This window comes from Rana temporaria, chromosome 9, assembly GCF_905171775.1.
Source record: "Rana temporaria chromosome 9, aRanTem1.1, whole genome shotgun sequence".
Taxonomy (NCBI): domain Eukaryota; kingdom Metazoa; phylum Chordata; class Amphibia; order Anura; family Ranidae; genus Rana; species Rana temporaria.
Window position 1 is genome coordinate 4881049 of NC_053497.1, and position 72089 is coordinate 4953137.

Sequence of the window (72089 nt, forward strand, 5' to 3'; positions counted from 1 at the left end):
CCCGGTGATCCCGGTGTGTATATGATGTCCCCCCTGTGTATATCCCCCGGTGATCCCGGTGTGTATATGATGTCCCCCCTGTGTATATCCCCCGGTGATCCCGGTGTGTATATGATGTCCCCCCTGTGTATATCCCCCGGTGATCCCGGTGTGTATATGATGTCCCCCCCTGTGTATATCCCCCGGTGATCCCGGTGTGTATATGATGTCCCCCCTGTGTATATCCCCCGGTGATCCCGGTGTGTATATGATGTCCCCCCCTGTGTATATCCCCCGGTGATCCCGGTGCGTATATGATGTCCCCCCTGTGTATATCCCCCGGTGTGTATATATGATGTCCCTCCTGTGTATATCCCCCGGTGTGTATATGATGTCCCCCCCCCTGTGTATATCCCCCGGTGATCCCGGCGTGTGTATGATGTCCCCCCTGTGTATATCCCCCGGTGATCCCGGTGTGTATATGATGTCCCCCCTGTGTATATCCCCCGGTGATCCCGGTGTGTGTATGATGTCCCCCCTGTGTATATCCCCCGGTGATCCCGGTGTGTATATGATATCCCCCCTGTGTATATCCCCCGGTGATCCCGGTGTGTATATGATGTCCCCCCCCTGTGTATATCCCCCGGTGATCCCGGTGTGTGTATGATGTCCCCCCTGTGTATATCCCCCGGTGATCCCGGCGTGTATATGATGTCCCCCCTGTGTATATCCCCCGGTGATCCCGGCGTGTGTATGATGTCCCCCCTGTGTATATTCCCCGGTGATCCCGGCGTGTATATGATGTCCCCCCTGTGTATATTCCCCGGTGATCCCGGTGTGTATATGATGTCCCCCCTGTGTATTTCCCCCGGTGATCCCGGTGTGTATATGATGTCCCCCCTGTGTATATCCCCCGGTGATCCCAGCATGTATATGATGTCCCCCCCTGTGTATATCCCCCGGTGATCCCGGTGTATATATGATCTCCCCCCCCTGTGTATATCCCCCGGTGATCCCGGCGTGTATATGATGTCCCCCCCGTGTATATCCCCCGGTGATCCCGGTGTGTATATGATGTCCCCCCCCTTGTATATCCCCCGGTGATCCCGGTGTGTATATGATGTCCCCCCCTGTGTATTTCCCCCGGTGATCCCGGTGTGTATATGATGTCCCCCCCTGTGTATTTCCCCCGGTGATCCCGGTGTGTATATGATGTCCCCCCCCCCTGTGTATATCCCCCGGTGATCCCGGTGTATATATGATGTCCCCCCCGTGTATATCCCCCGGTGATCCCGGTGTGTATATGATGTCCCCCCCTGTGTATATCCCCCGGTGATCCCGGTGTGTATATGATGTCCCCCCCTGTGTATTTCCCCCGGTGATCCCGGTGTGTATATGATGTCCCCCCTGTGTATATCCCCCGGTGATCCCGGTGTGTATATGATGTCCCCCCTGTGTATATCCCCCGGTGATCCCGGTGTGTATATGATGTCCCCCCTGTGTATATTCCCCGGTGATCCCGGTGTGTATATGATGTCCCCCCCTGTGTATATCCCCCGGTGATCCCGGTGTGTATATGATGTCCCCCCCTGTGTATATCCCCCGGTGATCCCGGTGTGTATATGATGTCCCCCCCTGTGTATTTCCCCCGGTGATCCCGGTGTGTATATGATGTCCCCCCTGTGTATATCCCCCGGTGATCCCGGTGTGTATATGATGTCCCCCCTGTGTATATCCCCCGGTGATCCCGGTGTGTATATGATGTCCCCCCTGTGTATATTCCCCGGTGATCCCGGTGTGTATATGATGTCCCCCCCTGTGTATATCCCCCGGTGATCCCGGTGTGTATATGATGTCCCCCCCCTGTGTATATCCCCGGTGATCCCGGTGTGTATATGATGTCCCCCCCTGTGTATATCCCCCAGTGATCCCGGTGTGTATATGATGTCCCCCCCCCTGTGTATATTCCCCGGTGATCCCGGTGTGTATATGATGTCCCCCCTGTGTATATCCCCCGGTGATCCCGGTGTGTATATGATGTCCCCCCCTGTGTATATCCCCCAGTGATCCCGGTGTGTATATGATGTCCCCCCCCCTGTGTATATTCCCCGGTGATCCCGGTGTGTATATGATGTCCCCCCCTGTGTATATCCCCCAGTGATCCCGGTGTGTATATGATGTCCCCCCCCCTGTGTATATTCCCCGGTGATCCCGGTGTGTATATGATGTCCCCCCCTGTGTATATCCCCCGGTGATCCCGGTGTGTATATGATGTCCCCCCTGTGTATATCCCCCGGTGATCCCGGTGTGTATATAGAGAGGTGGGAGGCGTCTAGGAGTGTCTCTCCAGGTAGGGCGGCCCGCGCCCCGGGGAGGGATGGGGGGAGGGTTCAGGTTTCAGGTGAACGGATCTACATACCAGGAAAGACTTCCAGTCGGCAGAGACGCTCCGGAGGGTCGGGATGTTCCGCGGTTCCAGGAGGCGCCGCTCTCAGGTAAGGTCGCTCAGCCCGCGCTCCTCTTTTCTCTCGTGTTTCCGGGAAGCCGCGTCTTCTCTTCTTTGTCTGCAACAATCCGAGAAAGCGAGACGTGTGCAGCCGACCCGTCACACATCCCCCCTCCCCCGGGAACACGCAGCCTCCGGATTATTAGTATTATTCAGGATTTACATTATCCCCAGTTCACGCCGCTGCTGCGACTCGTCGTGCGACTTGAGAGTTCAAAGTCGCAACCCCTTTAAAAATCGGTGCAACTCAAGTCCCTCCGACTTATAAAAACGTTTTTTTTTGCAACCAACTTTGTTGCAACTTCATCACAACTTACATAGGTCTACTTTTAAAGAAGTCGCACGCAAGCCGCAACGAAGTCGCGCAGGGATGTCGGGTTCAAGGCCGCGGCAGTGTGAGCAAGGAGCTTATTCAGGATTTATATTATTATACAGGATTTTATTAAGGGTTTATATTTTCATTCAGGATTTACATTAGCCGCAGTTCACACTGCTGCGACTTGTCATGCAACTTGAGAGTTCAAAGTCGCATGACAAGTTGCGCCCCCTTTAACCGCAATGGAAACCTTTTTTTAATCAGTGCGACTCAAGTCCCTCCGACTTAGAAAAAAAGTCCCTGCGCTACTTTGGTGCGACTTCATCACAACTTACATTGACTTCTATTAAAGAAGTCGCACGCACGCACGCCGCAATGAAGTCGCGCAGGGATGTCGGATTTGAGGCCGCCGCAGTGTGAGCAAGAGCTTATTCAGGATTTATATTATTATTATTATACAGGATTTATATTATTAAGGGTTGACCTTATTATTCAGGATTAACATTCGCCCCAGTTCACACGACTTTATCATGTGACTTGACAGTTCAAAGTCGCATGACAAGTTGCGCCCCTTTCACCGCAATGGAAACCTTTTTTAATCAGTGCGACTCAAGTCCCTCCGACTTAGAAAAAAGTCCCTGCGCTACTTTGGTGCGACTTCTTCACGACTTACATTGACTTCTATTAAAGAAGTCGCACGCAAGCCGCAATTAAAATTGCGCAGGGATGTCGGATTTGAGGCCGCGGCAGTGTGAGCAAGGAGCTTATTCAGGATTTATATTATTATTATACAGGATTTATATTATTATTATTATACAGGATTTATATTATTATTATTATTATTATACAGGATTTATATTATAAAGGGTTGACCTTATTATTCAGGATTAACATTCGCCCCAGTTCACACGACTTTATCATATGACTTGAAAGATCAAAGTCGCATGACAAGTTGCGCCCCTTTCACCGCAATGGAAACCTTTTTTAATCAGTGCGACTCAAGTCCCTCTGACTTAGAAAAAGGCCCCTGCGATACTTTGTTGCGACTTCGACACGACTTACATTGACTTCTATTAAAGAAGTCGCACGCAAGCCGCAATGAAGTCGCGCAGGGATGTCGGGTTCGAGGCCGCGGCAGTGTGAGCAAGGAGCTTATTCAGGATTTATATTATTATTGTACAAGATTTATATTATTCAGGATTTACATTATTATTATTATTCTACAAGATTTATATTATTAGTCAGGATTTACATTAGCCCCAGTTCACATTGCCGCGACTTGTCATGCGACTTGAGAGTTCAAAGTCACATGACAAGTTGGGCCCCTTGAACCGCAATGGAACTTTTTTAATCAGTGTGAGGATATTATTATTATTCAGGATCATTATTATTATTATTATACAAGAATTGTATTATTTTGATAAAGGATTTATATTATTCAGGATTTTTATTATAATACAGGGTTTTATTATTGATAATAATGTTTACTATTATTCAGCATTAATATTATACAAGGTTTATATTATTATTCAGGATTTATATAATAATAATAAAAATAATAAATAATAATAATACAAATAATAACAATAAATAATATAAATCCTGAATAATAATCATATAAACCCTGTGGGCCAGATTCATAGAGAGAGTACGCCGGCGTCTCTACTGATATCTACTGATACGCCGGCGTACTTTCAAATTTCCCGCGTCGTATCTTTAGTTTGAATCCTCAAACCAAGATACGACGGCTTCTGGGTTCGATCCGACAGGCGTACGGCTTCGTACGCCTTCGGATCGTAGGTGCAATACTTCCGCGTCCGCTGGGTGGAGTTCGCGTCTTTTTCCGCGTCGGGTATGCAAATTCGCTTTTTCCAACGATCCACGAACATACGAGCGGCCGTCGCATTCTCTTACGTCGTCTCTAGTCGGCTTTTTCCGGCGTATAGTTAAAGCTGCTGTTTTGCGGCGTATAGATAGACTTGCCATGTTAAAGTATGGCCGTCGTTCCCGCGTCGAAATTTGAATTTTTTTTGGCGTAAGTCGTCCGTGAATAGGGATGGACGTAAGTCACGTCTAAGTTAAAAAAAATGACGTCGTTGCGACGTCATTTCGCACAAAGCACGGCAGGAAATTTCAGGACGACGCATGCGCAGATCATTCGGCGCAGGGGACGCGCTTCATTTAAATGAAACCAACCCCCAACCCGCCCAATTTGAAATCCGCCGCCAGAATTACACTACGCCGCCGTAACTTACGGCGCAAACTTGCTGAGGATTCGAAAATACGCCAGGTAAGGTACGGCGGCGTAGTGTATCTCTGATACGCTGCGCCAAACTAAATCTATGTGAATCTGCCCCAGTATTATTATCATCATCATCAAGGATTTATATTATCATCATAATACAGGATTTATATTATTGTTCAGGATTTATATTAGCCCCAGTTCACACTGCCGCGACTTTTTATGCGACTTGAGAGTTCAAAGTCACATGACAATTTGCTCCCCTTTAACCGCAATGGAACATTTTTAATCAGTGCGAGGATATTATTATACAAGAATTATATTATTATTTTTATACAGGATTTATATATTATTATACATGGGAATATTAATAATAATAACTATTATTCAGGATTAATATTATTCTTATTTCAGGGTTTATTATTAATTTTCAGGATTATTAGAATACAGTATTTATATAATACTACTACTACAGGGTTTATATGATTATTATTCAGGATTTATTTTATTATTATTATTATTATTATTATACAAGATTCATATTATTATTATTCAGGATTTATATTATTATTATACAAGATTTATATTATTATTATTATTATTATTATTATTATTATTATACAAGATTTATATTATTATTATTATACAAGATTTATATTATTATTATTATTATTATTATTATTATTATTATTATACAAGATTTATATTATTATTCAGGATTTATATTATTATTATTATACAAGATTTATATTATTATTATTATTATTATTATACAAGATTTATATTATTATTCAGGATTGACATTAGCCCCAGTTCACACTGTTGTGACATGACAAGTTGCGCCCCTTTAACCGCAATGGAACCTTTTTAATCAGTGTGAGGATATTATTATTTTTATACAGGATTTATATTATTCAGGATTATTATTATTATTGTTGTTATAATACATGGGTTTATTATTAATAATAATAATAATAATAATGTTTACTATTTTTCAGGATTATAATTATTCAGAATTATAAAAGGTTTATATTATTGGGTTTATTATTATCATTATACAGGATTTATAGAATAACAATAATAATAAAAATGTTTACTATTATTCAGGATTAAATATTATACAAGGTTATTATTATTATTATTATTATTATTATTGGGTTTATTATTATTATAATAATACAGGATTTATAGAATAACAATAATAATAATAATAATAATAATATTTACTATTATTCAGGATTATAATTATTCAGGATTAATTATACAAGGTTTATATTATTATTATTTTGTATTATTATTATTATTATTATTATTATTATTATTATTATTATTATTATTATAATAATAATAATAATAATAATAATACAGGATTTATAGAACAATAACAATAATAATAATAATAATTTACTATTATTCAGGATTAAATATTATACAAGTTTTATATTATTATTATTATTATTATTATTATTATTATTATAATAATAAAGGATTTATAGAATAATAATAATAATAATAATAATACTACAGGGTTTATATGATTATTATTCAGGATTTTTATTATTTAAGGTTTATATTATTATTATTATTATTATTCTTCAGGGTTTACATAGCGCCAGCAGTGTGCGTAGCGCTCTTAGAATATAAAGTGAGACAATTCCATACAGGAGGGACCAGAGGCTCCTATAGCCGGCCCACATTCACTGGTAGAATTTCATTGGAACATTTGTACAAGAATTCATTCACCCGAACGTTCGATCTCTCCACTCGTACCGCTCTTCATAACGGGCCGGAATTCCCAGGCGTATCCTTCGGGGTTTATATGGCGCCTCCAACATGAGCGTTACGATATGCGCTATTTTTCTGTGGCGGCAGGGAATAACAGGCTGTTGGACCGCCGTTTTACCCCCCCCCCAATCAGAACTTGCTGCAGCTCCAAAGCTTTGTGGCAAAACTTCTACCACCTCTTGGGTCAGAACCGTCCTCCAAACACAACCCTTCCGAAATGAAGGGGACCGCGCACTAAACGCATTCAGTTGCAGCGCCGTGGGAGGAGCTTTTCAGGGCTAAAACAGGTGGGGGGGTGACAAGGGGCAAATGTCAAATTAGACAGCTGTCTGCAAAGTGATCCACAGCAAGTCGCTTTTCAATGGGGAAATGGGGGGCGGGGCTATTGGAGTGCAACTGAGCGCCTGGAAACTTGCGTTTTCTATTTCCTTGCAGGAAAATTCAAAAAGGAGGAGGAGATTTTAATAAGCGATTGTTGCACCAGATTTTGGCGGGAGCGAGAGATAATCCCGCCCACTCCTCAGCCTGCTATAGGCCAGGCGGGACTTTCCTCCTTCCGGGTGAAGGTCAAATAACGTCCTCCCGGTCACGCCGCTCGTGCGCACCCCCCCCCCAATGGGTGATCGATTGAGAGCCGTGCGTCTCAGACACGGCGCATCATTGATCAGGGTAAAGAGCCAATGACATTGGCCCTTTACCATGTGATCAACTGTGTCCAATCATAGCTGATCCCATGTAAACAAATGACAGTTATCAGCATTTTCTTTTTCTCAGGGCGGCCACTGAGCGGAGGAAAGGAAAGCCAATAACCCGCGATCCTGTGACAGCACACATTAACACTGATAATCAGTGTGGCTTCATCAGAACCCATCAGTGCGGCTTCACCAGCGCCCATCAGTGCGGCCTCACCAGCACTGCCTTAGCTCCCTGATCAGCACCCATCAGTGGGGCTTCATCAGAACCTATCAGTGCGGCTTCATCAGTTCCCTCAGCACCCCATCAGTAGGGCTTCATCAGAACCCATCAGTGTGGCCTCATCAGCACAGCCCCATAAGTGGGGCTTCATCAGAACCCATCAATGCAGCCTCATCAGCACAGCCCCATAAGTGAGGCTTCATCAGAACCCATCAGTGGGGCCTCATCAGCTCCCATTAGTGTGACTTCATCAGAACCCACCAGTGCAGCCTCATCAGCTCCCTCATCATTGGGGCTTCATCAGAACCCATTAGTGTGGCCTCATCAGCTCCCAGATCAGCACCCATCAGTGTGGCTTCATCAGCACCCATCACTGCAGCCTCATCGCCACCCTCATCAGTGGGGCTTAATCAGAACCCATCAGTGCAGCCCCATCAGTTGGGCTTCATCAGAACCCAGTGCGGCCTCAACGCCCCTCAGTGAGGCTTCATCAGAACCCATCAGTCCGGCCTCAGCTCCCTCATCAGCGCAGCCCCAATCAGTGGGGCTTCATCAGAACCCATCAGTGCAGCCTCATTAGCACAGCCCCATCAGCTTCCTCATCAGAACCCATCAGTGCGGCTTCATCAGCACCCATTACTTAGTTGCAAAATTTAAAAACTGAAAATACTCCCCCCCCCCCCTTTTTCTAATTAGTTAAATGTAATTAATGTACAGCGTCGCACGACCGCGCAATTGTCAAAGTAACGCAGTGCCGTATCGCACAAAAAAAATGCTTGGTCATGAAGGGGGGGGGGGGTAAATCTTCTGGAGGTCAAGTACAGTGCAGCAGCTTTATTGCGCTTGCGACCTGCGTTTTGGGTGCAGGGTTAACTTTGTACCGACCTCCACTGGAATGTGGGGGGCCCCCGCGTGTGAAGGGGCCCTCACTGTGCGCGCCATTCACAGAAGAAGAAGTAAATAAAATAATTTATTTACTCCGTCTGAATCATCGCGTTTCCTCGCCAAGAATAGCGCGGGGGGGGGGGTGACCAGGCAACAATAATTCTCTATGAATGGAGGAAGTTCTCGGCACGCGGAGCCAAAAACCGCCAGAGAAAGCGCAGAATGTGCGATTTTTTTTTGAGGGGGGAGGTGGTTAGCCCCCTCCCTCAAAAAGACCCTATTAAAATGGTCAGGGCTGCAGTTAGAAACCACAGTCCCCACCCCCAAGATAACCTGACACGAGTGCCAATGCTTCAGTTATGAATGAACACAGCGGCTGATTGGTACCGATCACTCATTGTGTTCATTCAGGAAAGGAAGGAGCTGGTAAATGACATATTTCTCAATATATTCTCAATCTTGAAGGATCCTATTGTTTGCTTGCAGCTGCCGGTGGGAAGAAGAGGCGGGTGTAGGGGGGGAGGGGGTCACACCCTGAGGGGCCTGGGCAGCAGGGGGGAAATGTATGGTACGGGTGTAAGGGGGGGGTCACACCCTGAGGGGCCTGGGCAGCAGGGGGGAAATGTATGGTACGGGTGTAAGGGGGGGGTCACACCCTGAGGGGCCTGGGCAGCAGGGGGGAAATGTATGGTACGGGTGTAAGGGGGGGGGTCACACCCTGAGGGGCCTGGGCAGCAGGGGGGAAATGTATGGTACAGGTGTAAGGGGGGGGGGGTCACACCCTGAGGGGCCTGGGCAGCAGGGGGGAAATGTATGGTACAGGTGTAAGGGGGGGTCACACCCTGAGGGGCCTGGGCAGCAGGGGGGAAATGTATGGTACAGGTGTAAGGGGGGGGTCACACCCTGAGGGGCCTGGGCAGCAGGGGGGAAATGTATGGTACAGGTGTAAGGGGGGGTCACACCCTGAGGGGCCTGGGCAGCAGGGGGGAAATGTATGGTACAGGTGTAAGGGGGGGTCACACCCTGAGGGGCCTGGGCAGCAGGGGGGAAATGTATGGTACAGGTGTAAGGGGGGGTCACACCCTGAGGGGCCTGGGCAGCAGGGGGGAAATGTATGGTACAGGTGTAAGGGGGGGGTCACACCCTGAGGGGCCTGGGCAGCAGGGGGGAAATGTATGGTACGGGGGGTGGGGGGGGGTCACACCCTGAGGGGCCTGGGCAGCAGGGGGGAAATGTATGGTACGGGTGTAAGGGGGGGGTCACACCCTGAGGGGCCTGGGCAGCAGGGGGGAAATGTATGGTACAGGTGTAAGGGGGGGTCACACCCTGAGGGGCCTGGGCAGCAGGGGGGAAATGTATGGTACAGGTGTAAGGGGGGGGTCACACCCTGAGGGGCCTGGGCAGCAGGGGGGAAATGTATGGTACAGGTGTAAGGGGGGGTCACACCCTGAGGGGCCTGGGCAGCAGGGGGGAAATGTATGGTACAGGTGTAAGGGGGGGGTCACACCCTGAGGGGCCTGGGCAGCAGGGGGGAAATGTATGGTACAGGTGTAAGGGGGGGTCACACCCTGAGGGGCCTGGGCAGCAGGGGGGAAATGTATGGTACAGGTGTAAGGGGGGGGTCACACCCTGAGGGGCCTGGGCAGCAGGGGGGAAATGTATGGTACAGGTGTAAGGGGGGGTCACACCCTGAGGGGCCTGGGCAGCAGGGGGGAAATGTATGGTACAGGTGTAAGGGGGGGGTCACACCCTGAGGGGCCTGGGCAGCAGGGGGGAAATGTATGGTACGGGGGGGTGGGGGGGGGGGCAATTACTGAAAGAGATACTTTGTATGGCTCTCTCTGCAGCAGCTGAAAGCCAACAGGGGGGGAGCGGAAGCGGATCGCCCTTCCTGCCCACATCCATCTCACTTGGTGCCCCCTACAGGAGGGCCGGTGGTACCCCTTTATCTTACGGGTCTGGAAAGGGTTAAACCATCGCTGAATATTTAATGATGTCCTCACCTGAACCGCGCCGATCACGCCGGGATGGAGGAGAGAGAGAGACGTTGGGCGGGGCCTTCCGCGCGATCGACGATGGGCACGAGTCACCCATTCATCCGACGCGTTAGACTCCGCCCCCCCACAAATTTCATTCGAATCTATTCCTCGACAGTTACAAGAACCTTCTTGTGAGCGCCGAGCGTCTTTCAAACCCAGATATTACCTTGTAAAAGTCGCGGTGACGTCATCTGTGCCTGAAGACGGGTATAGCAGAGGTAAGTGGTGGTCACATCGAACATCTTCAGGTGGGTCCTCTCTGCTCTGAGTCTTCTAGTGACATCCTCCGTGTGTAGTCAGGGGGGGAGGGGGAACCGACCTCCACTTACCTGAAACCCAGAACTCCTCAACTGTGTTCAGGATGAACGTCCACCTACCTGTATACAAGGACCCAGGTGAACACCCACCTACCTGTATACAAGGACCCAGGTGAACACCCACCTACCTGTATACAAGGACCCAGGTGAACGTCCACCTACCTGTATACAAGGACCCAGGTGAACGTCCACCTACCTGTACACAAGGACCCAGGTGAACATCCACCTACCTGTACACAAGGACCCAGGTGAACGTCCACCTACCTGTATATAACAAGGACCCAGGTGAACATCCACCTACCTGTATACAAGGACCCAGGTGAACATCCACCTACCTGTACACAAGGACCCAGGTGAACGCCCACCTACCTGTACACAAGGACCCAGGTGAACGCCCACCTACCTGTACACAAGGACCCAGGTGAACGCCCACCTACCTGTACACAAGGGACCAGGTGAACATCCACCTACCTGTATACAAGGACCCAGGTGAACGTCCACCTACCTGTATACAAGGACCCAGGTGAACGTCCACCTACCTGTACACAAGGACCCAGGTGAACATACACCTACCTGTACACAAGGACCCAGGTGAACATCCACCTACCTGTACACAAGGACCCAGGTGAACATCCACCTACCTGTACACAAGGGACCAGGTGAACATCCACCTACCTGTATACAACAAGGACCCAGGTGAACATCCACCTACCTGTATACAAGGACCCAGGTGAACGTCCACCTACCTGTATACAACAAGGACCCAGGTGAACGTCCACCTACCTGTATACAACAAGGACCCAGGTGAACGTCCACCTACCTGTATACAAGGACCCAGGTGAACGTCCACCTACCTGTATACAAGGACCCAGGTGAACATCCACCTACCTGTACACAAGGACCCAGGTGAACATCCACCTACCTGTACACAAGGACCCAGGTGAACGTCCACCTACCTGTATACAAGGACCCAGGTGAACGTCCACCTACCTGTATACAAGGACCCAGGTGAACGTCCACCTACCTGTATACAAGGACCCAGGTGAACGCCCACCTACCTGTACACAAGGGACCAGGTGAACATCCACCTACCTGTACACAAGGGACCAGGTGAACATCCACCTACCTGTACACAAGGGACCAGGTGAACGTCCACCTACCTGTATACAAGGACCCAGGTGAACATCCACCTACCTGTATACAAGGACCCAGGTGAACGTCCACCTACCTGTATACAAGGACCCAGGTGAACATCCACCTACCTGTATACAAGGACCCAGGTGAACGTCCACCTACCTGTATACAAGGACCCAGGTGAACGTCCACCTACCTGTATACAACAAGGACCCAGGTGAACGTCCACCTACCTGTATACAAGGACCCAGGTGAACGTCCACCTACCTGTACACAAGGGACCAGGTGAACGTCCACCTACCTGTATACAAGGACCCAGGTGAACGTCCACCTACCTGTATACAAGGACCCAGGTGAACATCCACCTACCTGTATACAAGGACCCAGGTGAACGTCCACCTACCTGTATACAAGGACCCAGGTGAACGTCCACCTACCTGTATACAACAAGGACCCAGGTGAACGTCCACCTACCTGTATACAAGGACCCAGGTGAACGTCCACCTACCTGTACACAAGGGACCAGGTGAACGTCCACCTACCTGTATACAAGGACCCAGGTGAACGTCCACCTACCTGTATACAAAGGACCCAGGTGAGCGTCCACCTACCTGTATACAAAGGACCCAGGTGAACGCCCACCTACCTGTATACAACAAGGACCCAGGTGAACATCCACCTACCTGTATACAAGGGACCAGGTGAACGTCCACCTACCTGTATACAACAAGGGACCAGGTGAACGTCCACCTACCTGTATACAAGGGACCAGGTGAACATCCACCTACCTGTATACAAGGACCCAGGTGAACATCCACCTACCTGTATACGGGACCGCACCGGGTATGAGGAACGTCAGGTCCCAGCACGCCGGCGGTTCCTCAACAGACGGAACAAATCCCATCTTCTTCTGTTCTATAGCAGAGAACAAGGACAGCTCACCTGGATGTCATTACCTGGCTCCGCCCCCACAGGTAACACCTGGACGGCTCCGCCCCCCACCTCCACAAGTCTGATCCCAAATCCCACCATTACACTTTGTTTTCCTATTGCCCTCATGCTGCTGTTTATTGAAGGGGGGAGGGGAGGGGAGGGGCTGAACCTCAGGCAGGTAGAAAAGACACACATGAATACAGGTGAGGGGATTTTATTTGAAATACAAGCAGTGGAAGTTCCTGAATGGGACCTGGGGGCAGCAGTCTCTTGTACTGTATGGTCTGTACAGCAGAGCTCAGAGATGGGAAGGGAGAAGCAGCACCGAGAGCCAATCAGGTGAGTTGCCATGCAAAAAAAAACAAAAAAACATGCCGATAGAAGTAGAGATCAGAGTGACAGGAGATGAGTGTCTCCGTGCCGTGTCTCTACTTTTACTATCTGGTCACAGGGTGGGGGTGGGGAAAGGACCTGTAAGTGGAAGTGAAACTGTAGCAGAGAAAGATGGGGCCCCCTCTTATGCTGGGCAGGGGGCTGTACTGTGCGCCAGATCTCTATAACCTAACAGCTTTTTGTCTCCGCCCACCTTCTGGAGTTTTCTGCAGACAGGTTGGAGTGGGTGGAGCTCCTGGGCTCCTCCCACATCTCTGCTCTCTCTCTCTCCTTGTGCAGGGTGACTGGTCTTGTCTCCACCCACTTCTGTAGTTTTCTGTAGTAGGTGGAGCCTGCTGAGCTCCTCCCACTACTAGGAGGAGGAGTATATGAAGATCGAACTCCCCGGCTGACGCAGATAACAGAAATCCCCCATCCCTGCAATAAACCATTGCGCCAGGGGCAACCGCCCCCTCCTGCCCACCCCTTGTCCCGGCCCTGAGATCCAGGTATTGTGCTGCCCATATAGACGCTTCAATGAATAAATCAATTTATCTTCCAATCGATCCCTCCTGATCAAAGTGATTGATCTATAGTCCATGACCCATTCCTTGAAAATCCAGACTTACTAACCCAAGACTCCACCCCCCCCCAAGACTCCACCCCCCAAGACTCCACCCCGCCGCCGCCACCTATCCTGTATTAAAAAATATACCTTTTTTTGTTTAACCCCTTCAATACCGGCACCCCCCCCCCCCCTTCCAGCCCAGTTCAGCTTTCAGCGCTCCCGCACTTTGAATGACAATTACGCGGTCATGCAACGTTGTACCAATATGACAATTTTTATAAAAAAATTTCACACAAATAGAACTTTTTTTGGTATTTTATCACCTCTGGGGGGGGGGGTATTTTCTGCTAAATAAACAAAAAAAGGATATTAGTTTCGGCTATAAAATTTTGCAAATAAATAATTTTCCTTCTTCACTGAAGGGCTCTGATAGGCTGCATTGATGGGGGCTGATAGGCTGCCTTGATGGGGACTGATAGGCTGCCTTGATGGGGGCTGATAGGCTGCCTTGATTGGGGGCTGATAGGCTGCCTTGATGGGGACTGATAGGCTGCCTTGATTGGGGGCTGATAGGCTGCCTTGATTGGGGGCTGATAGGCTGCCTTGAAGTGAACTGATGAGGTGGCACCAATGGGGACTGATGAGGCTGCACTGATGGGCAGTGATGAGGCTGCACTGATGGGGACTGATGAGACTGCATTGATGGAGACTGATGAGGCTACATTGATGGGGACTGATGAGGCTGCACTGATGGGGACTGATGAGGCTGCACTGATGGGGACTGATGAGGCTGCACTGATGGGCACAGATATGTTGCACTGCTGTTGAAATGCATTTTTCTTTGTTTCCGTTCTGACATTTTGCGGATTATTCATCTTTCTTCATAAATTTCGGCCGCAATGTATTCTGGGAAAATCAGTGAATATTATTTATTCTGGAGGGAGGTTAGAGAGTCTTCCAGTAATGGGAAACACAGGATCTCACAAAAGTAAGTACACCCCTCAGTCACATTTCCTTCTATCTTTTCATGTGACAACACTGAAGAAATGACACTTTGTATCTACAATGTTGTGTAGTGAGTGTACAGGGGGGGGGGAGTGAACAGGGGGGCAACAAAAGTGAGGACACCTCTAAGTGAAAATGTCCAAATTGGGCCCCAAAGTGTCAATATTTTGTGTGGCCGCCGTTATTTTTCAACCCTCTGGGGCATGGAGGTCACCGGAGCTTCACAGGTTGTCACCGGACTCCTCTTCCCCTCCCCCATGATGACATCACGGAGCTGGTGGATGTTGGAGACCTTGCGCTCCTCCACCTTCCATTTGAGGATCCCCACAGATGATCAATAGGGTTTAGGTCTGGAGACATGCTCGGCCCGTCCATCACCTTTACCTTCAGCTTCTTTAGCAAGGCAGTGGTGGTCTTGGAGGTGTGTTTGGGGTGGTTATCATGTTGGAATACTACCCTGCAGCCCAGTCTCTGAAGGGAGGGGATCATGCACAAAACATGTCGTTGATTCCCTTCCCGCCGAGCGTACGCATGTACGCGGCCTCAGCTTTCGGGGGTTATACAGCTGCAGGTATCATCCCGGTACCGTTGTTTAGAGCGGGCGATTGGCTTTCCAGGCATAACAACCAATGGGGCTTAAAGCGGGACATCCCCCCCCCCTCCCGCCACTCTAACCGGACCTCCTGTCCCACCGGGAAACCCGATCCGCAATCCGGCACTACCGGCGCCTTCTGACAGACTGGAACGAAGGCGTAAACGGCTTCTTTCCAGTCTCATGAATGTAAACATGGAAGCGACGTCACAACGTCACAATGGCACGACATCACAACGTCACTTCCTGTTTACTCGGCTGCCAATGGCGCCCGATTTAAAAAAATATACAGTATTTAGAATCTCTGTTTTCGGCGATCTGAATACTTTAAAGTGCAAAGGAGGGATTTGGGGTCTTTTTGACCCCCCCGATTCCTCCATAAAGAGGACCTGTCACCACCCATTACTGTCACAGGGGATGTTTACATTTCTTGTGACAGCAATAAAAGAGATACAATTTTTATTTTTTAAACAATTTAATAAATGTAAAAAAAAATAAAAAAATGTAAAGCGCCCCGTCCCCACGAGCTCGCGCAGCAAAGAAAACGCATACGGAAGTCGCGCCCGCCTATGTAAACGGTGTTCAAACCACACAAGTGAGGAATCGCCGCGATCGTCGGAGCGAGAGTAATAATTCTAGCCCTAGACCTCCTCTGTAACTCCAACCTGGTAACCGTAAAAAAAAATTAAAGCGTCGCCTATGGAGATTTTTAGGTACCATCGTTTGTCGCCATTCCACGAGTTTGCGTGCGATTATAAAGCGTGACATGTTAGGTATCTATTTACTCGGCGTAACATCATCTTTCACATTATACAAAAAAATTGGGCTAACTTTACTTTTTTTTATTTATTTTTTAAATTCATGAAATGTATATTTTCCCCAAAAAGTTGCGTCTAAAACACCGCTGCACAATTACCGCGTGACATAAAATATTGCAACAATCGCCATTTTATTCTCTAGATTTTCTGCTAAAATATATATATAGGCCCAGATTCTCGTAGAATCGCCTATCTTTAGGCGGGCGTAGCGCATCTGAGATACACTACGCCGCCGGCATGTCCCGTATTCTCAAAGAACTTGCGCTTTAAGTTACGCCGGCGTAGTGTAACTGGGCCGGCGTAAGCCTGCCTAATTCAAATGTGGAAGTGGTGGGCGTGTTTTATGGAAATCAATCGTGACCCCACGTAATTGACGCTTTTTTCGAACGGCGCATGCGTGCGCATGCTCAGTATCACGTCAAATTTTCAAATTAAATTGCGCCCGCTCAATGCCTAGTTGACGTGAACATAACTTACGTCCAGCCCCATTCACGGACGACTTACACAAACGACGTAAAATTTGAAAAATTCTACGCTGTTCCGACGTCCATACCTGACATTGGTACGCCTCATCTACGCCTCAAAGAGCAGGGGTAACTTTACGCCCAAAAAAAGCCTAACGTAAACTACGTAAAAAAAAAAGCGCCGGCCGCACGTACATTTTGAGAATCGGCGTATCTAGCTCATTACCATATTCGACGCGTAAATCGACGGAAGCGCCACCTAGCGGCTAGCGTAAATATGCAACGTAGATACGCCGTCGGATCTAAGACAAATCTATGCGTAACTGATTCTAAGAATCAGGCGCATAGATACGACGGCTCACACTCAGAGTTACGACAGCGTATCTGGAGATACGCCGGCGTAACTCGTACGAGAATCTGGGCCTAAATGTTTGGGGGTTCTAAGTAATATTCTTGCAAAAAATACGGATTTTATCTTGTAAACACCAAATGTCAGAAATAGGCTTGGTCATGAAAGGGTTAAATATGCGCTGCAGTAGTGTGAATGGGAGCTAAATATTGTATACGGTACTTTTTATATAAATTTTATTTGTTAATAAGTTTATAACTACCGTATATACTCGAATATAAGCCGAGGCACCTAATTTTCCCACAAAAAAATGGGAAAACTTTTTGACTCGAGTATAAGCCTAGGGTGTCCATCTGCATGCCTCACTGTGCCCATGCCCCACTGTGCCCATGCCTCACTGTGCCCATGCCTCACTGTGCCCATGCCTCACTGTGCCCATGCCTCACTGTGCCCATGCCTCACTGTGCCCACGCCTCACTGTGTCCATGACTATACTGACGTTTAACATGGGACCCGGTACCGGGTCCCCAAAGTCACCGGAGAAATTACCGTTTAACATGGAAGTCTATGGAAGGGGTGCCCAGCTATGAAAAATCGGTGCTGCTCAGCCGTAGGTCCCCCAGACAAAAAACTTTATGCACTTGTAGAGGAGGAGTGGGGCTACATGTGTGCCAAGTTCTGGGTCCAGATGACCTACGACCGGCCGGTACCGGGTCCCCAAAGTCACCGGAGAAATTACCGTTTAACATGGAAGTCTATGGAAGGGGTGCCCAGCTATGAAAAATCGGTGCTGCTCAGCCGTAGGTCCCCCAGACAAAAAACTTTATGCACTTGTAGAGGAGGAGTGGGGCTACATGTGTGCCAAGTTCTGGGTCCAGATGACCTACGACCGGCCGGTACCGGGTCCCCAAAATCACCGGAGAAATTACCGTTTAACATGGGAGTCTATGGAAGGGGTGCCCGGCTTTGAAAAATTAGTGCTCCCCAGCCGTACGTTTCCTAGACAAAAATCTTTGCACACTTGTAAAGGAGAAATGGAGCTGAATGTGTGCCAAGTTCTGGGTCCAGAGGACCTACGACTGGCCGGTACCGAGTCCCCAAATTCACCGGAGAAATGACCATTTAACATGGGAGTCCATGGAAGGGGTGCCCAGCTATGAAAAATCGGTGTTCCCCCCAGTCGTAGGTCCCCCAGCAAACAAACGTTGCACACTTATAGTGGAGAAATGGGGCTACATCTGTGCCAAGTTCCGGGTCCAGGGGACCTATGACTGGCCAGTACCGGGTCCCCAAATTCACCGGAGAAATTACTGTTTAACATGGAAGTCTATGGAAGGGGTGCCCAGCTTTGAAAAATCGGTGCTCCCCAGCCATAGATTTCCTAGACAAAAACCTTTGCACACTTGTAGAGGAGAAATGGGGGTTCCATGTTCTGGGTCCAGAGGACCTATGACTGGCCGGTACCGGGTCCCCAAATTCGCCGGAGAAATGACCGTTTAACATGGGAGTCTATGGAAGGGGTGCCCGGCTTTGAAAAATCGGTGCTCCCCGGCCATAGGTCCCCCAGACAGCAAGATTTGCACCCTTGTAGAGGAAGAGTGGGGCTACATGTGTGCCAAGTTTAGCGTCCAGGAGACCTACAGCCGGCTGGTACCGGGTCCCCACATTCCGGGAGATCATGCGCAAAAAGGTGACTCGAGTATAAGCCGAGGGGGGCATTTTCAGCACACAAAAAAATGTGCTGAAAAACTCGGCTTATACTCGAGTATATACGGTAAATAAAATGAAATAAATGTATTTTTTTCTGGCCGTACGCAGACGCAAGGGTCACATTTGCGTGTTCTGTGCGTCGCGTCCCCATGCAGGCAGTCCCTATGCATGTCAATCAGTACAATCCTGATCGGACATGCGTGGGGGGGGGGGGGGGGGGGGGTGCACAGCCACGAATCTTTAAAAAAAAAAAAAAAAAGTGTGGGAAGTTTCCAAATGACAGTTCCAAGTTCCTTTCTAATGTCTCTGAAGGAAATGAGCGAATGAGCAGAGGGATCTGATTGGACGGCTGGCATTCTCTCTTTCGGGTTCCCACCATGCGCGTCGCTCTCACAGGTGACAATTAAAGCTGAACAGCCGGTGAATGATTACAAAGGTCGCAGTTAACTATTAATGTTCTCACTTTACTATTCAAGGGTTTTTTTTTTTTTTTCGGCCCGGCGCTTTTAACCCATTGTTGGCCGGCAGGTGCTGCACCTTCCAAAGACCCGTCTCCTGTATACTGGGTGAGGTGTATATAATGCATGGCCCCAGGTGCAGGAGGGCTTTGATCTCTGGGAGAAATCTGATAGCAGGGAAGCAGCCCCCGGGGGGGGGGGACAAGACCAGTAATACTGGTGTCAGGACTGGTGTGTGTATAGCCTCTGTGCGCACAGAGAAAACTACAAAATATATATATATATATTTCAAGGGGGGGGGGGGGGGGGTTCAAAATGTTTGCTCTTTTTCCATCTATATCGCAAAAAAAAAAAAAAAAAACCCCAGTGGCGATCAAACACCACCAAAAAAAAAGCTCTATTTGTGTGAAAAAAAATGATATACGGTAAATTTCATTTGGGTACAGTACATCGTTGCATGACCGCGCAGTTGCCAGTTAACCACTTAACCACTTAAGGACTGGACCAATATGCTGCTAAATGACCCAAGGGGTTTTTACAGTTCGGCACTGCGTCGCTTTAACTGACAATTGCGCGGTCGTGCGACGTGGCTCCCAAACAAAATTGGCGTCCTTTTTTCCCCACAAATAGAGCTTTCTTTTGGTGGTATTTGATCACCTCTGCGGTTTTTATTTTTTGCACTATAAACAGAAATAGAGCGACAATTTTGAAAAAAATGCAATATTTTTTACTTTTTGCTATATCCCCCAAAAATATATATAAAAAAACTTTTTTTTCCCTCAGTTTAGGCCGATACGTATTCTTCTACCTATTTTTGGTAAAATAGGGGATAGTTTTATTGCATTTTTATAATTTTTTTTTTTTTTTTTTTACTACTAATGGCGGCGATCAGCGATTTTTTTCGTGACTGCGACATTATGGCGGACACTTCGGACAATTTTGACAAATTTTTGGGACCATTGTCATTTTCACAGCAAAAAATGCATTTACATTGCATTGTTTATTGTGAAAATGACAGTTGCAGTTTGGGAGTTAACCACAAGGGGGCGCTGTAGGAGTTATGGTTCACCTAGTGTGTGTTTACAACTGTAGGGGGGTGTGGCTGTAGGTGTGACGTCATCGATCGTGTCTCCCTATAAAAGGGATCACACGATCGATGCAGCCGCCACAGTGAAGAACGGCTCTCCCCGTTCTTCAGCTCCGGGGACCGATCGCCGCACTCCAGCTTCGGGCGCGTGCCCGCGACCCACGACTGGGTACTAGTACAGGACGTACCTGTACGTGTTTGTGCCCAGCCGTGCCATTCTGCCGACGTATATGTGCAGGAGGCGGTCCTTAAGTGGTTAAGGACCCCCTACCGACTATATACGTCGGCAGAATGGCACGGCTGGGCACAGGCACGTACAGGTACGTCGCCTTTAAGAGCCCAGCCGTGGGTGGCGCGCGCGCACAGGACCCGGGGACCCGATCGCCACAGCCGGTGTTCCGCGATCGGTCACAGGAGCTGGAGAATGGGGAGAGGTGAGTGTAAACACAACTTCCCCCGTTCTTCACTGTGGCAGTGACACTGATCGTCTGTTCCCTGATATAGGAAATGACAATTAGTGACGTCACGCCTACAGCCACTCCCCCCTACAGTAAGAATCACTCCCTTAGGGCACACTTAACCCCCTACAACGACACCTAGTGGTTAACCCCTCCACTGCCAGTGTCATTTTCACAGTAATCAGTGCATTTTTATAGCACTTTTTCGCTGTGAAAATGCCAATGGTCCCAAAAATGTGTCCGATGTGTCCGCCATAATGTCACAGTCTCAAAAAAAAAAAAAAAAAACGCTGATCGCCGCCATTACTAGTAAAATAATTATTATTAATAAAAATGCCATAAAACTATCCCCTATTTTGTAAACACTATGGGGCAGATCCACAAAGGAAGTACGCCGACGTATCTACTGATACGCCGGCGTACTTTCAAATTTCCCGCGTCGTATCTTTAGTTTGAATCCTCAAAACAAGATACGACGGCTTCTGGCTTTGATCCGACAGGCTTACGACTTCGTACGCCTTCGGATCTTAGATGCAATACTTCGGCGTCCGCTGGGTGGAGTTTGCGTCGTTTTCCGTGTCGGGTATGCAAATTAGCGATTTACGACGATCCACGAACGTACGCGCGGCCGTCGCATTTTCTAACCTCATCTCTAGTCGGTTTTTTCCGGCGTATAGTTAAAGCTGGTATTTTGCGGCGTATAGATAGAATTGCCATGTTAAGTATGGCCGTCTTTCCCGCGTCGAAATTTGAATATTTTTTTTTTTTTTGCGTAAGTCGTCCGTGAATAGGGATGGACGTATGTCATGTCGAAGTTCAAAAAATGACGTCGTTGCGACGTCATTTCGCGCAAAGCATGGCGGGAAATTTCAAAACGGAGCATGCGCAGTTCAATCGGCGCGGGGACGCGCTTCATTTAAATGAATCACGCCCCCTACCCGCCGATTTGAATTACGCCCCGCGAGATACACTACGCCGCCGTAACTTACGGCGCAAAATCTTCCTGGATTCGACTTAGAGCCAGGTAAGATACGGCGGCGTAGTGTATCTATGATACGCTGCGCCGTTTTAATTCTTCGTGAATCTGCCCCTATAAATTTTGCGCAAACCGATCAATAAACGCTTATCGAGATTTTTTTTTTACCAAAAATAGGTAGAAGAATACGTATCGGCCTAAACTGAGGAAAACATTTTTTTATATATTTTTGGGGATATTTATTATAGCAAAAAGTAAAAAATATAGATTTTTTTTCAAAATTGTCGCTCTATTTTTGTTTATAGCGCAAAAAATAAAAACCGCAGAGGTGATCGAATACCACCAAAAGAAAGCTCTATTTGTGGGAAAAAAAGGACGCCAATTTTGTTTGGGAGCCACGTCGCCGCACAGCGCGATTGTCAGTTAAAAGCGACGCGGCGCCGAATCGCCCAAAAAAGTGTCCCGGTCACTTGCCAGCCAAATGGTCCGGAGCTGAAGTGGTAAAAAAAAAGAGATTTACTAAGCAATGTATTTCCCGAGCGCAGAGAATCGGAATTTCGCGGGACCCTTTGAAGCTGGTCCAGGACGCGCTCATGGTAGTGAGTCACCCAGAAGCCCTCATTCTGCCTCTTTTAGAAAAGATCTCGGGGCAAATATGACCTTCAAACACTTTAGCTTCTGCTCTGCAATTACGAAATATCCCCCCTCCCCCCCCCCGCACGATCAGAGATTCTCCGGCTGTGTCAGCGCCTTCCCATCTGTTCTTGCCATTCCTGAGCCCCCTAATTACACACAACACTCGTAGAATTCCGGTGCGTTTTATAGGCGTGCGCGGCGTCTTATCCATGATGTTTTGTCTCTGGAATTTTTTTTGACGCCTTATGTTTTGTAAGCAGGATTAATGACGTTGTGTTCTCCCCCAGTCCTGTTGTTAAAGGGGGGTTGTAAAGGTTCGTTTTTTATTTTCTAAATAGGTTCCTTTAACCACTTAAGACCCGGACCATTATGCAGTTAAAGGACCTTGCCTCCTTTTTGCGATTCGGCACTGCCTTCGCTTTAACTGACAATTGCGCAGTCGTGTGACGTGGCTCCCAAACAAAATTGGCGTCCTTTTTTCCCCACAAATAGAGATTTCTTTTGGTGGTATTTGATCACCTCTGCGGTTTTTATTTTTTGCGCTATAAACAAAAATAGAGCGACAATTTTGAAAAAAATGCAATATTTTTTACTTTTTGCTATAATAAATATCCCCCAAAAACATATATACATTTTTTTTTCCTCAGTTTAGGCCGATACGTATTCTTCTACATATTTTTGGTAAAAAAAAAAAATCGCAATAAGCGTTTATCGATTGGTTTGCGCAAAATTTATAGCGTTTACAAAATAGGGGATAGTTTTATTATTTATTTATTTTTTACTACTAATGGCGGTGATCAGCGATTTTTTTTCGTGACTGCGACATTATGGCGGACACTTCGGACAATTTTGACACATTTTTGGGACCATTGTCATTTTCACAGCAAAAAATGCATTTAAATTGCATTGTTTACTATGGAAATGACAGTTGCAGTTTGGGAGTTAACCACCGGGGGCGCTGTAGGAGTTAGGGTTCACCTAGTGCAGTGTTTCTCAATTCCAGTCCTCAGGCCCCCCAACAGGTCAGGTTTTCAGGATTTCCCTCAGATGAAAAGGCTGTGGTGATTACTAAGGCAGTGAAACTGATCAAATCACCTGTGCAAAATAATGGAAATCCTGAAAACCTGACCTGTTGGGGGGGCCTGAGGACTGGAATTGAGAAACACTGACCTAGTGTGTGTTTACAACTGTAGGGGGGTGTGGCTGTAGGTCTGACGTCATCGATCGAGTCTCCCTATAAAAGGGATCACTCAATCGATGCAGCCGCCACAGTGAAGAACGGGGAAGCCATGTTTACATACGGCTCTCCCTGTTCTTCAGCTCCGGGGAGCGATCGCGAGGGGGCGGCTAGAAACAAATAGCCGCGCCCTCGTCCCGGATCACTCCTGAAGCCACGGGAACCGCCGCATGTAGTGGGGGGGCGGTCCCGATCGGACCCCCGACCCACATCTAGGCAGGGACGTACATTTACGCCAATGTGCCTGTCCGTGACATTCTGCCGACGTATATGTACATGCGGCGGTCCGGAAGTGGTTAACCACTTAAGACCCGGACCATTATGCAGCTAAAGGACCTTGCAGGCTGTAGGCCTCTTCTTCAGCTCTGTCCCCCCAGGCTGTAGGCCTCTTCTTCAGCTACCTCTTCACCAGGCTGCAGGCCTCTACTTCAGCTACCTCCTCACCAGGCTGTAGGCCTCTTCTTCAGCTACCTCTTCACCAGGCTGTAGGCCTCTTCTTCAGCTACTTCCTTCCAGGCTGTAGGCCTCTTCTTCAGCTACGTCCCCCCAGGCTGTAGGCCTTTTTTCAGCTACGTCCCCCCAGGCTCTTTTCAGCTACGTCCTCCCGGGCTGTAGGCTTCTTCTTCAGCTACGTCCCCCCAGGCTGTAGGCTTCTTATTCAGCTACGTCCCCCTCAGGCTGTAGGCCTCTTTTCAGCTACGTCCCCCCCAGGCTGTAGGCCTCTTCTTCAGCTACTTCCTTCCAGGCTGTAGGCCTCTTCTTCAGCTACCTCCTCACCAGGCTGTAGGCCTCTTCTTCAGCTACCTCCTCACCAGGCTGTAGGCTTCTTCTTCAGCTACGTCCCCGCAGGCTGTAGACCTCTTCTACAGCTATGTCCCCCCAGGCTGTAGGCCTCTTCTTCAGCTACCTCCTCACCAGGCTGTAGGCTTCTTCTTCAGCTACGTACCCCCAGGCTGTAGGCCTCTTTTCAGCTACGTCCCCCCAGGCTGTAGGCCTCTTCTTCAGCTACGTCCCCCCAGGCTGTTGGCCTCTTCTTCAGCTACGTCCCCCCAGGCTGTAGGCCTCTTCTTCAGCTACGTCCCCCCAGGCTGTAGGCTTCTTCTTCAGCTACATACCCCCAGGCTGTAGGCCTCTTTTCAGCTACGTCCCCCCAGGCTGTAGGCCTCTTTTCAGCTACGTCCCCCCAGGCTGTAGGCCTCTTTTCAGCTACGTCCCCCCAGGCTGTAGGCCTCTTTTCAGCTTAGTCCCCCCAGGCTGTAGGCCTCTTTTCAGCTAAGTCCCCCCAGGCTGTAGGCCTCTTTTCAGCTAAGTCCCCCCAGGCTGTAGGCCTCTTTTCAGCTAAGTCCCCCCAGGCTGTAGGCCTCTTTTCAGCTAAGTCCCCCCAGGCTGTAGGCCTCTTTTCAGCTAAGTCCCCCCAGGCTGTAGGCCTCTTCTTCAGCTACTTCCTTCCAGGCTGTAGGCCTCTTCTTCAGCTACCTCCTCACCAGGCTGTAGGCTTCTTCTTCAGCTACCTCCTCACCAGGCTGTAGGCTTCTTCTTCAGCTACGTCCCCGCAGGCTGTAGACCTCTTCTACAGCTATGTCCCCCCAGGCTGTAGGCCTCTTCTTCAGCTACCTCCTCACCAGGCTGTAGGCTTCTTCTTCAGCTACGTCCCCCCAGGCTGTAGGCCTCTTTTCAGCTACGTCCCCCCAGGCTGTAGGCCTCTTCTTCAGCTACGTCCCCCCAGGCTGTAGGCCTCTTCTTCAGCTACGTCCCCCCAGGCTGTAGGCCTCTTCTTCAGCTACGTCCCCCCAGGCTGTAGGCCTCTTCTTCAGCTACGTCCCCCCAGGCTGTAGGCTTCTTCTTCAGCTACATACCCCCAGGCTGTAGGCCTCTTTTCAGCTACGTCCCCCCAGGCTGTAGGCCTCTTTTCAGCTACGTCCCCCCAGGCTGTAGGCCTCTTTTCAGCTACGTCCCCCCAGGCTGTAGGCCTCTTTTCAGCTACGTCCCCCCAGGCTGTAGGCCTCTTTTCAGCTAAGTCCCCCCAGGCTGTAGGCCTCTTTTCAGCTAAGTCCCCCCAGGCTGTAGGCCTCTTTTCAGCTAAGTCCCCCCAGGCTGTAGGCCTCTTTTCAGCTAAGTCCCCCCAGGCTGTAGGCCTCTTTTCAGCTAAGTCCCCCCAGGCTGTAGGCCTCTTTTCAGCTAAGTCCCCCCAGGCTGTAGGCCTCTTTTCAGCTAAGTCCCCCCAGGCTGTAGGCCTCTTTTCAGCTAAGTCTCCCAGGCTGTAGGCCTCTTCTTCAGCTACGTCCCCCCAGGCTGTAGGCTTCTTTTCAGCTACGTCCCCCCCAGGCTGTAGGCCTCTTCTTCAGCTACGTCCCCCCAGGCTGTAGGCCTCTTCTTCAGCTACGTCCCCCCAGGCTGTAGGCCTCTTTTCAGCTACGTCCCCCCAGGCTGTAGGCCTCTTTTCAGCTACGTCCCCCCAGGCTGTAGGCCTCTTTTCAGCTACGTCCCCCCAAGCTGTAGGCCTCTTTTCAGCTACGTCCCCCCCAGGCTGTAGGCCTCTTTTCAGCTACGTCCCCCCAGGCTGTAGGCCTCTTTTCAGCTACGTCCCCCCAGGCTGTAGGCCTCTTCTTCAGCTACATCCCCCCAGGCTGTAGGCCTCTTTTCAGCTACGTCCCCCCCAGGCTGTAGGCCTCTTTTCAGCTATGTCCCCCCAGGCTGTAGGCCTCTTTTCAGCTACGTCCCCCCAGGCTGTAGGCCTCTTCTTCAGCTACGTCCCCCCAGGCTGTAGGCCTCTTTTCAGCTACGTCCCCCCAGGCTGTAGGCCTCTTTTCAGCTACGTCCCCCCAGGCTGTAGGCCTCTTTTCAGCTACGTCCCCCCAGGCTGTAGGCCTCTTCTTCAGCTACGTCCCCCCAGGCTGTAGGCCTCTTTTCAGCTACGTCCCCCCCAGGCTGTAGGCCTCTTTTCAGCTACCTCCTCACCAGGCTGTAGGCCTCTTCTTCAGCTACGTCCCCCCAGGCTGTAGGCCTCTTTTCAGCTACGTCTCCCCAGGCTGTAGGCCTCTTTTCAGCTACCTTCTCGCCAGGCCTACTGGCTGACTATAGCCTAACTGCCCACTACATTTGGTATAGGGACATACCAGATTTTGGAAGGGTCCCTATATTGTCAATTGGGTGAGACTCAGGTGGGACAGTTGGAACCTGTGGCCTGCTGGGGTCCTATTCATTCATTTGTGACCAAAACATACCATACAGATCTTTTCTTGTGAGACCTTTTTTTGTGTTGAGTAAGACACAGATTGTGTACATATTTCATTGTACAATACATTGGTTATTTTCACCAGCCAACCCCTCCCACACAGACCTCAGGCACACCTAATGTCTATACTTGTGTGTGCATTCCAATAAAACCACCTCCTTCCCACAGAAATCCCATTGATGCCGAATGCCAGCCTGCTGCCGTAAAAATTGTTTCCTCGTGTGTTTGGTTGACACAAACCAGCCACCGCAGTGCCAATATTAATGGCCATTCCCACTTCATACTCTACATTATTGGGCCAAGTAGTTCCAAACGGACTCAAGTTAACATGTCTTGGTTGCCAATCGTCTCACTAGATTGGTTTATTCATTTATAAAGCAGCGACCTGCAGGATGGTAGAAAAACAGGTCTTGGGGAACATTTACTAAAACCAATAGAGCTGGGATGGAATGGGGATAATACCCCCTATATTGGTGGTCAGTTAGACGAATGTAACCCTTCCAATGGTGGTCAGAATTCCACACTTACATTGGTGGTCAGTAAGAAGAATGCAAGCATTAGAATGGTGATCAAAATTCCACCCTTACATTGGTGGTTAGTAGAATGCAACCCTTCCAGGCATGTACTGGCCATCGGGACTACCAGGAGTCCCTGGGGTCCCCAACCACAGGGCCGTGGCCCTTCTGCAGCCCTGCGGTGGGCAGCACGGGAGAGCCAAGCGGGGACGAGAGCAGATATTACATAATCTCTCACTGCCCACCCTCTCTCTGGGGACCCTGATGCAAGGCTGAGGATCTCTGGGGACTCTGATGTAAGGGAGGGCTCTCTGGGGACTCTGATGTAAGGGAGGGCTCTCTGGGGACCCTGATGTATAGGGGAGGCTCTCTGGGGACCCTTATGTAAGTGGGGGACTCTCTGGGGACCCTGATGCAAGGCTGAGGCTCTCTGGGGACCCTGATGCAAGGCTGAGGCTCTCTGGGGACCCTGATGCAAGGCTGAGGCTCTCTGGGGACCCTGATGCAAGGCTGGGGCTCTCTGGGGACCCTGATGCAAGGCTGGGGCTCTCTGGGGACCCTGATGCAAGGCTGGGGCTCTCTGGGGACCCTGATGCAAAGCTGAGGCTCTGGGGCTCTGATGTACGTTGGGTGGCTCTCTGCGGACTCTGATGTAAGGGAGGGCTCTCTGGGGACCATGTAAGGAGGGGCTCTCTGGGGACTCTGATGTAAGAGAGGGCTCTCTGGGGACCATGTAAGGAGGGGCTCTCGGGGGACCCTGATGTATAGGGGAGACTCTCTGGGGACCCTGATATAAGTGGGGGGGAGCTCTCTAGGGAACCCTGAAAAAAAGTTGTTTATACTTACGATGGAATGTTTTTCCTTATGTTTTTTTGTGCAATAGTATATATACTGTTTTTGTGCATGTTTGCAAAATTAAAGTGGGCCGGTCTGGATGAAGTCCGGGGCCAAATTTTTGTCCCAGTTCAGCCCTGAACCCTTCCAATGGTGGTCAGGATGCCACCCTTACCTTGGTGGTCAGAATTCCACCCTTACATTGGTAGTCACTGGTCTGTAAGAAGAATGCAACCATTACAATGGTAGTCAGAATTCCACCCTTACATTGGTGGTCAGTTAGACGAATGTAACCCTTCCAATGCAACCCTTCCATGGTGATCAGTATTCCACCCTTACCTTGGTGGTCAGTAAGAAGAATGCCACCATTATAATGGTGGTCAGAATTTCACACTTACATTGGAGGTCAGTAAGAAGAATGCAACCCTTCCAATGGTGGCTGGATTTCCTCCTTTACATTGGTGGTCTGTAAGAAAAATGCAAGCATTAGAATGGTGGTCAAAATTCCACCCTTACATTGGTTGATTAGTAGGAAGAATGCAACCCTTACATTGGAGGTCAGTAAGAAGAATGCAACCCTTACATTGGAGGTCAGAATTCCACCCTTACATTGGTAGTCACTGGTCAGTAAGAAGAATGCAACCATTACAATGGTGGTCAGTAAGAAGAATGAACCATTACAATGGTGGTCAGTAAGAGGAATGCCACAATTACAATGGTGGTCAGAAGTCCATGCTTGCATTGGTGGTTAGTAAGACGAATGCAACACTTCCAATAGTGGTCAGAATTCCACCCTTACATTGGTGGTCAGTAAGAAGAATGCAACCATTACAATGGTGGACAGTGTTTGTTTTACCAAGTAACATTGGCCCCAGCCGGCACCATTGGCCCCACCCGGCACCATTGGACCATGCCGGCACCATTGGACCATGCCGGCACCATTGGACCATTACTGGCACCATTGGACCGTGCCGGCACCATTGGACCGTGCCGGCACCATGAGATGAGGTCAATCAGCCATAGCGGATTTGGATATTTCCTCCATTTGGTAGGAACCCTGGTTGAGAATCCTGGATGACCTGACAGTTTAGGCCTCATGCACACGGGACATTTTGTTTCCTCCACTGGATGCCTTTGCTCCTTTAAAAAACGCGCCTAAAGCCAAATTTTTAGGTGCATCAAATGTTTGGGCGTTCGTTCATTCCATTGGCCAGATTAAAAAATAAAATAAAAAATGTAATGGTCAATGGAATGAATGAAAGCTCAAGCGCTAAACGCGTCTCACCGCGTTTGCAAAGCGCGACTTTAGGCACGTTTTTTTAGGCTGCAGAGGCAAAAGGCGTCTGGTGGAGTAAATAAAACGTTCCACGCGCATGAAGACCTAAAGGAGACGGCTGGTATGTTGAAGAATTTAAATTATCGACTGGGAGGGTTTACGATTTCACATTTATTTACTTTTTGCCTTTATTTTACCAGGGGGCGGAGATCGATGTCACGGGTCAAGGTCAGCCGTGTTACACCTGCAAGGAACGCTGTCCGGGTTTTCTGGCACACCGGTGGAGGTGGGTAAAGCAACTGGGACATGGCATAGGAGATAAAAACTGTTGCATTTTGGAATGCCGACACTAGAGGGAGCTCTCAGTGGCTCAGTGAAATCCCTCTGAGAAGTGTGTCGTAACCTCTTCACCACCGGGCCAATTCTGGCACTTCTCTCCTTCATGTAAAAATCACAATTCTTTTGCTAGAAAATTAATCAGAACGCCCAAACATTGGGGTGGATTCAAGAAGCAATTGCGCCTGTGTAACCATAGTTACACAGCGCAATTGCTTACTTGCGCCGGCGTAACGAGTGCTCCTGATTCTGGAACCTCGTTACGCCGACTGCAGCCTAAGATATGCGTGGCATAAGGCTCTTATGCCCGCATATCTTAGGCTGCATTCTTGCGATGGCCGCTAGGTGATCCCGTTGTGCTCAGCGTATAGTATGCAAATTGCATACTAACGCCGATTCACAACGTTGCGCGAGCCCTGCGTACGCAGTTTATGTCGTTTCCGTACGGCGGTTTTCGCGTAAGGCTGCCCCTGCTATTAGCAGGGGCAGCCAATGTTACGTATACCCGTCGTTCCCGCGTAGCGAAATTTGAAATTTACGTAAGTGATTCGTGAATGGCGCTGGACGCCATTCACGTTCACTTTGAAGCAAATGACGTCCTTGCGACGTCATTTGCCGCAATGCACGTCGGGAAAGTTTCCCGACGGAGCATGCGCTTTACGCTCGGCGCGGGAATGCGCCTAATTTAAATGATTCCCGCCCCCCTACGGGATCATTTAAATTGCGCGCGCTTACGCCGGGCATTTTGCCCGAGCGCCCACGCAATTTACGGAGCTTCTGCTCCGTGAATCGAGGGCAGCGCAAAAACGTTGCCCTGCGCCTCCGTAAAAAAAGCGCAATTGTTACTGAATCCGGGCCAGTATATATAATTTTTTATGCAGACACCCTAGGGAATAAAATGGCGGTCATTGCAACTTTTTTTTCTCGCACGGTATTCCCTCAAATGCTTTTTTGGGGGGAAAAAAAAGGTTTCATGAATTAAAAAATAACAAAACAGTAAAGTTAGCACAATTTTTTTGTATAATGTGAAAGACGATGTTACGCCGAGTAAACAGATACCGAACACGTCACGCTATTAAAATTGCGCACACTCATGGAATGGCGCCAAACTTCGGTACTTAAAAATCTCCATAGGTGACGCTTTAACATTTTTTACAGGTTACTATTTTCGAGTTACAGAGGAGGTCTAGTGCTGGAATTGTTGCTCTCGCTCTAACGCACGCGACGATACCTCACATGTGGGGTTTGAACGGCGTTTACATATGTGGGCGGGACCTGCGTGCGTGTTCGCTTTTGCGCGCGAGAGATAACGGGGACAGGGGCGTTTTGAAAAAAAATATTATTTTATTTTTATTTTACTTAATTCTTTTTATTTTTACACTTTTTTTTTTTTATTTTATTTTTTTTATCACTTTTATTCCTATTACAAGGAATGTAAACATCCCTTGTAATGGGGATCAGTGTGACAGGTCCTCTTTATGGAGAGAGGCGGGGTCAATAAGACCTTCCCCTCCCCCCACATCTCTCCTCCAGGCTTACAAGCATGAGATCGGTGAAAAAAAAAAATCACCGATCACATGCTGACAGATTGCGGCTTTGTTTACTTCCAGGTACCGGGCGTGACGTCATAACGTCGCGCCCGGGCCTCCGACGGTCATAGAGATGACTGGTGACCATCTGGTCACCAGTCATCTCTATGCTTTCCAGCACCGTGGACCGATTCGCTCTCCGGGCCCCCGATGGCACGGGAGAGCCCGGAGAAGCACCGGTGGCGGCGGGAGGGTTCCCTTTAAGGGCAGGATCGTGGCACGGGACGGGCAAGGCTTCTGGGTACGTGAGCCGTTATCTATAGGAGGGAATGTCTGTCTGTTATTTCTAGTTTGGCATTCCACAGCGTTCCTGAAATTATTCCCAACTCACCGACTTTCCCCGAGCTCAGCACTTCTCACCCGGAGGACACATTGCTCATCAATGCAAAAAAAGTTTCCTTAAAGGGACATCACCCCATACATTGCTTTATTCAACTTTCTTTTCCCCCAGTGTAATAAACGTGTAAATCTTGGGTGAAAGTTTTGTGAATATTTTATGAAAACATCTATAAAATCCCCCCCACTGATACCAATGATGGGACACTATTCCTCCCACTGATACCAATGATGGGACACTATTCCTCCCGCTGATACCAATGATGGGACACTATTCCTCCCACTGACACCAATGATGGGACACTATTCCTCCCACTGACACCAATGATGGGACACTATTCCTCCCGCTGACAGCAATGATGGGACACTATTCTTCCCACTGATACCAATGATGGGACACTATTCCTCCCACTGATACCAATGATGGGACACTATTCCTCCCACTGACACCAATGATGGGACACTATTCCTCCCACTGACACCAATGATGGGACACTATTCCTCCCACTGACACCAATGATGGGACACTATTCCTCCCACTGATACCAATGATGGGTCACTCTCCCCCACTGATACCAATGATGGGACACTATTCCTCCCACTGACACCAATGATGGGACACTATTCCTCCCACTGATACCAATGATGGGTCACTCTCCCCCACTGATACCAAGGATGGGACACTATTCCTCCCACTGACACCAATGATGGGACACTATTCCTCCCACTGATACCAATGATGGGACACTATTCTTCCCACTGATACCAATGATGGGACACTATTCCTCCCACTGATACCAATGATGGGACACTATTCCTCCCACTGATACCAATGATGGGACACCATTCCTCCCACTGACACCAATGATGGGACACTATTCCTCCCACTGATACCAATGATGGGACACTATTCCTCCCACTGATACCAATGATGGGACACTATTCCTCCCACTGATACCAATGATGGGACACTATTCCTCCCACTGACACCAATGATGGGACACTATTCCTCCCACTGACACCAATGATGGGACACTATTCCTCCCACTGACACCAATGATGGGACACTATTCCTCCCACTGATACCAATGATGGGACACTATTCCTCTCACTGATACCAATGATGGGACACTATTCCTCCCACTGATACCAATGATGTGACACTATTCCTCCCACTGATACCAATGATGTGACACTATTCCTCCCACTGATACCAATGATGGGACACTATTCCTCCCACAGGCAGCTTAACTCTTCAATTTTCCAGTCTTTCGAAGAAGACAAAAGGGGGAGATTTACTAAGACTATATAGGGTGCAGCTGAGCATCATGACCAATCAGCTTCCTGGTTTCATTGGCAGAGCTTAACAGAACAAGCTGAAGTTGGACACGGATTGGCTAGTATATGGACAGCTGCACCAGTTTTAGTAAATCTCCCCCAATGTCTCTCTTGACCCTATCTCTGTGAACAACTAACACACTGACTGAGGAAACATGCTAAAAACAGGGGGGTGGATTCAGTAAGCAATTGCGTCTGCGTATCCATAGTTACGCAGCGCAATTGCTTAGTTGCGCCGGCGTAACGACTTTTCTGTATTCAGAAAGCTCGTTACGCCGGCTGCAGCCTAAGATATGACTGGCATAAGGCTCTTATGCCGTCATATCGTAGGCTGCATTCTTACGCTGGCCGCTAGGTGGCGTTCCCGTAGTGGCAAGCGTAGAGTATGCAAATTGCATACTCACGCCGATTCACAACCCTCCGCGCGCCCTGCGTGCGCATTTTACGTCGTTTGCGTTCGTCGGGTTCCGCGTAAGGCTGCTCCTGCTATTCGCAGGGGCAGCCAATGCTAAGTATACCCGTCGTTCCCGCGTCGCGATGTTTGAAAATGACGTCGTTGGCGTAAGTGAATCGTGAATGGCGCTGGACGCCGTTCACGTTAAAGCAAATGACGTCCTTGCGACGTCATTTGCCGCAATGCACGTCGGGAAAGTTTCCCGACGGAGCATGTGCACTACGTTCGGCGCGGGAACGCGCCTAATTTAAATGATCCACGCCCCCTACGGGATCATTTAAATTACGCGCGCTTACGCCGGCCATTTTTACGGAGCGCCTCCGCAAATTACGGAGCTGCTGCTTCCTGAATCAAGCGTAGCGCAAGTAATTTACGGAGGCGTAGCGTAAAAACGAAACGCTGCGCCTCCATAAGAAGTGTGCAGCAGTACCTGAATCTACCCCCGGGAGAGTAAAGCTAGGACCAAACTATCTAGCCCTAAACAGGAGGGGAGAACAGAGGAAATAACCAAAATCCCATTGTAAACAAATCGCAGTGCCCCAAAATCGCCTCTAGATGTCAGCATACTACAGAAAAAAGATAACGCTGAGCAGTTCAATACAACACAGAAGATTTACTTTTTAAAAGCCAATATAAAGGAATAGTAGTGGTAAAAAAAAGCCCTTGTGGATTTAATGAACCTTTTTTGGGGGGTTAGTTCTCCTTTAAAGGGGGTGTGGCAGGGGGCGTGTCCTATGCCTATATGTGTTTGCTGGTAGGTGTCCCTCATTCCCCTCAGGTTTGGTGCAGCTTGTGTATAAAAGCCACAAATGTGGCTGGAAGTTACGGTGAGATGTTGGCCATGGCGGGTTGTTGAAGACCATTGGTGGTCACGCGCAGTTTCTGTTTCAGGAAGATCTGCCAGCACTGTCAGTGCCATTGGGAGGAACATGGCAGCGCGGCGCCTCCACAAGACCTGGAGCGTTCTCTGTGCCGGCTGGTTGGCGCAGACCGGTTCTCCTCGGGGGAAAGCAGCTCGGATGCGGCGTCGGAGAAATACGCATGGGTGCCGCCTGGGCTGTCGCCGGAGCAGGTACCGCCTTCAACCAACCACTTTGACGATTCCCACCGATGGCCGCTGTTCTCCGTGTGAAACGTAACTATGTTTTACGTGTTTCGTCCCAGGTCCACCAGTATTTCAGATGTCTACCAGAAGACAAAATCCCCTACGTCCAGAGCCCAGGAGAGAGATACCGGCTGGGGCAACTCCTCCACCAACTACCCCCACATGACAGCGAGGTGAGGACAATGGGGCAGCGCCGGGGGTTCCTACTTTTCTTCAGGTCTATACTTTATCCTTCTCTTTCCTTTCCCTTCTCTCCGTCTCTTAGGCCCCATTCACACATTTGCATTGGAATGCACTAAAATTCAGGCGTCATCCAAGGCAATGTTCCAGATAGGGCTTGTTCACATCTGTGAATATCACGTCATTAACCAAATATGGTCATGTGGTCATTTTAGGTCAATGATGTCACCATAGTGGATCAATGATGTCATGTGGCCACGTTAGGTCAATGATGTCACCATATTTGGTCAATGATGTGATGTCACCATATTGGGTCAATGAGGTCATGTGGCCACATGGCACCTTATTAGGTCAATGATGTCACCATATTAGGTCATTGATGTCATGTCACCATATTAGGTCAATGAGGTCATGTGGTCACATTAGGTCAATGATGTCACCATATTAGGTCATTGATGTGATGTCACCATATTAGGTCAATGATGTTACAATATTAGGTCAATGATGTCAGGTGACCATGTTAGGTCAATGATGTCACCATTTTAGGTCAATGATATCATAAGGCCATATTAGGTCAATGATGGCACCAGAATCCCCGCCCATTTGTTACGTGCGGCTGAGGGTAGGGGAATTCTTCATCTGAGATCTACACAACCCTGCCACAGAGCCAGGCCAGTGACCTGACTTTTCTCTACTGTAGGTGAACAATGCAGCTTGGACACTTCCCCACCCCCAGCCTGTGATTGGACAGTGAAGGAGCAGCAGCAGTCTAATGAGGTTATCCCTTTGCTCTCTCCTTCTGTTAGCATGTCAGTGAAAGTGTATATTGCTTGTCAGTGAAGGTGTATGCAGCAGAGATATTAATAAAATGGCACTACTGGTCCAGTGGTCCTTAAAGCCACCAATCAGACGTAAACTCGGAAATCTGATGTCCCAGTTATGCTATTGCATTGCGCTAACACACATTACATGCATTGCTGTAGGAGCAACAGTGTCAGGTGAGCAGGAGTACAGCTGGCAGTGCCAAGTTCTGTAAAGGTGGAGTCAGGTCCTAAGCCTGGTTAAGTAACAGCCGAACAGGAAGACACCAAGTCATAGGTAGGATCGGAAGTCAGGGACAGGCTATGGTCAGCAATGGGCGGGCAGCGAGGTACAAAGTCACTAAGTAGAAGGTTAGTACTCCAGGCGGAGGCTGGTTGTGGAGATAGACGGCGAACATAAGTAGAGAAGGGGAATCCGAAAGCAGGTCAGGTGGAAGCCGGGTCAGTAATGGGATCAGAACGAATATCAGGATCAGGAACACAGGAGCAAGACTGAAGACCATTCTATGTCCATAAATCTGTGCAAACCTATACCCATCCATAGCATCATTTATCTCCTTCCATTCCCACCCATCTAGCAGATTTCTGTCCTTATCCCCTTCCTCCCACTTGGGCTGAACCTCCATCCTCTTCCTCCAGCTTGGGCTGAACCTCCATCCTCTTCCTCCCGCTTGGGCTGAACCTCCATCCCCTTCCTCCATCCCCTTCCTCCCGCTTGGGCTGAACCTCTATCCTCTTCCTCCTACTTGGGCTGAACCTCCATCCCCTTCCTCCTGCTTGGGCTGAACCTCCACCCCCTTCCTCTTGCTTGGGCTGAACCTCCATCCCCTTCCTCCTGCTTGGGCTGAACCTCCATCCCCCTTCCTCCTGCTTGGGCTGAACCTCCATCCCCTTCCTCCTGCTTTGACTGAACCTCCATCCCCTTCCTCCTGCTTGGGCTGAACCTCCATCCCCTTCCTCCTGCTTGGGCTGAACCTCCATCCCCTTCCTCCTGCTTGGGCTGAACCTCCACCCTCTTCCTTCTGCTTGGGCTGAACCTTCATCCCCCTTCCTCTTGCTTGGGCTGAACCTTCATCCCCCTTCCTCTTGCTTGGGCTGAACCTCCATCCCCTTCCTCCTGCTTGGGCTGAACCTCCATCCCCTTCCTCCAGCTTGGTCTGAACCTCCATCCCCTTCCTCCTGTTTTGGCTGAAAGTCCTCTTCTTTAGTTTCCATTCTCTATGGTGGTATTTGCACGGTTTCTGTGGCAAGCCCGGCGCTGCTGTTTGTTTTATGCCAGGCCCAGACCCGCTGATAGTTGTAAGCCGGTCCTGTCCCCAGGCCCGGTACTGCTGCTCTTTGCAGGGAGAGGAAGAGCAGGAGCTGCTGACGCTATTCAGCCAAAAACGGAAACTAGAGAACCTCGGGCGCGGAGGGGTACGTCCCGTCCCCAGAAGCACGAATGGGACAGTATGCAATAAGGTAAGAGCCTCGTAAGCTCTCCCCCTATCACTGGGGATATTTTCTAAACAAAGCCACTGAGATTATCACCACATCCCTAAATTAGAAAAATATCTATGTCATGGGATTTTTAAGGTGCATGCACTAGGAAACAGATCCGAGAAAAATATTACAGCATGTTTCGCCCTCATCCCCTGAAGAAGCCCAGATTGAGGACGAAACATGTTGGGAACTACATATTTGCTGTATCCATAAGGACCGTACCATTTGTACTTGCTGTTTACTGTTTTTTTTTTAATATAATTTTTAACCTATGTTAAAATAAAATGTCTTTTCTTTTTTATATTTTTCTCTGATCTATTTCCTAGTACATGCGCCTTAAAAATCCCATAACATACTCTAATATTTTTTCTCCTCCCATCATGAAATGGGAGGAGCAGCAGCCTGCATTTTATGAATGATTTCACAACACCGCCTGCATTTTATGAATGATTTTAAACCTTAGCCTGCATTTTATGAATGATTTCACAACACAGCCTGCATTTTATGAATGATTTCAATCCTTAGCCTGCATTTTATGAATGATTTCAATCCTTAGCCTGCATTTTATGAATGATTTCAATCCTTAGCCTGCATTTTATGAATGATTTCACAACACCGTCTGCATTTTATGAATGATTTCAATCCTTAGCCTGCATTTTATGAATGATTTCACAACACCGCCTGCATTTTATGAATGATTTCAATCCTTAGCCTGCATTTTATGAATGATTTCACAACACCGCCTGCATTTTATGAATGATTTCAATCCTTAGCCTGCATTTTATGAAGGATTTCACAACACCGCTTGCATTTTATGAATGATTTCAATCCTTAGCCTGCATTTTATGAATGATTTCAAACCTTAGCCTGCATTTAATGAATGATTTCAATCCTTAGCCTGCATTTTATGAATGATTTCACAACACCGCCTGCATTTTATGAATGATTTCACAACACAGCCTGCATTTTATGAATGATTTCAATCCTTAGCCTGCATTTTATGAATGATTTCAATCCTTAGCCTGCATTTTATGAATGATTTCACAACACCGCCTGCATTTTATGAATGATTTCAAACCTTAGCCTGCATTTTATGAATGATTTCACAACACCGCCTGCATTTTATGAATGATTTCACAACACCGCCTGCATTTTATGAATGATTTCACAACACCGCCTGCATTTTATGAATGATTTCAATCTTTAGCCTGCATTTTATGAATGATTTCACAACACCGCCTGCATTTTATGAATGATTTCACAACAACGCCTGCACTTTGTGAATGATTTCAAACCTTAGCCTGCATTTTATGAATGATTTTACAACACAGCCTGCATTCTATGAATGATTTCACAACACCGCCTGCATTTTATGAATGATTTCAAACCTTAGCCTGCATTTTATGAATGATTTCAAACCTTAGCCTGCATTTTATAAAATAATTTCACACCGCAGCCTGCATTTACTGATTGATTTCACAACACAGCCTGTTTTTTTTTTTATAAATGGTTTCACACTGCAGCCTACATTTTATGAATGACTCATGAAATGCAGGCTCCATTAAATATAGATCAAACAGGCGCTGGGACTTCAAAGCTTTTGTATTCTAGAATATGGAAAGACCATAATTATTTGATGAGCTCTGGTAAGGCTTCTCACGTGGAAATGGTCTCCCCTTCATAGCATGAGGTACAAAGTTCTGTTGAGTATCATTACAGTCATGCATTACTTATATTATCTCACTAGATGGCGCTGTAGTAATGTTGGATTATCCTTGTTTTTGGTAGCTCGTTGCCTTTTTCTAGATCCTGTTTTGATAAAATGCAGTACAGTATAATAAGTTTACAATGTAATAAGCTGTGTACAGTTTTTTTTTTGTAAAAATGGCGGTGGTGAGAAACCCCCAAACCAGAATACCCAGAATCACCCAATAGCAGCCAAATGATGATCCCCGACACCGTAATCAATTATTGGGTGGAGTTTGGCCTTTAACTGATAAGATACATATACACATAATAGATAAATAATACATGAAGATACATAAGATTGTATACAACCGCCTGAGCAGAGCCAGCAAACGTAACAACGTCCCCACCTGTGCTCCGCACTTACGCGTTACGTCCCTGGGTGGGGGACTAGCACTAAATTCAAATAGCTTGATTCAGAGAGGGTTACGCCGGCGTAGCAGTAGATACTAAGGGCGTAACTCTGAATCTACGCCGTCCTAAATTTAAGCGTATTCTGGAAACCAGATACGCTTAAATTAGGCTAAGATACGAGCGGCGTAGGTCTCCTACGCCGTCGTATCTTATGGTGCAATATTTACGATGGCCGCTAGGTGGCGCTTCCGTTGAGTTCGGCGTAGAATATGCAAATGCCTAGATACACCGATTCAGAAACGTACGTGCGCCCGGCGCATTTTTTTTACGTCGTTTACGTAAGGCTTTTTCCGGCGTAAAGTTAGTCGAACAAATAGCTGGCCTAGTCAATGTTAAGTATGGACGTCGTTCCCGCGTCGAAATTTGAAATTTTTACGTCGTTTGCGTAAGTCGTCCGTGAATGGGGCTGGACGTAATTTACTTTCACGTCGAAACCAATACGTCCTTGCGGCGTACTTTGGAGCAATGCACACTGGGACATGTACACGGACGGCGCATGCGCCGTTCGTAAAAACATCAATCACGTCGGGTCACCACCCATTTACATAAAACACGCCCCCCTCATCCTCATTTGAATTAGGCGCGCTTACGCCGGCCTCATTTACGCTACGCCGCCGTAACTTAGGAGGCAAGTGCTTTGTGAATACAGCACTTGCCTCTCTAATTTACGGCGGCGTAGCGTAAATACGATACGCTACGCCACCGTAAAAATGCGCTCGGCTACCTGAATCTAGCTAAAAGAGTTCACATAGCAGCCTGGTAACTATCATTTTCAGAAATGGAGACAGCCATGGCAGCCACTATGTTTTTTCCATAACAGATTTACTTAAAAAAAAAAAAGGTAGCAACATTTCCAACCTCTACCTATAGCAAAAGTGTCGAGGATCTCTACAGTCATGCATTACTTGTATTATGTCACAAGATGGCGCTGTAGTAAAGTTAGAATTTTTTAAATTATAATAGATGAATAATACATAAAGATAGATAAGATAGTATACAGCCAGCAAACGTAACAACGTCTCCGCCTGTGCTCCGCACTTACGCGTTACGTCCCTGGGTGGGGCACTAGCACTAAATTCAAAGGGTTCACATAGCAGCCTGGTAACTAGCATTTTCAGAAATGGAGACAGCAATGGCAGCCACTATATTTTTTCCATAACAGATTTACTTTAAAAAAAAAGGTACGGTAGCAACATTTACAACCTCTATCTATAGCAAAAGTGTAGAGGATCTCTACAGTCATGCATTACTTTCATTATGTCACAAGATGGAGCTGTAGTAAAGTTTGAATTTTTTTAATAATAATAATAGATAAAGATACATAAGATAGTATTTAACCGCCACATGCTTGCCTGAGCCGAGCCAGCAAATGTAACGACGTCTCTGCCTGTGCTCCGCACTTACGTGTTACGTCCCTGGGTGGGGACTACCACTAAATTCAAAGGGCTCAGATAGCAGTCTGGTAACTAGCATTTTCAGAAATGGAGACAGCCATGGCAGCCACTATATTTTTTTCATAAAAGATTTACTTTAAAAAAAGGTAGCAACATTTCCAACCTCTACCTATAGCAAGAGTGTCGAGGATCTCTACAGTCATGCATTACTTGTATTATGTCACAAGATGGAGCTGTAGTAAAAGTTAGAATTTTTTAAATTATAATAATAGATAAAGATACATAAGATAGTATACAGCCAGCAATCGTAACAATGTCACCGCCTGTGCTCCGCACTTACGCGTTACGTCCCTGGGTGGGGGACCAGCACTAAATTCAATGGGTTCACATAGCAGCCTGGTAACTAGCTTTTTCAGAAATGGAGACAGCAATGGCAGCCACTATATTTTTCCATAACAGATTTAATTTTAAAAAAAGGTAGCAACATTTCCAACCTCTACCTATAGTAAAAGTGTCAAGGATCTCTACAATGATGCATTACTTGTATTATGTCACAATATGGTGGTGTAGTAAAGTTAAAATTTTATTATAATAGCTAAATAATACATAAAGATACATGAGATAGTATTCAACCACCACTTGCTTGCCTGAGCCGAGACAGCAAACGTAACAACGTCACCGCCTGTGCTCCGCACTTACGCGTTACGTCCCTGGGTGGGGAACTAGCACTATATTCAAAGGGCTTAGATAGCAGTCTGGTAACTATCATTTTCAGAAATTGAGACAGCAATGTCACAAGATGGCGCTGTAGTAAAGTTAGAGTTTTTTTAATTACAATAGCTAAATAATACATAAAGATACATAAGATAGTATACAGCCAGCAAACGTAACAACATCTCCGCCTGTGCTCCGCACTTACGCGTTACGTCCCTAGATGGGGGACCAGCAGTAAATTCAAAGGGTTCACATAGCAGCCTGGTAACTATCGTTTTCAGAAATGGAGACAGCAATGGTAGCCACTATATTTTTTCCATAACAGATTTACTTTAAAAAAAGGTAGCAACATTTCCAACCTCTACCTATAGCAAAAGTGTCGAGGATCTCTACAGTCATGCATTACTTGTATTATGTCACAAGATGGAGCTGTAGTAAAGTTCGAATTTTTTAAATTATAATAGATAGATAAATAATACATAAAGATACATAAGATAGTATACAGCCAGCAAACGTAACAACGTCTCCGCACTTACGCGTTACGTCCCTGGGTGGGGGATTAGCACTAAATTCAAAGGGTTCACATAGCAGCCTGGTAACTATCATTTTCAGAAATGGAGACAGCAATGGTAACCACTAAATTTTTTCCAAAACAGATTTACTTTGAAAAAGGTAGCAAAATTTCCAACCTCTACCTATAGCAAAAGTGTCGAGGATCTCTACAGTCATGCATTACTTTCATTATGTCACAAGATGGAGCTGTAGTAAAGTTCAATTTTTTTAAATTATAATAATAGATAAAGATACATAAGATAGTATTCAACCGCCACTTGCTTGCCTGAGCCAAGCCAGCAAACGTAACGACGTCTCCGCCTGTGCTCCGCACTTACGCGTTACGTCCCTGGGTGGGGGACCAGCACTAAATTCAAAGGGTTCACATAGCAGCCTGGTAACTAGCATTTTCAGAAATGGAGACAGCAATGGCAGCCGCTATATTTTTTCCATAACAGATTTACTTTAAAAAAAGGTAGCAAAATTTCCAACCTCTACCTATAGCAAAAGTGTCGAGGATCTCTACAGTCATGCATTACTTGTATTATGTCACAAGATGGAGCTGTAGTAAAAGTTTGAATTTTTTAAATTATAATAATAGATAAAGATACATAAGATAGTATACAGCCAGCAATCGTAACAATGTCACCGCCTGTGCTCCGCACTTACGCGTTACGTCCCTGGGTGGGGACTTCTTCCCATGAGAAGATATGATACATTACACAGATGCCAATATCTACAGTATAATTAGATAATTCTAACAGAAGCCCCTTACCTATTATCATTCTGCAGTGTGGACATCAGATCGGCGGTGGTGATGTGGCGGTATTTGCATCCAGGGCCGGCCTAGGCGCCTGCTGGCACCCTCAGTGTTTCACGTGTGCCCGCTGCTCGGAGCTCCTGTGTGACCTCATCTACTTCTATCAGAACGGACAAGTGTACTGCGGTCGCCACCACGCTGAACTTCAGCGGCCGCGCTGCTCGGCGTGCGATGAGGTGAGTGTGGACATAGAAGACGGTAATAAAGTTATAATTTACTAAGGACCAAGTTAAATATGCTAGTGCTTATTTGCTAATGTTAGGTTCTTTATTATTATTATTATACAGGGTTTATATGGTGCCAACCATTTGCGCAGCGCTTTACAACACGAGGCCGACAGTACAGTTACAATACAATTTTATATCAAAGAGGGTTTGTTTGCTAGACTGACTTTGCAGATAGCCGTTTTAAGAGACATTCATTTCTGGTATTTCGGAACATCCTTTTTTGTGTGACCATGACCCAGGCACTCGCTGGAGAACATGGAGACTTGACTGTTTCTCGACATCAAGGGTCCCCAAACAACGGGCAAGTTCACTGTCCTTCAGACTCTCTGGGGGGCTGGAGTGTGTCTATTGGGAGTAGAAAATGCTATGGCATCAATGCAGGGCCGTTTGAAGGAATTTGGGGGCCCCAAGCAAAATGGGGGCCCCCAAGCACCCCCCCCCCCGCACGCAAAGCCTACGTTAGCGCTACACTAATTTTTTACTCCCATGTTCACTCCCCCCCCCCCCTCCCAAGTCCCTATGTTTTTCTATTCTCACCTCCCCTTTTTCCCTGTAGGCTGTCGCTGTAGCGTGGCAGAGCTCCTCTTCCTCCGGTGTTCTATCATTATGGGTCCCCTATCAGATAGTGCCAGGGCCGGGCCAGGTACCGCGTGGTACAGGAGATTCAGTTCCCCGTGTTCCCGGCCGGACTGAAAGGAAGTGAGCCCTCAGTGTGCACTTCCTGTCAGTCCGGCCGGAAACAGGAAACTCAATCTCCTGTACCACGCGTGGTACCCGGCCGCACTGACAGGACTCCAGAAGGAAGGAAGAGGAAGCTCGGCCATGCTACTGCCTGGAAAGGGGAAGTTGGGGGCCTCAGGCCAGCTCGGGGCCCCAAGCAATTGTTTGTTTTGCCTGTCCTGTAGCGACGGGCCTACATCAATGGGTGTATACAATGCTTCATCATTGGTAATAGTGGGAGGAATAGTGGCAATTGTTGGTATCAAGGGAAGGAATAGTGCCCTCTCATTGGTGTCAGTGGGAGGTATGGTGCTCCATTGTTGGTGTCAGTCTGAGGAATAGTCACATGTATGTATGTATGTATTGGGTGTAAAAGTACCAATCGTTGATATCAGAGGAACATCATTGGTGTCAGTGGAAGGAATGGTGCCCCATTGTTGGTGTCCAAGGGCCAAATAAAGGTAAGGAAAGGGCTGCATCTGGCCCGGGCCACAGTCTGGAGACCACTGCTCTTCATAGTAGAACAAGCCATTCCAAGGACCCCTATGAACCTGGAGCGCTGCTCAAAGCACTACAAAGCCTGCCCCGGCAGTCCACAGCACAAAACGGGTGTTGGCCTTCAAACCAGCCCATCCAGGCTAGGGGAAGCAAATCAAAAGGCAGAAGGTCGAAACGCTGCCCACCGGAGCCTAGCCACTGTATAGAAAGGTGAAGATATGGCTTAAGCCTAAGCTCCACCTAACTACACTCCCCTGACATGTTTCACCCCAGACATGGGGCTTATTCATAGAGATCTCTACGATTAAAGTGGTTGTATACCCTATTTTTGTACTTCTGCCTATAGGTAAGCCTAAAATAAGGCTCAACTATAGGTAGTGGAAATATCTCCTAAACGTGCGCCGTTTAGGAGATATTTCACTTGTAGTCCGCCGGAAATCCATAGCATGCGCTAGGAAGAAATTAAACTCTGTGTCTTCCGTATCGTGTGCCGTTACCATGCGCATGCGCACAGTGATGTCATTGCGGCTCCGGCCAATCACAGCGCCGGAGCCGCAATACCCAGAAGTAACCTCTGGGAGAGATATCTGCGGCCAGAGGGGGAGACGGGGATGTCTTCGATCGAAGGTAAGTAATTGATAATGAGCTAGTATGCTAGTCATACTAGCTCATTATGCCTTTGCCTTGCAGGGTTTTTTTCTTTAAAGAGGGTTTACTTCCTCTTTAAGCCCCATAGGTGGGGCGAAACTTGTCAGAAAGCCACTTCAAGGAGACAGACATGTTTCCTATCTGTACATTTCAAAACGATAAGAAACATTCTGTCTCCTCGGAGTGGCTTTCTGACATGTTTCGCCCCACCCATGAGGCTTAATCACAGGGATCTCTATGATTAAGCCCCATAGGTTGGGCGAAACATGTCAGTGGAGTGTAGTCAGGATTTGCTTAGGCTGAAGCCATATCTTCACCATTCTATACAGTGGGCTAGGCTCCAGCGTGTGGAGTTTCCACCTTCTGTCTTCTGATTTGCTTCTGCTGGATAAACTAGTTGGAGCCCGTTTTGTACTTAGGGCGGCAGGGAGAAGGCATTGTAGCACTTTGAGCGGCGCTCCAAGTTCTTTGCATATGTGTCCCTGAAATGGCTTGTTGTACAATGTAGAGAAACAGTTAAGTCTCCATGTTCTACAACTACAGTCCAGGGCAGGGCCGATCCTGGGCAGGTGCATGAGGTGTAGCGCACCCAGGCGCCACAGAGGTGGGGGGCGCTGAAGCACCAGAGTGCTCCCCTTCTGCCTCCTTCTCTTCCAGAGGCAGCTCTCTCAACCGGCAACTGACAGGAGCGGATCAGAGGAGGAGAGACAGTGCCGCCAGCGCCGCTGTGTTTCCTGCCCAAGTCCATCCTCCCTCCCTCCTGCTGTCAGAGGAGGAGAGCGAAGCAGCCAAAGACCATGGCGGCAGTCTCTGAGCATCTAATGTAGTATGTCTGCAGTCTCTGAGCATCTCCTGTAGTATGTATGGAGTCTCTGACCATAGCCTGTATTATATCTGCAGTCTCTGACCATCTCCTGTACTATGTCTGCAGTCTCTGACCATCACCTGTATTATATCCGCAGTCTCTGACCATCTCCTGTAGTATGTCTGCTGTCTCTGACCATCTCCTCTACTATGTCTGCGGTCTCTGACCATCTCTTGTATCATGTCTGCAGTCTCTGACCATCTCCCGTACTATGGCCCGGATTCTCAGTGGAGATACGACGGCGAATCTCCAGATACGCCGTCGTATCTCTGCGTTGTGCCGTTGTATCTATGCGCCTGATTCTTAGAATCAGTTCCGCATAGATTTCCCTTAGATCCGACAGGCGTAAGTCTCTTACGCCGTTGGATCGTAACTGCATTTTTACGCTGACCGCTAGGGGCGTGTATGCTGATTTATGCGTTGAAATATGTAAATCAGCAAGATACGCGAATTCACGAACGTACGCCCGTCCGACGCAGTACATTTACGCCGTTTACGTTAGGCTTTTCCCGGCGTATAGTTACCCCTGCTATATGGTGGCATAAGTGCGGCGTAACAATGTTAAGTATGGCCATCGTTCCCGCGACGAAATTTGAAAATTTTGCGTAACTCGTCCGTGAATGGGGCTGGACATAATTTACGTCCACGTCAAAACCAATACGTCCTTGCGGCGTATTAGGAGCAATGCACGCTGGGAGATTTCCACGGACGACACATGCGCCGTTCGTGAAAAACGTCAATCACGTCGGGTCACAGTAGATTAACATAACACACGCCCCCCTGTCCCACATTTGAATTAGGCGGGCTTACGCCGACCGATTTACGCTACGCCGCCGCAACTTACGGAGCAAGGGCTTTGAGAATACAGCACTTGCCCGTCTAAGTTGCGGAGGCGTAACGTAAATCGGATACGTTACGCCGCCGCAAAGATACGCCGCTGGACGAGAATCTGGCCCTATGTCTGCAGTCTCTGACAAGGGGGGGCGCCAGAAATATTTCTGCACCCAGGCGTCTGTGATCCTAGGATCGGCCCTGGTCCTGGGTCACAGTCAACCTGATAAGGTGTTCCGAAATACCAGAAATTAATGTCTCTTGTGATAGCCGATTCTCTGCTTTTTAAGTTTTATGATTACTTTGTATCTTTTTCCTTGTAAATACATTTTCCTCACCTCCATCAGCAGTGCTTGTTTTTTCCTTATCAGTTATTCGTTATTTTTGATCCTGTGGTTCAGCTTTAATCTCTAGTATACAGCCCATAAAGCCCCTTTTTTTTTTTCCTCTTTCAGGTGATCTTCTCGGGGGAGTGCACCCAGGCTGAGGGCTACCACTGGCACACGCGACACTTTTGCTGTTTTGAGTGTGAATGCGCCCTGGTAGGGCAGCGCTACGTAATGAAAGAGCGGAGGCCTTACTGCTGCCCGTGCTATGAGAGGCGGTTCTCGCATTACTGCGACAGCTGCGGGGAAAGCATCGGTAAGGATAGGCAGCTACACATCCCAGTAAAGGTATTTAGTAGTTGTTTCTGACATTAGTAAAGCAAAGAGACCAAAGAGTTTAAGATCATTTTAATTGCAGGTAAAGAAGTCATATAAAAATGGTCAACGTGTTTCGGGGGTAACGCCACTCCCCCTTTATCAGGGCTCAACACAGGATTAAAACCTGGATGGACTAAGAGAAACAAAACTGGTATTAAAATCTCCTCATGGAGTAACAATGTAACAGTTCCTGAGCAGTAATGGACCCAATTGTTGTGTTGAGCCCTCGATGCAGCGGGAGTGATGTTGCCAATAGTATTGACTTTCTTAGTGTGGGCCGCCAATAGTGTGGGCATAGCGTGGGCCACCAATAGCGCGGGCATAGCGTGGGCTGCCAATAGCGTGGGCCGCCATTAGTGTGGGCATAGTGTTGGCCACCATTAGTGTGGGCCGCCAATAGCATGGCCATTAGTGTGGGCGGCCATTAGTGTGGGCGGCCAATAGCGTGGGAATAGCGTGGGCGGCCAATAGCGTGGGCGGCCAATAGCGTGGGCCGCCAATAGCGTTGGCCACCAATAGCGTGGGCATAGTGTGGGCCGCCAATAGCGTGGGCATAGTGTGGGCGGCCATTAGTGTGGGCATAGTGTTGGCCACCATTAGTGTGGGCTGCCAATAGCATAGGCATAGTGTGGGCGGCCATTAGTGTGGGCCGCCATTAGTGTGGGCCGCCAATAGCATAGGCATAGTGTGGGCTGCCATTAGTGTGGGCGGCCATTAGTGTGGGCCGCCAATTATCTCAGTGATAATTCTGCTCTTGCCTTTAGGTGTGGATGAAGGCCAGTTATCGCACGGAGCACAGCACTGGCACGCCTCGGATCGCTGCTTTTGTTGCGGGAAGTGTGGAAATTCCCTCCTCGGTAAACCCTTCCTACCACGCCACGGCCAGATTTATTGCTCCCGGGCCTGTAGCATGCCGCCTGGAAGCAGCGAATGTTCCATCAGCCCCACGCAGTCGGAGGTTTCTCCACGTAAAGAGACGAGGGATATCGGCACTTCTACAAACACCGACCCAGAAGGGGACAGCTTCGGGGAGAGAAGAATGGGGGGAGGAAGGAGGTCCATGTCCATGATTGATCAGTCTCGGACGCCACAGACATGCCAATCACGTATGCCACCCGTGAGGTCCATTCACTCCAGCCTCAGGGGGCCTCCACCTCACTTTACCCGCGAATCGTCCCAGAGACGTTCTCTACCGGACCTTCGAAGTCAAAACCGGACAGGTCCCCGGGTTACTTTCAGTATACCTCTCAGTACTGAACTCAAAGAACCCATAAGGTTCACCTACCCGTCATTCACTTCCTCCTCCTCCTCCTCTTCAGAGGATGAAGAGGAAGGGTACTTCTTAGGAGAACCCATCCCTATACCTGCCTTCATGAGGCCTCAAGGATACCCGGTGCCACCAGTTCCAGCCCCATCGCCAAAGAAGAAGAAGGACAAGAACTGCAACCTGTCCTGACCCCGAAAAACAAGGAGCTCGAACGTCATCTCAATACATAATTCAAAGGTCCCATCACCAAAGAACTGAAGACAAGAACTGCAACCTGTCCTGACCCCAAAAAAACAAGGAGCCCATCAACTGTCATCTCAATACATAATTCAAAGGTCCCATCATCAAAGAAGGAGGGCAAGACCTGCCACCTGTCCTGACCCCAAAAAAACATGGAGCCCATCAACTGTCATCTCAATACATGATTCAAAGGTCCCATCATCAAAGAAGGAGGACAAAAACTGCCACCTGTCCTGACCCCGAAAAACAAGGAGCTCGAACGTCATCTCAATACATAATTCAAAGGTCCCATCCCCAAAGAACTGAGGACAAGAACTGCCACCTGTCCTGATCTCCGAAAAACAAGGAGCCCAAATGTCCTCTCAATGCATAATTCAAAGGTCCCATAACCAAAGAAGGACAAGGACTGCAACCTGTCCTGACCCCAAAAAACAAGGAACCCAACTGTCATCTCAATACATAATTCTGTCCAGCCAGAACATTGATGAAGGATTAGTTCTCCCCGCCTCCTGTTCCGATGAGCTTTTACTAGGATACCCGGTACCTCCAGTTCCATCCCTATCCCCAAAGAAGAAGGACAAGAACTGCAACCTGTCCTGACCCCGAAAAACAAGGAGCCCGACTGTCATCTCAATACATAATTCAAAGGTCCCATCACCTAAGAAGGACAAGAACTGCAGCCTGTCCTGACCCCCAAAAAACAAGGAGCTCATCAACTTCCATTTCAATACATAATTCGTAGGTCCCATCGCTAAAGAAGGACAAGAACTGCAACCTGTCCTGACCCCGAAAAACAAGGAACCCATCAACTATCATCTCCATACATAATTCTGTCCAGCCAAAACATTGATGAAGAATTAGGACTTCTGAAGGGTTTTTACCAAAATCTGGGGCTCCGAGGTTTCTCCTCCCCTCCTGTTCTGATGAGCATGGGTTTTACTAGGATACCCGGTTCCTCCAGTTCCAGCCCCATCACCAAAGAAGAAGGACAAGAACTGCCACCTGTCCTGACCCTGAAAAACAAGGAGCCCATTAACTGTCATCTCAATACATAATTCATAGGCCCATCACGAAAGGCCTCCACCTTACTTCACCCATGAATCACCCCCCCCCCCCAAAACGTTCTCTACCGGACCTTCGAAGTCAAAACCGGACAGGTCCCCGGGTCACTTTCAGTATACCTCTCAGTACTGAACTTAAAGAACCCATAAGGTTCACCTACCCATCATTCACTTCCTCCTCGCTTCGTCTTCAGAGAATGAAGAGGAAGGGTACTTCGTAGGAGAGCCCATCCCTTTACCGGCTTTTATGAGGCCTCCAGGATACCTGGTACCTCTAGCTCCAGCCCCAGAAGGAAAAGAACTGCAACCTGTCCTGACCCCAAAAACAAAGGAGCCCGTCAACTGTCATGTCCATACATAATTTATAGGTCCCATCATCAAAAAAGGAGGACAAGAACTGCAACCTGTCCTGACACAAAAAAAACAAGGAGGCCATCAACTGTCATCTCAATACATAATTCAAAGGTCCCATCATCAAAGAAGGAGGACAAGAACTGCCACCTGTCCTGACCCCGAAAAAACAAGGAGCCCATCAACTGTCATGTCCATACATAATTTATAGGTCCCATCATCAAAGAAGGAGGACAAGAACTGCAACCTGTCCTGACACAAAAAAAACAAGGAGGCCATCAACTGTCATCTCAATACATAATTCAAAGGTCCCATCATCAAAGAAGAAGGACAAGAACTGCCACCTGTCCTGACCCTGAAAAACAAGGAGCCCATTAACTGTCATCTCAATACATAATTCATAGACCCATCATGAAAGGCCTCCACCTCACTTCACCCATGAATCACCCCCCCCCCCCCCCCCCAAAGACGTTCTCTACCGGACCTTCAAAGTCAAAACTGGACAGGTCCCCGAGTCACTTTCAGTATACCTCTCAGTACTGAACTTAAAGAACTCATAAGGTTCACCTACCCGTCATTCACTTCCTCCTCGCTTCGTCTTCAGAGGATGAAGAGGAAGGGTACTTCGTAGGAGAGCCCATCCCTTTACCGGCTTTCATGAGGCGTCCAGGATACCTGGTACCTCTAGCTCCAGCCCCAGAAGGACAAGAACTGCAACCTGTCCTGACCCCGAAAACAAAGGAGCCCGTCAACTGTCATGTCCATACATAATTTATAGGTCCCATCATCAAAAAAGGAGGACAAGAACTGCAACCTGTCCTGACACAAAAAAACAAGGAGCCCATCAACTGTCATCTCAATACATAATTCAAAGGTCCCATCATCAAAGGAGGACAAGAACTGCCTCCTGTCCTGACCCTAAAAAACAAGGAGCCCATCAACTGTCATCTCAATACATAATTCAAAGGTCCCATCGCCAAAGAAGGAGGACAAGAACTGCAACCTGTCCTGACCCTAAAAAACAAGGAGCCCATCAACGGTCATCTCCATACATAATTCATAGGTCCCATCGCCAAGGAGCCAGGCCTTCTCTTGTGACGGGAGTGCACAAATCCCTCTTCATCACGGCTAGACACTAGAAAACTTAATGGAACAATGATGTATATGTAAGTCTCAACAATATAACAAGTATATATATTTACTGTTGCTTCTTCTATATATGTCTTTTTGTTAATACTTTTCTAGCCCTGATAAAGGGGGATCTCTGAAACGCGTCGACTTTTGACCTTTACATCAGATCTAAAAAAAAAAAATACCCGTACTGAACTTCACCAATCAACGTGGTTCTCTCTGATTCTCCCAATATCCTACCACCAGTTTTGGGGACTCCTTAGGGTACCCCTGTCAACCAAGTTGCCCCCAGAAAGTTGACTACCTATTCTTGTCCATAGCGCTCTTACAACCCACACCTATCCTTCGGAGATTTTTATAGTGGTCTATGTTGTTGTTGCAGATTTTTCCTCACCTCCTGGACGGAAGGAGAGCAAAACATCTCTCTAATGGAGCCTTGGAGATCAGTAAAAACCCAACAGGGGTTCCAGCCCTTCCCCCTTCTATCCAAAACTTGAAATGAAAAGATTTAAGCTGGACAGGCACTCACAGTGGTCGTGTCGTCTGGTCTCCTTGAAGTTACGGGACTCAGGAACCTTCTAGAAACAATGTTTACATCCTAAAGCCATTTTTATTTTTATCAAACTCAAGTTCAAGATTGTTGAGGTTCTGAGAAGGACTTTGGAAGACCAAACTGGTGCACAGACCAAAGACCGAAAACGAATATTCTTATCACACGTATGCAAAGATCAAATAATATAAGAGAGTATTGTCGAAGTCACTGGGCTGCCCAAAGTATTATTAAAGCATAAGTCCACATAAACAAGCATTGCCTTATGCCGCGTACACACGATCAGAAATTCCGACAAGAAAAAACGTGGATTTTTTTTCCGACGGAATGTTGGCTCAAACTTGTGTTGCCTACACACGGTCACACGAAATTCCGACCGTCAAGAACGCGGTGACGTACACTACGACGAACCGGGAAAAATTAAGTTCAATGCTTCCGAGCAGGCGTCGAATTTATTCCGAGCATGCGTGTGTTTTTTTTTTGTGCGTCGGCATTGCAAACAGGCAATCGGAATTTCCGACAAGAACTTCTCCCGTCGGAGAAAATTGAGAACCGGCCTCTCAGATTTTTGTTGTCCTACACAGGGTCGGAATTTCCGACCAAAAGCTCACGTCGAACTTTTCTTGTCGGAAAATTTCGACCGCGTGTACGCGGCATTACTCAATGGAGGCTGACCTGAGGTTCCAGCAGTAGAAGATATCAGGCAGAGATATAGCAACACCATCACCACCACCTTCCAAGCAATGGTCGATTCATTCTCGCAGGGCTTTTTTTTCAGCAGGAACGCGGGGAAACGCAGTCCCGACACCTCCAGCTCTGAATGTATGTAATGGTGCTCGGAGGTGGGTAGGGAGTGGAACCAAGGAATGGTGCTCGGAGGTGGGTAGGGAGTGGAACCAAGGAATGGTGCTCGGAGGTGGGTAAGGAGTGGAACCAAGGAATGGTGCTCGGAGGTGGGTAGGGAGTGGAACCAAGGAATGGTGCTCGGGGGTGGGTAGGGAGTGGAACCAAGGAATGGTGCTCGGAGACGGGTAGGGAGTGGAACCAAGGAATGTGCTCGGAGGTGGGTAGGGAGTGGAACCAAGGAATGGTGCTTGGAGGTGGGTAGGGGGTGGAGAAAGGGAATGGTGCTCAGAGGTTGGTAGGGGGTGGAACTAAGAAATAGTGCTCGGAGGTGGGTAGGGGGTGGAACTAAGGAATAGTGCATGGAGGTGGAACCAGGGAACGGTGCTCAGAGGTGGGTAGGGAGTGGAACTAAGGAATGGTGCTTGGAGTAAGGTAGGGGGTGGAGAAAGGGAATGGTGCTCTGAGGTGGGTAGGGGGTGGAACTAAGAAATAGTGCTCGGAGGTGGGTAGGGGGTGGAACCAAGGAATAGTGCATGGAAGTGGGTAGGGGGTGGAACCAAGGAATAGTGCATGGAGGTGGGTAGGGGGTGTAACCAAGGAATAGTGCATGGAGGTGGGTAGGGGGTGGAACCAAGGAATAGTGCATGGAGGTGGAACCAAGGAATGGTGCTCAGAGGTGGGTAGGGAGTGGAACTAAGGAATGGTGTACACGGCATTACTCAATGGAGGCTGACCTGAGGTTCCAGCAGTAGAAGATATCAGGTAGAGATATAGCACCACCATCACCACCACCTTCCAAGCAATGGTCGATTCATTCTCACAGGGCTTTTAACCTGTCCTGACCCTAACCCTTTGTTTATAAACAAAGTCATGTGATCACCTCCAGGACACCCTGTATATCCAGTTCTGGCCCCATGATGGATGAAAGAGAGAAACAAAAAAGAAAGAGAGGGAAAAAAAAAGAAAGAAAGAAAGAAAAAAGAGAGAAAAGTGCTGCAACCTGTCCTGAACCTAACCCTTTGTCTATAAACAAAGCCATGTGATCACCCCCAGAACCCTGTATATCCAGTTCTGGCCCCATGATGGATGAAAGAGAGAAATACAAAAGAAAGGGGGAAGGGAAGAAAGAGAAAAATTCTACAGCCTATCCTGACCCTAACCCTTTGTTTATAAACAAAGTCATGTGATCATCTCCAGGACACCCTGTATCCCCAGTTCTGGACCTCATGATGGATGACAGAGAGACATAGAAAAGAAAGAAAGAAAGAAAGAAAGAAAGAAAGAAAGAAAGAAAGAAAGAAAGAAAGAAAGAAAGAAAGAAAGAAAGAAAGAAAGAAAGAAAAAAATTTTTTACAGCCTATCCTGACCCTAACCCTTTGTTTATAAACAAAGTCATGTGATCACCTCCAGGACACCCTGTATATCCAGTTCTGGCCCCATGATGGATGAAATAGAGAAACAGAAAAGATAGAGAGGGAGGGAAAGAAAGAACGGAATAAGAGAGAAAAGTGCTGCAACCTGTCCTGACCCCAACCCTTTGTCTATAAACAAAGCCATGTGATCACCTCCAGAACCCTCTATATCCAGTTCTGGCTCCTTGATGAAAGAAAGAGAGAAATAGAAAAGAAAGGTGGAAGGGAAGAAAGAGAAAATAGAGAAAAGTGCTACAGCCTATCCTAACCCTTTGTTTATAAACAAAGCCATGTGATCATCTCCAGGATGGATGACAGAGAGAAGAAAGAAAGAAGGAAGAAAGGAAGGAAGGAAAAAAAGAAGGAAAGAAGGAAAGAAAGAAAGAAAGAAAGAAAGAAAGAAAGAAAGAAAGAAAGAAAGAAAGAAAGGAAATGTGCTGCAACCTGTCCTGACCCTTTGTTTATAAACAAAGCCATGTGATCACCTCCGGAACACTCTGTATCCCCAGTTCTGACCCCATGAGGAAAGAAAGAGAGAATTAGAAAACAACATGCTACGGGGACCTTGCACCACACAGAGATTGTACAATCAAATCCTAAGATAGTTGGTCCGTTTTAGGAAGACAAGGCAACAGTACTGGGAGAAGGGAGGACATGGCGCTGATAATGAAAGCTCAGCCTCGGCCTCCAGGGGTCCGTATTCTTTGAAGCTCGGTGGTCTCCCTATGAAGCTGAGCCGGATGGTTTTGCACTATGATGTCATTGTGTGATTCTGATACATTTTTTTTTATTGTTTATTAAAAAAAATTAAGAAAAAAATCCATTGTCGTTTCTTGGTTATGGAAATCACAGCGCTCTTCATATCCAGTGAAGAATAATGCACCGACATCTCGGGGGCCCGATGGATCTCAAGGTCAAGAAAGGGGCCCCTGAATTATCATTACTTCCATATATCAGATTCCCCATTACATCAGGGTCCCCATCAAAGTCTCCTTCACATCAGTGACCCCCTTCAGAGTCCCCATCACAGTTTTCCCATAAGTCCATGTCCTCATCAGGGTCCCCATTAGAGCTCCCCCTTATATCAGAGTCCCCTTTGCATCAAAGTTCCCCCTTTACATCTGAGTCCCTCTGACAGTCCCCCCCCCCCTTACATTATGGTTCTCATAAAATCTAGGTATAGGCTGCGTTTAGCCCACGGCTGTAGTTTGGAGCTCAATGTAAGTTCATCATATCAGGATTTATGGAATATGTAATTATACATGGCGAGCATATCCCCCCTTATGTATTTATACATGGAGATCATATCCCCCCTTATGTATTTATACATGGAGATCATATCCCCCCCTTATGTATTTATACATGGAGATCATATCCCCCCCCCTTATGTAATTATACATGGAGATCATATCCCCCCCTTATGTATTTATACATGGAGATCATATCCCCCCCCTTATATATTTATACATGGAGATCATATCATCCCATTATGTATTTATACATGGAGATCATATCCCCCCCCCCCCCCCCTTATGTATTTATACATGGAGATCATATCCCCCCCTTATGTATTTATACATGGAGATCATATCCCCCCCCCTTATGTAATTATACATGGAGATCATATCCCCCCCTTATGTATTTATACATGGAGATCATATCCCCCCCCCTTATATATTTATACATGGAGATCATATCATCCCATTATGTATTTATACATGGAGATCATATCCCCCCCCCCCCCCCTTATGTATTTATACATGGAGATCATATCCCCCCCTTATGTATTTATACATGGAGATCATACCCCCCCTTATGTATTTATACATGGAGATCATATCCCCCCCCCCCCTTATGTATTTATACATGGAGATCATATCCCCCCCTTATGTATTTATACATGGAGATCATACCCCCCCCTTATATGTTTTTACATGGAGATCATATCCCCCTTATGTATTTATACATGGAGATCATATCCCCCCCTTATGTATTTATACATGGAGATCATATCCCCCCCCCTTTTGTATTTATACATGGAGATCATATCCCTCTTATGTATTTATACATGGAGATCATATCCCCCCTTATGTATTTATACATGGAGATCATATCCCCCCCTTATGTATTTATACATGGGGTACACCACTACCAACACTGACCCTTTGGGTACACCACTAACACAGACCCTTGGGGTAAACCACTACTAACACTGGTCCTTGGGGTACACTACTAACACTGAGCTTTGGGGTACACTGCTAACACTGAACCCTGGAGTACACCACTAACAAGACTGAACCTTGGAGTACACCACTAACACTGACCCTTGGGGTACACCATTAATACTGACCCTTGGGGTACACCATTAATCCTGACCCTTGGGGTACACCACTACTAACACTGAGCTTTGGGGTAAACCACTAACACTGACCCTTGGGGTACACCACTACAAACACTGAGCTTTGGGGTACACTGCTAACACTGAACCTTGGGGTACACCACTAACAAGACTGAACCTTGGGGTACACAACAAGACTGACCCTTGGGGTACACCACTAATACTGACCCTTGGGGTACACTACTACTAACACTGACCCATGGGGTACACTACTACTAACACTGAACTTTGGGGTACACTACTAACACTGAACTTTGGGGTAAACCACTAACACTGGTCCTTGGGGTACACTACTAATAACACTGACCCTTGGGGTACACCACTACCAACAACACTGAACCTTGGGGTACTCTACTACTAATACTGAGCCTTGGGGTACACCACTAACACTGAACCTTGGGGTACACCCCTAATAACATGGACCCTTGGGGTACACCATTAACACAGACCCTTAGGGTACACCACTAAGACTGAACCTTGGGGTACACTACTAACCCTGAGCCTTGGGGTACACCACTACTAGCACTGGTTCTTGGGGTACACCACTAAGACAGAACCTTGGGGTACACCACAAGACTGAACCTTGGGGTACACCACTACTAACACTGAGCTTTGGGGTACACTGCTAACACTGAACCTTAGGGTACACCATCAATAACACGGACCCTTAGGGTACACCACTAACAAGACTGAACCTTGGGGTACACTACTAACCCTGAACCTTGGGGTACACTACTAACCCTGAGCCTTGAGGTACACCACCAATTACACTGAACCTTGGAGTACACCACTACTAACACTGGTCCTTGGGGTACACCACTAAGACTGAACCTTGGGGTACACCACAAGACTGAACCTTGGGGTACACCACAAGACTGAACCTTGGGGTACACCACTACTAACACTGAGCTTTGGGGTACACTGCTAACACCTTGGGGTACACCATCAATAACACTGAACCTTGAGGTACACTACTAACACTGAACCTTGAGGTACACTACCAACACTGAACTTTGGGGTACACTGCTAACACTGAACCTTGGGGTACACCACTAACAAGACTGAACCTTGGGGTACACAACAAGACTGACCCTTGGGGTACACCACTAATACTGACCCTTGGGGTACACTACTACTAACACTGACCCATGGGGTACACTACTACTAACACTGAACTTTGGGGTACACTACTAACACTGAACTTTGGGGTAAACCACTAACACTGGTCCTTGGGGTACACTACTAATAACACTGACCCTTGGGGTACACCACTACCAACAACACTGAACCTTGGGGTACTCTACTACTAATACTGAGCCTTGGGGTACACCACTAACACTGAACCTTGGGGTACACCCCTAATAACATGGACCCTTGGGGTACACCATTAACACAGACCCTTAGGGTACACCACTAAGACTGAACCTTGGGGTACACTACTAACCCTGAGCCTTGGGGTACACCACTACTAGCACTGGTTCTTGGGGTACACCACTAAGACAGAACCTTGGGGTACACCACAAGACTGAACCTTGGGGTACACCACTACTAACACTGAGCTTTGGGGTACACTGCTAACACTGAACCTTAGGGTACACCATCAATAACACGGACCCTTAGGGTACACCACTAACAAGACTGAACCTTGGGGTACACTACTAACCCTGAACCTTGGGGTACACTACTAACCCTGAGCCTTGAGGTACACCACCAATTACACTGAACCTTGGAGTACACCACTACTAACACTGGTCCTTGGGGTACACCACTAAGACTGAACCTTGGGGTACACCACAAGACTGAACCTTGGGGTACACCACAAGACTGAACCTTGGGGTACACCACTACTAACACTGAGCTTTGGGGTACACTGCTAACACCTTGGGGTACACCATCAATAACACTGAACCTTGAGGTACACTACTAACACTGAACCTTGAGGTACACTACCAACACTGAACTTTGGGGTGCACTACCAACACTGAACTTTGGGGTACACCACTAACACTGGTCCTTGGGGCACACCACTAACACTGGTCCTTGGGGTACACCACAAAGACTGAACCTTGGGGTACACCACAAGACTGAACCTTGGGGTACACCACAAGACTGAACCTTGGGGTACACCACAAGACTGAACCTTGGGGTACACCACAAGACTGAACCTTGGGGTACACCACAAGACTGAACCTTGGGGTACACCACAAGACTGAACCTTGGGGTACACCACAAGACTGAACCTTGGGGTACACTACTAACCCTGAGCCTTGGGGTACACCACTACTAGCACTGGTTCTTGGGGTACACCACTAAGACAGAACCTTGGGGTACACCACAAGACTGAACCTTGGGGTACACCACTACTAACACTGAGCTTTGGGGTACACTGCTAACACTGAACCTTAGGGTACACCATCAATAACACGGACCCTTAGGGTACACCACTAACAAGACTGAACCTTGGGGTACACTACTAACCCTGAACCTTGGGGTACACTACTAACCCTGAGCCTTGAGGTACACCACCAATTACACTGAACCTTGGAGTACACCACTACTAACACTGGTCCTTGGGGTACACCACTAAGACTGAACCTTGGGGTACACCACAAGACTGAACCTTGGGGTACACCACAAGACTGAACCTTGGGGTACACCACTACTAACACTGAGCTTTGGGGTACACTGCTAACACCTTGGGGTACACCATCAATAACACTGAACCTTGAGGTACACTACTAACACTGAACCTTGAGGTACACTACCAACACTGAACTTTGGGGTGCACTACCAACACTGAACTTTGGGGTACACCACTAACACTGGTCCTTGGGGCACACCACTAACACTGGTCCTTGGGGTACACCACAAAGACTGAACCTTGGGGTACACCACAAGACTGAACCTTGGGGTACACCACAAGACTGAACCTTGGGGTACACCACAAGACTGAACCTTGGGGTAAACCACAAGACTGAACCTTGGGGTACACCACAAGACTGAACCTTGGGGTACACTACTAACACTGGTCTATGGGGTACACCCTTAATAACACGGACCCTTGGGGTACACCACCAATAACACTGAGCCTTGGGGTTCACCACAAATAACACTGAGCCTTGGGGTTCACCATTAACAAGACTGAGCCTTGGGGTACACCACCACTAAGCCTTGGGGTAAAACACTGAGCCTCGGGGTAATACCATGAACAGGTTTCCTATCTTTGGACCATGGAGGAAGTCGCTCGGTATCTCGATCGTAATGACGGTTAGAAGTCGATCTTCTGTGGTGACGGTTCCGGTTTTCTACCACAATTTATTTTCCATTCACATTTTCTACGACACCCCGCCGGAGATTCCACCCAATCGTGTCGCAGACAGACTTTCTATAACGAGAATCCGACCAATCAATGGACGTCGCCGAGATTCCACCCAATCGTGTCACCGACAGACTTTCACCTTCCTTCAAGTAAATGGGAAATTATTCTACCACGAGAGTCCGACCAATCAATGGACATCGCCGAGATTCCAACAAACTTTGTAGCAAATTTCTACCTTTTTGTAGCTCTAAAGAAATCATGTTTTTTATTTTTATTTTTTTGGTTGTTCTTCTGCATATGTTGTTTTTAAACACAAAAAAAGTTTAATAAAAATTACCTGATAACATTTTTTTTAATACATTTAAAAATATATATTTTTAATATTTTTTATTAGGTAAATATGAACAATCACAAAATGTAAAATTGACTCACCCTTCTGAAGCAGAACATGGGAGCTTTAGTATGCTTTTAAAACTTTTCACCAGCATGTTTACAGAACTCAATAACTCAAGCGGAGATTTACACACAGTCAGCCCAAGGTTTCAATGAGTGAGTCTCCAAGCAGGCGGTGCATGCTGTGCTGTCACTATAGCTAACAAGTAGCGCTCTGGGAATCCTTTATCATGTAATAACTGTTTTGCAAACCCAATTTTGTCTACACCAGTGTTTCTCAACTCCAGTCTTCAGGTCATGTTTTCAGGATTTCCATTATTTTTGCAGTTTCACTGCCTTAGTAATTATCACAGCCATTTCATCTGAGGGAAATCCTGAAAACATGACCTGTTGGGGCGCCTTGAAGACTGGAGTTGAAAAACACTGGTCTACACTATATTGCCAAAAGTATTGGGACGCCTGCCTTTACACGCACATGAACTTTAATGGCCTCCCAGTCTTAGTCCGGAGGGTTCAATATTGAGTCGGCCCCATCCTTTGCAGCTATAACAGCTTCAGCTCTTCTGGGAAGGCCGTCCACAAGGTTTAGGAGGGTGTCTATGGGAATGTTTGACCGTTCTTCCAGAAGCGCATTTGTGAGGTCAGGCACTGATGTTGGACGAGAAGGCCTGACTCTCAGTCTCCACACTAATTCATCCCAAAGGTGTTCTATCGGGTTGAGGTCAGGACTCTGTGCAGGCCAGTCAAGTTTCTCCACCCCAAACTCACTCATCTGTGTCTTTATGGACCTTGTTCTGTGCTCTGGATGCGCAGTCATGTTGGAACAGGAAGGGGCCGTCCCAAAACTCCTCCCACAAAGTTGGGAGCATGAAATTGTCCAAAATGTCTTGGTACACTGATGCCTTAAGAGTTCCCTTCACTGGAACTAAGGGGCCAAGCCCAACCCCTGAAAAACAACCCCCCACCATAATCCTCCCTCCACCAAATGATTTGGACCAGTGCACCAAGCAAGGTCCATAAAGACACGGATGAGCGAGATTGGGGTGGTCATGTGATGTGTATTGCACTTTAAGGTGAATGTGGGAGGAGTTTGTTAAAAAAAAAAAAAAAATCTTGTTGTGCTTTGTATACTTTTTGTATTTATTTAAGATCTGTACAGTACTCCACCTCCTGCACCTCAACTCTGTAATATAACTACAGGAGGGGGGCGGAGACAAGACCAGGAACCCTGCACAAGAAGCGAGAGCAGAGCTGTGAGAGGGACCCAGCAGGCTCCACCCACCACAGAAAACTACAGAAGGGGGCGGAGACCAGACAGGTTGGAGGGAATCCAGCAGGTTCCACCCACCACAGAAAACTACAGGAGGGGGCGGAGACAAGAAAAGTCAACGAGAGAGAGAGAGAAGAACTGTGGAAGGGACCCAGCAGGCTCCACCCACTACAGAAGGGGGTGGAGACATGACCAGTAACCCTGCACAAGGAGAGAGAGAGAGAGAGCAGACCTGTGGGAAGGTCCCAGCAGGCTCCACCCACTACAGAAGGGGGCGGAGACATGACCAGTAACCCTACACAAGGAGAGAGAGAGAGCTGTGGGAAGGTCCCAGCAGGCTCCACCCACTACAGAAGGGGCGGAGACATGACCAGTAACCCTGCACAAGGAGAAAGAGAGCAGAGCTGTGGGAGGGAACCAGCAGGCTCCGCCCACTAAAGAAGGGGCAGAGACATGACCAGTCACCCTGCAGAAGGAGAGAGCAGACCTGTGGGAAGGTCCCAGCAGGCTCCACCCACTACAGAAGGGGGCGGAGACATGACCAGTAACCCTGCACAAGGAGAGAAAGAGCAGAGCTGTGGGAGGGAACCAGCAGGCTCCACCCACTAAATAAGGGGCGGAGACATGACCAGTCACCCTGCACTAGGAGAGAGAGCAGAGCTGTGGGAGGGAACCAGCAGGCTCCACCCACTAAATAAGGGGCGGAGACATGACCAGTCACCCTGCACAAGGAGAGAGAGAGCAGAGCTGTGGGAGGGAACCAGCAGGCTCCACCCACTAAATAAGGGGCGGAGACATGACCAGTCACCCTGCACAAGGAGAGAGAGAGCAGAGCTGTGGGAGGGACCCAGCAGGCCCCACCCACTACAGAAAACTACAGGAGGGGGCGGAGACAAGACCAGTCACCCTACACAAAGAGAGGAAGCAACAGAGCCTGGTCTGGTCTCCGCCCCCTCCTGTAGTTCTCTGCAGGCAGCCAGTAGTGGGTGGAGCCTGCTGGGTCCATCCTTCTACTCTGCACAGGTAATGTACAGCACAGTGATGATGTCATTGCTACTTTCGCAAGATAACTCAAATAAAAAATGTAAATTAATTAAGTTCAAAAAGTCTCACCACCAATCAGTTTGAGGTCCCCCCTGCCCAATTTTCACAGAACTCAACAGTATTATTTCAGTATGTTTATTATTATTATAATTATATTGTTATAACTGTATTAAAAAAAAGAAGAAGCTCATTTTAAAAGTAAAACGTCATCCCATGGTGGACACATGGTAGTTAAACACACAAAACTCGTCATTCATCCAATAGACATGAAAACCTTCACCTGCTCTACTTTTATGGGTGTATTTATATATAAAAAATAAAAATAAAAACAAAAAAAACAAAAGCTATTCACCCTGTGAGACTGCGTGTACAAACAAATGTTATTAGGGCAATTTCCTCTCCAGATCGAACGTTCTTCATTCACACACACAAAGTGAATCAGGAAAATAGCTGATGACCATAGTACTGAAGTAGCGTTATGGCCACTAGATGGCGCTGATGTTCAGTGTATACAATTCCATTATTGCCACTAGATAAAGCTAATGATCATAGTACACGAGTAGCGTAATGGCCACTAGATGGAGCTGATGAGCATAGGAAATAGTGTTGTGGCCACTAGATGGCGCTGATGTTCACATTAATTATTAAAATAAAAAGATAAAAAAAAAATGTATAAAAAATTATTATTTTTTAAACCCCCCCCCCAAAAAAAAATATTTAACCACTTAAGACCCGGACCAAAATGCAAAAGGACCCCCTTTTTGCGATTCGGTACTGCGTCGCTTTAACTGACAATTGCGCGGTCGTGCGACGTGGCTCCCAAACAAAATTGGCGTCCTTTTTTTCCCCACAAATAGAGCTTTCTTTTGGTGGTATTTGATCACCTCTGCGGTTTTTATTTTTTGCGCTATAAACAAAAATAGAGCGACAATTTTGAAAAAAATGCAATATTTTTTCCTTTTTCCTATAATAAATATCCCCCAAAAAACATATATAAAAAAAATGTTTTTCCTCAGTTTAGGCCGATACGTATTCTTCTACATATTTTGGTAAAAAAAAAAAAAAAAAAAAAAAAATCGCAATAAGCGTTTATCGATTGGTTTGCGCAAAATTTATAGCGTTTACAAAAAAAGTTTTATGGCATTTTTATAAAAAAATATTTTTTAACTACTAATGGCGGCGATCAGCGATTTTTTTCGTGACTGCGACATTATGGTGGACACTTTGGACAATTTTGACACATTTTTGGGACCATTGTCATTTTCACAGCAAAAAGTGCTATAAAAATGCACTGATTACTGTGAAAATGACAATTGCAGTTTGGGAGTTAACCACAAGGGGGCGCTGAAGGGGTTATGTGTGACCTCATCTGTGTTTCTAACTGTAGGGGGGTGTGGCTGTAGGTGTGACGTCATTGATCGTGTTTCCCTATATCAGGGAACACACGATCGATGATGGCGCCACAGTGAAGAACGGGGAAGGTGTGTTTACACACAGCTCTCCCCGTTCTTCAGCTCCGGGGACCGATCGCTCGACTCCAGCGGCGGTCGGGTCCGCGAGTCCTGCGGCCACGGAGCTTGGGACCGGGTCGCGGGCGCGCGACCCATGGCTGGGCATTATACAATCACGTACAGGTACGTGCTTGTGCCCAGCCGTGCCATTCTGCCGATGTATATCGGCGTTAGGCGGTCCTTAAGTGGTTAAAAAATATTATTATTATACATACTGTCACCAGTGTCCCTGATCACCACCACACCAGTTATATGCCGACATTGTACTGCACTGGTGACCGTGTGTAAAACATTTTTTTTAAATGGTTAAAAAAAATATATATATTTATTTATTTGGTGGTAAAAAAAAACTCAGCATGCCTCTTACTAAATACCTTGGACTGTCTACTTTCCAAAAAAGGGCTCATTTGGGGGATATTTATACCGTCCTGCCATTTTCGGGCATCAAGAAATGAGATCGGCCGTCGGTACATCAGGATCGATCGATTGTCAGATATCTATCTCATAATTTGTGGAACTTTCCTACAGACCAAATAATATCCACTGATTTTGGGGATTTTCACCAAACAAATGTAGCGGAATCTACTGCGGCCTAAACTTAGGAAGAAAGATTTTTTATTTGCAAAATTCTAAAAAAAAATTCCCCCAAAATCTCTGGCTTCCCCCCCCCCCCCATTTATTTTGCAAAAGGAAAATGTAAAAAAAATTAAAAAAAAATAAAATGTCAGATGGGTACAGAGTCACATGACCGCGCAATTGTCAAAGTGTGACAAGGAGAACTACAAGCCGACATCCTCAAAGGCGGACGGTACTTGTAGTTCATTCATTCACAGAACCCTATGAATGACTGAATGATTCAGCTGTGCGTGGGCGGAGTCCTTAACAACCACGCCCTTTTCATAAAGTGACAGCCGGGGGAACTCCTGCAGCCCGTTCTGCCGTCACACTGCAGGAGCGGGAACATATCCTTTATATTTCAATGACCATCAGCTCAATTTAGTGGCCACGACGCTACAAGATTTCTATGACCATCAGTTCCATCTAGTGGCCAAAATTATTGTTATTTTGCCACTTAATTTCTATGATAATTAGCGCCATCTAGAGGCCATTGCGCTACAAAATTTCTATGATAATTAGCGCCATCTAGAGGCCATTACGCTACAAAATTGTTATGATCATTAGCGCCATCTAGAGGCAGTTGCGCTACATAATTTCTATGATAATTAGCACCATCTATAGGCCATAACACAACTAAATTTAGATGATTATCAGTTCCATCTAGTGGCCAAATTATATTACTACTACTACTACATTTTTATGATAAATAGCCCCATCTAGTGGCCATTGCGCTACTAAAATTGCTATGATCATTAGCGCCACATCTAGTGGCCATAACGCTACTAAAATTGCTATGATCATTAGCGCCATCTAGAGGCCATTACGCTACTAAATTTCTTTGATCGTCGGTTCCATCTAGTGACCAAAATGCTACTTAATTGCTATGATCATTAGCGCCATCTAGAGGTCATAATACTACTAAATTTAGATGATTATCAGTTCCATCTAGTGGGCAAAATTATTATTACTTTGCCACTTAATTTCTATGATAATAGAAGCGCCATCTAGAGGCCATTACGCTACAAAATTGTTATGATCATTAGTGCCATTTAGAGGCAATTGCGCTACAAAATTTCTATAATTAGCGCCATCTATAGGCCATAACACTACTAAATTTAGATGATTATCACTTCCATCTAGTGGCCAAAATTATTATTACTACTACATTTTTATGATAAATAGCCCCATCTAGTGGCCATTGCGCTACTAAAATTGCTATGATCATTAGCGCCATCTAGTGGCCATTACGATACTAAATTTCTATGATCATTAGCGCCATCTAGAGGCCATTACGCTACTAAATTTCTTTGATCATCGGTTCCATCTAGTGACCAAAATGCTACTTAATTGCTATGATCATTAGCGCCATCTAGAGGTCATAATACTACTAAATTTAGATGATTATCAGTTCCATCTAGTGGCCAAAATTATTATTACTTTGCCACTTAATTTCTATGATAATAGAAGCGCCATCTAGAGGCCATTACGCTACAAAATTGTTATGATCATTAGTGCCATTTAGAGGCAATTGCGCTACAAAATTTCTATGATAATTAGCACCATCTATAGGCCATAACACTACTAAATTTAGATGATTATCACTTCCATCTAGTGGCCAAAATTATTATTACTACAAAATTTTTATGATAAATAGCCCCATCTAGTGGCCATTGCGCTACTAAAATTGCTATGATCATTAGCGCCATCTAGTGGCCATAACGCTACTAAATTTCTATGATCATTAGCGCCATCTAGAGGCCATTACGCTACTAAATTTCTATGATCATTAGCGCCATCTAGAGGCCATTACGCTACTAAATTCCTTTGATCAACGGTTCCATCTAGTGACCAAAATGCTACTTAATTGCTATGATCATTAGCGCCATCTAGAGGCTATAATGCTACTAAATTTAGACGATTATCAGTTCCATCTAGTGGCCAAAATTATTATTATTATTACTTTGCCAATTAATTTCTATGATACTTAGCGCCATCTAGTGGCCATTACGCTACTTAATTTCAATGATAATTAGGTAGCGTAATGGCCACTAGATGGCGCCAATTATCATAGAAATTAAGTAGCAAAATAATAATAATAATAATTTTGGCCACTAGATGGAAATGATGATCATCTAAAATTTAGTAGCATTATGGCCACTAGATGGGGCTAATGATCATAGAAATTTAGTAGCATAATAGCCACTAGATGGCACTAATCATCATAGAAATTAAGTAGCGTAATGGGCAATAGATGGAACTGATGATCATCCTAATTTAGTAGCGTAATGGCCACTGGACGGCGCTATTTTTCATAGCCATTACGCTACTAAATTTCTATAAAAAAATAGTGCCATCTAGTGGCCATTACGCTACTAAATTAGGATGATCATCAGTTCCATCTATTGCCCATTACGCTACTTAATGTCAATGATCATTAGCGCCATCTAGTGGCCAAAATTATTATTATTTTGCTACTTAATTTCTATGATAATTAGCGCCATCTAGTGCCCATAATGCTCATTTCTATAATCATCGGTTCAATCTAGTGGCCATAACGCTACTAGATTGAGATGATCATCAATTCCATCTAGTGGCCAAAATCATTATTATTTTGCTACTTAATTTCTATGATAATTAGCGCCATCTAGTGGCCATTACGCTACTTAATTTCAATGATCATTAGCGCCATTTAGAGGACATTACGCTACCTAATTATCATTGAAATTAAGTAGCGTAATGGGCACTAGATGGCGCTAACGATCATAGACATTTAGTAACATAATGGCCACTAGATGGAACCAATGATTAAAGGAAATTGGCGTAATGGCCTCTAGATGGCGCTAATTATCATAGAAATTAAGTGGCAAAGTAGTAATAATAATAATGGAGCTGATGATCATAGAAATTTAGTAGTGTTGTAGCCTCTAGATGGCGCTAATGATCACAGAAATTAGGTAGTGCAATGGCCTCTAGATGGCGCTAAGTTCTATGATCATTAGCGCCATCTAGAGCTCATAACGCTACTAAATTTCTATGATCATCAGCTCCATCTAGTGGCCATTATGCTACTACATTTCTATGATAAATAGCGCCATCTAGAGGCCATTATGCTACTACATTTCTATGATAAATAGCGCCATCTAGAGGCCATTACGCTACTAAATGTCAATGATCATTAGCGCCATCTAGTGGCCATAACGCTACTAAATTTCAATGATCATGAACTTGAGTCAGAAGGAACAACATTCGTCCTGGACAGAAAATAGCCTGTTTGTTTTTTAATATAAATACACCCCCCAGGGCTCGTTCACACCAGGAGAGCTGCATAACACTGTCCCAACCCAAGAACTGGTGTGAGCTGCAAAAAAAATATATTAAAAAAATGCGTAGGACGCGTTGTATTTTTGTGCAGCGCTGTTCTGCACCGCAACATAAGGGATACATACAAGTTTGGAAAAGAAAAGAAAAAAAAAAAAAAGAAAGGAGAGCGGCACTCCAATGGGTTTAACATCGGAAGGCGGTCACACCAGCGCCCGCTCGTTACGCGCACATTACTGCGCGCCGTGTGGTGTGAATGAGCCCTCAGGAAACACATGTACTGTATTACGTGTACACACACACAGACACCCGTCCACTGTGGCGCAACGCCGCTCCCTATGCCGCCCGCGTCCTCTTCCTCCAGGGGGGGGGGGGAGGGGCAGCTGCACAGGGTGGGGCGAAAGGCATGTTGTTGGCATGTAGCTTGTGTTGAGACGTTGGGGTGGCGCCTCCTGCTGGTCGGGCACGGAGTTAAATATTATCGGGGGACTCTGCAAAACAAAACAATAATAGGTAGAGGTTAGATGGTCGGTCGCGGCAGAACGTCCGAAACAATTCATTTCCCCCGCCCCCCCGGGTACCTCCATTATTTCTCCAGTAACGCGGAAGTTTAATCTGCTTATATTCCGTCGTCCCTGGCTCCTCCCCTAATGGCATTTATTTATTTATTTTTAAACAAAACCTGTATAATATAATTAAAACGTGTTTCTGAACACGCTTGTGCATTATAAATAAAGCAAAGCAAAAAAAAACAAAAAAAAAAACTGTTCGACAGAAGGGGGGTTGGGCCCCTTTCACACTGAGGCGTTGCAAAACCGTGATAAAAAAAACCTGGCGCTATTAGCGCACTTTTACCACGTTATCGCTAAAAATAGCGCCAACACCCATGAGTTTTAATAGCGCTTTTTGAAGCGTTGGCGTCAGCTAACAACCCCTCCCCCCGTACATCACATCCTAAGGAATTGAAAACGGCATTAACATGGCAAGACTGGGATGCCATTAAAGTTCAGGTGTCCCAATACTTTTGACAATATAGTATATGTGTATATTTATTTTGGCCACTAGATGGAGCCAAATGTTCAGTTAGTGCGGTAATTTACAATTCGGCCACTAGATGGTGCCAAATGTATCGTTAGTGTGGCAATTTACAATTCGGCCACTAGATGGAGCCAAATGTATCGTTAGTGTGGTAATTTACAATTCGGCCACTAGATGGAGCCAAATGTTCAGTTAGTGTGGCAATTTACAATTCGGCCACTAGATGGAGCAGAGAGTGTATAGCAAGTCTACGATTTTCAGCCCCCACCCCCAAAGTAAAAACCATTGCGCCGGCAATGCTAGAATTCATGTACGTCGGGTACACATGACGGCGCTCAGCTTACCAGTGGCGGCCGGTGCGTGTGTCCTCCTCAGTTTAGGGAACGTGAGGAAAGCGTCATAAGCGAACAGGATACCAGTCAGCAGCCCGATCACCTGAGAGAGAGGAGAGAGCGGTTAGTCTTCACATCCCGACACACGCTTCATTACTGCACAGCATTAATCTCGTCTCTATTCCCTCTAGTGGTTGTCCTTTCATAAATGCCCCTCCCCCCTCCAATATTTTAGGCATGTCGGAGAAATCTTTGCTCCAGAACGGCCCAAGCTGGTTCCAATACATACGGCTCTATGAGTGCCGTGACCCCATTGAGTCCTATGGGTAAGTTGCAGGGCCGCCATCAGGGGGGGAACAGGCAGTACACCTGTAAGGGGCCCCGATGGCAACCCCCTATTTTTTTATATAAAAAAATATATATACTTTAAATATATTTGTATTTGATTTTTTATTAAAAAAAGGGACAATTTTTTTTTTAGGGGTCCGGAGGTTTCCAGGGGCCCGGAGGCCCGATGGCAACCCCCCTTTTTTATTTATTTTTTATAAAAAAAATTATATTTTTTTAATATATTTTCATTTTATTTTTTATCAAGGGGCCAATTTTTTTTTTAGGGGCCCGGAGATCCCCAGACCCCCGGATGACAACCCCCCCTTTTTTTTATATATATATAAAATCTTTATTTTTATATAATTTTTTATTTCTTTTATGTATATTTTTTTATAAATGTTTATTTATTATTTTTTATATATATATATATATTTTTTTTTTTTTATTAAAGGGCCCAGAGGTCCCCAGGGCCCCGGATGGCTACCCCCCTTTTTTTATATATATTTTTCTTTATTTCTTCTTCTCAATTCGCGGCAGCCCCCCCCCCGCTTCTCAATTTCAGGCAGCAGCACCCCCCCCCCCTCTGGTTCTCTGCTCCAGGGGGCCCATGCCTGAAGCTGTGTAAGGGGCCCCATAATTTCTGATGGCGGCCCTGGGTAGTTGTACTCATGGAGGACTCCAGACCCCCCCCCCCCTTGGGCTACAGTAATTGCTCCCCCGCCACAACCACCCCCCTTCACTGCGCACCTTATGTTTCCCATGCTGCCCAAGCCCCCTTGTGTGCCCCCCCTACCCCCGCAGTGATGGCCAGATTCCCTCCTTTTCTTCCCGCCGGCACACAATAGGATCCTTCAGGATGGAGGGTGGGGGGTGGTGGGGTCTGGTAAATATGTAATTTCCTGAATTAACACAATGAGAGATCGGTACCAATCCCTCACTGTGTTCATTTATAACGGAAGCATAGTAAGCTGTGCTTATTTGGGTGATTTGTCAAGTTGGCTGGGCGGGCGTTACCACCTTGAAACGCATAGCCCCGGCATTTTTTTTTTGCTCCGGACGGCCAACCATCACTAAGCAGGGGTCCGTAGCCCAGCGGGACCAACTCCCCATTCTTTTTTTTTTTAGGTTATTAACCACTTTACACCGCACGCCGTCATACGACGTCCAAAAAGGGGATCTGTTATCCCGGGTGGATGTCATATGACGTCCTGTACTTTGTGCGGGGATATCTGAACGATGGGGGCACCTAGAGGCATCACTCAGATATCGTTTTCTTACGGCGGCGATCCTGCGCACCGTAAAACGATCATAGCGGCGGTTCCGCTATTTGATCGTTCTTATAGGCGGCGGGCGGGGACGTATCCCCCCCCCGCTCCCGTCGCCATCCGGTGCTTCTGCGGTCTCTCCTGTCCCATCGGGGGCCCGGAGAGATGATCGCTGTCCGCCAGATGTGCAGCATAGAGAAGACTGGTGACCAGATGGTCTCCAGTCATCTCTATGACCGTCAGAGGCCCGGGCGCGATGTGATGACGTCACGCCCGGGTACCCGGAAGTAAACAAACCGCAATTGCGGCTAGTAAGAATGAGATCTGTGAATTTCTTTTCCCCCCGATCTCATTCTTTCCAGCCTGGAGGAGAGATGTGGGGGGAGGGGGATGTCTTATTGACCCCGCCTCTCTCCATAAAGAGGACCTGTCACACACATTCCTATTACAAGGGAAGTTTACATTCCTTGTAATAGAAATAAAAGCGATCAACAAAAAAAAAAAAAGTGTAAAAAATAAATAAATAAAAAAACGCCCCTGTCCCCAGTAGCTCGCGCTCAGAAGCGAACGCACACGCAAGTCCCGCCCACGTATGTAAACGTCGTTCAAACCACACGTGTGAGGTGTCGCCACGTGCGTTCGAGTGCGTGCAACAATTCTAGCACTAGACCTCCTCTGTAACTTGAATTTTTATTTTACTTTTTTTTTTTTTTTTTACACTTTTTACAATTTTTTATCACTTTTATTCCTATTACAAGGAATGTAAACATCCCTTGTAATAGGAATGGTGTGTGACAGGTCCTCTTTATGGAGAGATGTGGGGGGAGGGGTCAATAAGACCTCACATCTCTCCTCCAGGCTTACAAGCATGAAATCAGTGGAAAAAAATAAAAAAATAAATAAAAAAAATCACCGATCACATTCCGACACCCGCGATTGCGGCTTTGTTTACTTCCGGGTACCCGGGTGTGACGTCATAA

The 72089-nt window shown here is 47.0% G+C and overlaps 1 protein-coding gene and 1 long non-coding RNA gene across 4 annotated transcripts in view; one reads left to right on the top strand and one right to left on the bottom strand.

The window, feature by feature from the left end:
* The first annotated feature begins 2383 nt into the window (after nt 1-2383).
* On the top strand, nt 2384-50390 carry PRICKLE3 (prickle planar cell polarity protein 3). Of its 3 annotated transcripts, none has more exons than XM_040322716.1 (8): nt 2384-2474; nt 29842-29927; nt 34586-34766; nt 34859-34972; nt 37121-37261; nt 42895-43098; nt 47167-47353; nt 48180-50390. In XM_040322716.1, the coding sequence occupies exons 1-8, from the start codon at nt 2442-2444 to the stop codon at nt 48869-48871; spliced, it is 1638 nt and encodes a 545-aa protein (XP_040178650.1). In that variant the 5' UTR covers nt 2384-2441; the 3' UTR covers nt 48872-50390. The 3 variants fall into 3 exon arrangements, with proteins under 3 accessions (XP_040178650.1, XP_040178649.1, XP_040178648.1); XM_040322715.1 differs by lacking the exon at nt 2384-2474 and adding an exon at nt 13196-13390 and having other exon boundaries at nt 37145-37261; XM_040322714.1 differs by lacking the exon at nt 2384-2474 and adding an exon at nt 13199-13390.
* A 15471-nt stretch (nt 50391-65861) lies between these two features.
* The window catches only part of LOC120913041, a 9028-nt gene continuing 2800 nt past the window's right edge, over nt 65862-72089 (bottom strand). Inside the window, exons 2-3 of the long non-coding RNA XR_005743476.1 lie at nt 69527-69617; nt 65862-68635 (exon numbers count right to left, since the gene is read on the bottom strand). This is a non-coding gene — a long non-coding RNA (uncharacterized LOC120913041). The remainder of the gene's footprint in view (nt 68636-69526; nt 69618-72089) is intronic.

Excerpts from the sequence above, each read along its gene's own strand:
- PRICKLE3 (XM_040322714.1), top strand. The coding sequence starts at position 13,298 with ATGGGACCTGGGGGCAGCAGTCTCTTGTACTGTATGGTCTGTACAGCA. Across the intron at positions 13,391-29,841 it reads CAGCACCGAGAGCCAATCAG|GGGGCGGAGATCGATGTCAC; the intron begins GTGAGTTGCCAT and ends TTATTTTACCAG. Across the intron at positions 37,262-42,894 it reads ATGGGACAGTATGCAATAAG|TGTGGACATCAGATCGGCGG; the intron begins GTAAGAGCCTCG and ends ATCATTCTGCAG.